At 35.6% G+C, this 72,089-nt stretch overlaps 2 protein-coding genes across 2 annotated transcripts; both read left to right on the top strand.

Annotated features, from left to right (window-relative positions):
- Positions 1-9,879: 9,879 nt before the first annotated feature.
- On the top strand, positions 9,880-10,717 carry LOC103487483 (serine/threonine-protein phosphatase 7 long form homolog). Its single transcript, XM_008445809.1, has 2 exons — positions 9,880-10,409; positions 10,648-10,717. The coding sequence occupies exons 1-2, from the start codon at positions 9,880-9,882 to the stop codon at positions 10,715-10,717; spliced, it is 600 nt and encodes a 199-aa protein (XP_008444031.1).
- Positions 10,718-19,916: 9,199 nt separating this feature from the next.
- On the top strand, positions 19,917-68,130 carry LOC103487285 (probable inactive ATP-dependent zinc metalloprotease FTSHI 5, chloroplastic). The gene is made up of 19 exons (XM_008445553.3): positions 19,917-21,088; positions 23,155-23,626; positions 25,674-25,874; positions 25,949-26,242; positions 26,340-26,609; positions 32,311-32,400; positions 32,487-32,618; positions 35,382-35,555; positions 36,576-36,697; positions 44,919-45,120; positions 48,342-48,470; positions 51,803-51,985; positions 53,941-54,060; positions 54,924-55,109; positions 55,207-55,281; positions 65,700-65,759; positions 65,883-65,990; positions 66,655-66,735; positions 67,728-68,130. The coding sequence occupies exons 1-19, from the start codon at positions 20,088-20,090 to the stop codon at positions 67,797-67,799; spliced, it is 3,972 nt and encodes a 1,323-aa protein (XP_008443775.1). The 5' UTR covers positions 19,917-20,087; the 3' UTR covers positions 67,800-68,130.
- The last annotated feature ends 3,959 nt before the right edge of the window (positions 68,131-72,089 follow it).

Genomic DNA, 72,089 nt, shown 5'->3' with positions numbered 1-72,089 from the left:
AGATTCTTCATGTACAGTTTGATCCAATAGAGCCAATTCACAAATTGCAAGAGGTTGGCTCACAAGTGGAAGAGTAGTAATCATTTGTGGCAGGTCTGTTTCTTTCTGAATTTGATGACTTATACTATCCGATATATCTCTTATAGTCATTAGCAAGTCTGCATCCCTACCATCTATGCTTATATCACTACCACATTCCTGTTGATGTTCCCTAAACAAAATGAGAAAAAACATGAGAATAAGAAAAAAATACAATTGTTAGATATTTATAAATTAGTAAACAATGAATGAAATGTTAACCTTTGGGTTTCCTCTTGATGTTCAGTATGTTGTTCTTCAGTAGGTTGTTGTTCAGTATGTTGTTCTTGAACAACATACTCATTGTCATTCTGATCAGTATGATCATTCCCTTGATTTTCAGTTTGATTCTAATAAACAAATAAAAACGAACATAAAATTAAAAAAGTAATGTATTGTTAAACCATCTTGTATATAAAAATAAACGATCGAGTAACTTTGATAAACGATCGTCTATCAAAGTTATACGATCGTGTAACTAATGTATTATGAAAACAAATTTTACCTGGACCAATCTCTCCAGTATCTGCTTCATTTCATACAACTCCAATGACTGCTTTGTGATTGTGTCATCCATCCTACAGACTATAGAAGTCAGTGTAAATAAATCCTTACGAACTTTTTTTATTTCCTTCTTCAGTTTCTTGTAGGATTTTGAATGACTTTGTTCTTCTTTGTCATTGGACTTCTTTGATCTGAAATGTTTCTTTTTGGTGATTGGATGCATTTCAGACTCGTCAGCCACTGTTTGACTTTGTTCTCTTTGGGGTGACAGTTGTTCTCTTTGGGGAGATGAGTCTGATTGCTCCAATGATTTTTTGTTCATTGCTCCAATGGATTCATCGTCCTCCATTTGCATGTTATCATCCCCTCGAATTTGACTCTCCATGAAAGCCTTCTCTTGGGTTGACATCTTCAGTTTAGGTTGAACAACAGTCTGCAATGTAATTGTATTAAACGATCGTGTAATTGTCTTAAACGATCACTGACAAGTTTTACTTACATTTTTGTTGTCGAATATGTTCTTCTGCAGCATTTTGTAAGATGGAGCTTGCGTACAATTCCATCTCAATATCCTAGGGATTAATCCCTTATTGTTTCTTGTGGCCAAGTGCTCATTTGCAGTTGAGAGTACTTCATAAGCCCACACCTACAACATTTAAACAAATATGTTAAACTTTGATGTTCAATTGACATTTACTTAAAGTGTATGAACAAATAAAAATCATCTGAAAAGCAAGCACGTAGCCTTTGATGTTGTAGTATGACACTGCTTTGAAACTTCGTGTCTTCTTCAGCTCGTATGCTTCTTTTTTTCCTTGGAGACTTGTCTTTAAACTGTTGAGCAGACGAGTGTAGAAGAAAGTTGACCAATCGAAGCTTTTAAATGCTTCTTCATCATCAACTCTTCCCAAAATATCCATGTCAAACTGTGTTTTCTTATCCTTCCCGACCATCACAGTTTCTATAAAGACGGCCAAGGCGATCTTCACAGCATCGTCATCATTTATAAACTCAAAATTCTTGAAAATTTCCTCAATTTCCAAGCATGTTATTAGTTTCTTATTTTCTGATCCGAATAGAAGACTTTGTAGGCGCTTGCTACCGCAATCTTTCTCCAATGGATTGTTTGTTGGCCACAATCCAGTTATGATGTTGAATTCCTTTTGGGTAAAACGGACGTTCTTCCCCAAAACTGAGAAACAGATTCCATCTGCGTTACCGTCTTCAGGTATCTGCCTCAGCAAGAAATGATGGATCAACTGGCCGTTGAAGACCATGTTCACATTCAGCAATGGACCAAAAATTGTTTTTTCGAACATTTGCAGCTGGTCCTTGGTCAGTTTATCCTTAATAAGACTGCCGATCTTGTGCACTTGGCATGACACAGTGGCAGGGAAATACTTGTCGCTAGGTACAGCCATCCTGAAATGATAGTTAATCGGAAAGTAATAAATTTAACAATCTGGAGAACTATATTGAAGACAGAAGTCGAATCCGAAACCCTAAACGCTTCACAATAATAATTTAAGAACACAATGATAGTTTTTCAAGACACAAGTCGAAACGTTTGAAATATAAAGAAAGGAAAAGTGTAACGTTATAGTAGGAAAAGTTCGGGAAAATACCTTTTGACGTTGACGAAAAATATGGACTGAGACAAAAATGGTCTGAGAGAACAATGGACTGAGAGAAAACGAAGGTGAGTGATCAGTGCGGTTGTGTATTGCGTACTGACGAAAAACGAACGAAGAAGGCGAAACGTATATATCGGTTGTTTTTACCAAAGGGGCAATATTGTAAATTCGCGTACTTTTTTTGAAATGTTGAATCGCGGTTTGAAATAATTCGCGGGTGTGTTTCGTTGTTTTAAAAGATCGTTTAGTTTTTGTAAACGATCGTTTAGTTGTTTATAATTGATCGTTTACTTAATTTCAAACGATCGATTGGTTGTTTTAAACGATCGTTTAGTTTTGTTTGACCGATCGTTTAGTTTTGTTTAACTGATCGTTTAGTTGTTTTCAAACGATCGTTTGGTTGTTTTTACACGATGTTTTGGTTGTTTTTAATCGATCGTTTAGTTTTGTTTAACCTATCGTTTAGTTGTTTTCAAACGATCATTTGGTTGTTTTTAACCGATCGTTTAGTTATTTTTAAACGATCATTTAGATATTTTTAAACGAACGTTTAGTTATTTTTAAACGATCCTAAAACCAGTTTTTGTGTTCTTAAATGAATAAGCCAATTGTTATTTTCGTCTTCTTCATCCATCTGGAAGCACAGAAAGTAAGAATGTTTTGACAAATCATTAAGAAAACACATCATTAATAAACATTCATTAATTAGTGTAATACTTAGTACATTGGTAGAGAAATTTCTAATCTTGTATGCTCGACTTGTCGGTATATGAAATTGGATTGGTACACGTTAATCTGTTGTGACCTATTTGTTTACACCGACCACACTTATGCAATTTCGGAGCTTCACCAACACGTTGAATCCTCTTTTTCTTCGGTCGACCAACTCTTTTGACTACTTTTGGAGGTAAAACAGTCATATGTACGTAGTCTTCGCTTGTCTTCCAATCTAACTGATTCCCAACTGGGTAGACGGCCTCCGCATATGCAGCCAACAAACATTCATTAGTGTAATAATTAGCACATAAACTATAAACATTTATATTACGATCTCGTGCTGCAGCAATGGCATGTGAGCATGGTAGTTGCTCAGCTTGAAACTCCTTGCAAGTGCATTCTTTAGTCTGAAGGTTTACGACCTCCTCCTTATCTAAATCTTTGACATGAAATTGGTAACAGTCAATTGGGTTGACCTTTATTGTCAAAGCTCCTTCTTGTTTCTTTTAAATAACTAACTCTGCCCATTTGGTCAATTTAGACGTCACTTTAATGCCTTCTTCTCGACGCTCCCAAAACCAACGTTGTAGCAAAGCTCGAACATTTTCAATGAATGAAACAATAGGCAAATCTCTAGGTTCTTTCAGTATAGAATTCATGGACTCTACTATATTTGTTGTCATCATGTTATACCGTCTTCCTGGGCAGTGAACACGAAACCACCGTGTTATTCCAACATCATTTAAATATTTCCCTCAACCATTAGGAAATGCAAGAAGATGTCTCCACGCTTCTACAAACGTTGATTCACGATATGTTCTCGATGCATTATAAAACAAAGTAGCAACCATGTCATTCTTATATTTATCATGCAAATTTTGACTCAAATGTTGGACACAAAGGTCGTGGAATGCAGAGGGGAAAACTGATGAAATACCCTTGGCGAAGCATGTTTTCCGATCTGTCACAAAGCCTAGATTAGGCACCTCCCCTATTGCACCTTTCAATTTTTCTAAGAACCACTATATTGAGTCATCTATTTCTCTATCAACTACTCCAAAGGCTAGAGGATAGATCTGATTGTTACCATCTAAACAAACGGCCACTATCAACTGACCCCGATATTTGTTCTTAAGAAATGTTCCGTCCATGACTATGATCGGTCTAATGCAATTTAAGAATCCTCTAACACATGCACCAACAGCCATAAAAAGATATTTAAAGAAACGATCATCTTCGAGTTCCATGTGAAATATTGTACCTGGATTTGTAAATTTGAGTGCTTCACCATATCTACGCAAAAGATTATATGACTCTTTAGGAGACCCTCGCACTCGTTCATATGCATTTTCTCTGGCACGCCATGCTTTCTCATAACTCATATTTATGTCATAGTCTTGCCTCTTGTCTTCTATGATATCACATGGTTTGTATATGCGACCGGGTAACTTGAATCTGGACTTTATTAATTCTCCAACAACCCAAGATTTTGCTTGCCTATGGTCACGATTCAAAAACTCAAAAGAACATGAATGAACTTTCACGTACTTTTTAATCTTGAATATATTTGAATCCTTCAGTCTAACCGCTCGCAATCTCCAACCACACTTGTTATCGATGCATCTAACGAAAAGAACCTCTTTTGTAGACTTTTTTACTACAAACTGAAATTTTTTTTCATTGCCAACACACTTAATCTCATTGACAAATCTCTCTTGCAGAAAAAGATTTGTCCTACATCCAACTCTTCACTTGTAGAGCTTTCTTCGGACCAGCCACTTCCTTTTGTCTTCAACTTTCGACTAGAGGAGCTGTAGTCAACTTTACCTTTTCCTTTTCAATCTTTTGTAGGAGCATCTCTTTGTTCTGGGATGTCAAACAATTCATTGTACATCTCAACTGACTCCCATGTAAAAGTATTATCTTTTGAATAATATGACTCATATGATTCCCATATAGCCGAATTGGTCCCTATCATGTTATCACACAAGCCAACCTGAACTTCACCAATATCAACTTCATTCTCATATAATGTATCCATTCCAATTGGAGGATGAGGGTTTAAATTTTGAACTTGGTTGCTCCCAGATACTGAATTGTAATCTTTGTTTAACACTTTTATGCTTCGATTGCTTGTAGGCTCAAATGATAGGTATAGGGGGACCTCCAATGGATTTTCACTAAGAATATAAAACTTCAAATCACGGTCATTGCTTAACTCAAATGGAGGAGCTTCTTTTTCCCCTTTGATCTCATATATACATCTTATCTTTATGTCGAACTTTGTAGGGTCAACTTCTGCAAGGTCATATAGTTCAAACTGTAAATCTTTGTGCGTTATTTCTTTAGGGACAACAATGCCTTTTAACACTCCTCCTTCATATTTTCTTCGTCCCTCATCCCATGCACCACCGTGACGCACTAAAATCCGAACATGTGCCATCCTTAAACTACCTTAAGTAGTTTTGTATCTTCAAAAATTGATTTGAACTTAAGAACCTACAAGATGCGTGAAAGATGTAAAGAAATAAAAAAAAATAACTACAAGATGTGTGCGGGCCTAAGAGAGTTACTAAACATGTAAAGAATAGATCCTACATGGATTAGGAGGTGTACCAATTTGATTTTGAAATAAATAGTGAAAGTTTGGAACGTTCGAGATACGTGCGGGATGTGTGCGAGATACGTGCGAGATAAAGCATGAGGGCGTAAGAGAGTTACTAAACATGCAAAGAATAGCTCTAAATGGATTAGGAGGTGTACCAAGTTGATTTTGAAATAAATAGTGAAAGTTTGGAACGTGCGAGATACGTGCGAGATGTGTGCGAGATACGTGCGAGATAAAGCATGAGGGCCTAAGAGAGTTACTAAACATGCAAAGAATAGCTCTAAATGGATTAGGAGGTGTACCAAGTTGATTTTGAAATAAATAGTGAAAATTTGGAATGTGCGAGATAGGTGCGAGATACGTGCGAGATAAAGCATGAGGGCCTAAGAGAGTTACTAAACATGCAAAGAATAGCTCTAAATGGATTAGGAGGTGTACCAAGTTGATTTTGAAATAAATAGTGAAAGTTTGGAACGTGCGAGATGTGTGCGAGATACGTGCGAGATAAAGCATGAGGGCCTAAGAGAGTTACTAAACATGCAAAGAATAGCTCTAAATGGATTAGGAGGTGTACCAAGTTGATTTTGAAATAAATAGTGAAAGTTTGGAACGTGCGAGATGTGTACGAGATACGTACGAGATAAAGCATGAGGGCCTAAGAGAGTTACTAAACATGCAAAGAATAGCTCTAAATGGATTAGGAGGTGTACCAAGTTGATTTTGAAATAAATAGTGAAAGTTTGGAACGTGCGAGATACGTGCGAGATAGGTGCGAGATAAAAAAAATACGTGCGAGATAAAAAAAAACCTTCATTCCTTCTATTCCTATTGCTTAGTCCTCCTCTATTTGATCCAACTAAATCCTCATCCTCTAGTTCAATTCATTTTTCACTACCCATTGAACTTTCTAAGAACCTAAAACCAAACTTTGACTAAACTAATTTACGGCAAATAAGTCCAATTCCAAAAACCAGACAATTACGGATGAAAATAGCACCAAATACCCCAACCAAACATTTACTTACAGTAGATAAATTGAAAATCGGTTAGACATGAAACTCACCCAAATAAGAGAAAACGCTCGAAGTTGATTGAATGGTCCGAAGAGGAGCGACGAAATGCACTGGACATTGACCGACGAAGGGCAAGCGACGATGGGCAGAGTAGGTTCAGGTGTTCTACGCGAAAGAAAAGAGAAGGGAAAGGGAACTATACGCGAAAGAGAAGGAATCGATCGTGGAGAGAAGGGAAAGAAAACGTGGAAGAGGGAAAGGAAAGGAAGGGCATTTTTGTCCATTCACACCCAAATTGTCCTAAAAGTCTTTCTTTTGAAAACTTGTCCCAAAATTCATTTAAAGCTCTTTTTTTAACCTATTTTTGGCAATTTTCCAAAAGAAATATATGGGGTCCACGCATTGAAGTCGTGGACCCCATCTACGACTTTCAAGCAAAGTCCCGTACATGATTTTGCCCAAATTGCTTTATTTTTTCAATAGTTTGGCTTCAACCCTATTTTTGACAATATTTTTTAAAAATACATTATTAAAGATAAATGTCCTTTTCTCCACCTCATTCTTCCATTATATTTTCATTCTATTAAACTCCATTTTATCCACCTCATTCTTCTTCCACTATATTTTCATTCTCTTCAACTCTTCAACTCGTCATTTTAGTTCGGGATATTTATTTAAGTTTATTTAATTTTTATTATGTTTTTTTTTGTCAAATTTCCTAATTAGATGTTTATGTTTATAGGTTGGTAGGTAGTTGGTTTATAATAATTAGTAGTAGTAGTAGTTATTCTTAAACTTAATAATCATTGAGATAATGATATAGATGTAGAAGTTGATGAACTATTTGGTAACGAAGAAAAGAATGAAAGGATCCCTTCTGAAATATTTACAAAGATAAATTGGGACATTGTGAAGGCAAATAGGGATGAATTTGTAGACACATCCTGTTTAATTCCGAAGGGAATGTTATTTGACTACAAGGAAGATCTTCAATTAGCCGTAAAAAAGTACTGTCTAACGCAACAATACGAAATTGTTGTAGTCGAATCGAACCAAAATATTTGATTTGTTTGATGCAAACAGTGGACTAATTGTTGCAACTAGAAGTTATGTGGAAGTAGGTGTAAGAGCCACAAATTGTTTAAAATCAGTCTGTTGGAAGGAGAGCACTTATGTTTGTACTCAAACATAACACAAGATCACTCACAGCTAGATTATAATTTCATGAGTGTCGAAATTCAAAACATAGTGAGAACTGATCCTAGTATCGTTGTGCCTGTGCTGGTTACACTATTAAGTACAGACGGGTGTGACAAGTGAAGAGGAAAGCTCCGGTTGCCATTTTTGGTGATTGGGAGAAATCATACAACCAGCTCCCGTACTGGTTGAGTGCCACTGTACATTATAATCCAGGAACTCGAGATGATTGGTTTTTTCTTCCATCTGATGACCCGGTGACAACCATTTTTGGAAGAATTTTTTAGGCATTTGGTCATGTAATAGAATAGTTCAAATATTGTAGGCCATTAATTCAGATCGACAGAACCCATTTGTATGGAAAGTATAAAGGCAAAATGTTAACTGTCCTATCTATTGATGCAAATGGTCATATATTTCCTCTTGCATTTGCTATTGTGGAAGGGAAAAACGCGTCCAGTTGGTCATGGTTTCTTTATGCATTGCGCCAATACGTTACTGATCAATATGGTATTTGCTTGATCTCTAACAAGCATAGAGGCATTCTTTATGCCATTAATAATGAGGAGATAGGTTGGAGTGAACCTCCAGCATTTCATCGATATTGTCTTCGTCATGTTGCTAGCAACTTCAAAAATAAATATAAATGAAAGCAACTGAAAGATTTGGTGTTTAGGGCATGTAATCAACACCAAAGGCGCAAATTAAGAACCATGAAAAAACTAAAGCAATTGAACCTAGAGTGTCTTGAGTTCTTTTAAGATATTGACCTGCAAAAATGGACCTAGTCTCACGATAATGGGTATCGATATGGGTGGATGACAAGCAACGTAGTTGAATGTATGAATGGGGTATTTAAAGGAGCTCATATGTTACCCATCACTTCTTTGGTTAGATTAACATTTTATCGCACAATTCTTTATTCCGAACCCTGAAGAGATGAGATAAGTGAAGTAGTTGATCGTGGCGAGGTTTATATGAAATCTGCGATGAAAAAGCTAAGGAGGTGGGAAAAATGGGCTTCTGCACATTCAGTGACATCCATTGATAGAGAAACCCAGACGTTTGAGGTTTACACGGGTATGGGTATGATTTCTCCATATAAAGGCCAACACACACAGGTAGTGAGTTTGATGAAAAGAACCTGTTCGTGCAACAAGTGGCAATCGTTTAAGATACCATACTCCTATGTAATTTCAGTTTGTAATTACATGCACTTGACGTATGCAGCATACATTGATGAATGCTACTTGTTGTCAAACTTTAAACGATGTTATGTCGGTCGATTACATTCAATCCAACACCCAGACTATTGGCCTGAGTTATCATTCACTGAAGTTTGCCCAAATGCGGACTTACTTAAAGGATCTGATTGACCAAGAACTACCAGGATCCATAATGAAATGGATTGGAAAAAGTCTGGTCAATCACTCAGATGCACTCTCTGTAAAGTATGACACAACAAACATACTTGTCCTCAACGTGTATCTTCTTTTTCAAGACACTGATTTGTATATTCTAAGATTTTAGGAAGGTATAATTAACTGTTTCTATGTAAATTGTTTGATGTAATTTTAGAAATATTTGTTGTTTTAGGATGTATTATAGGATTTTATGATGTAATTGCTTCTATGTAATTTCAAGAAGGTTTAATTAACTACTTTTGTATTTTTATATATACATTTTAGTATACTTTGATAATAAATGTAAAGATTGTGACTAAAATTGTAGTGGATTCATGTATACTAAATTAATGTTTAATGTATACTTTTGTTTTAGTGCAATTATATAATTATATAATGGTCTTACTTATCTTCTTCATATAATTAATGAAATCTTTTTTTATATTATTTGCATAATGGATCCCAATCCAGTTGATCATAACCATCTATATCTACAGGCGACCCATAAATCACATACCATATGGGATACCTCCTTTACCGTCGTGTTGAGTTATCAGAGGAGAGAGGTAGCGTCTCAGCACACCATCCCTTTCGACCAGCGTATTGCACCATACTTAGAGGCTGCTGGATTTCTAAGGGTTTCCCAAGTTGGGTTCACGCAATTAGATTGACATTTGATTACTGCACTGGTCGAGTGTTTGAGACAAGAGGCCCACACATTTGACATGCCTTATAGGGAGTGCACGATCACACTGCAAGATGTTGCAGTGCAGTTGAGGCTGCCAGTGGATAGGGAGCCTCTGATAGGATCATTAAGGTATAATTTGAAGGTTATCTGCAAGGATATATTGGGAGTTGTACCGTCTGACATGAAAGGTCAGCGGTTGAGTCTTCTATGGTTGGCAGAACAGTTTGAAGAATTGCCATCAGATGTTGATGTTGTGAGCGTTCAGAGATACGCTCGTGCGTACATCATGCAGTTAATTGGAGGCTTTCTTTTTGCTTATAAGTCAAACACCCTAGTCCATTGTATGTTCCTCAAATTCGTATTCGATTTCAACCAGGTTGGTACGTACGCGTGGGGCGCTACGACCCTCGCATGGTTGTATAGGGAACTCTATCGAGTGAGTCATGCACAGTCTTTAAAGATTGTTGGCCCATTAATGCTGCTACAAGTATGGGCATACAATGGATTCCCCATTATAGCACCACAAAGAACGCTGCAGCATTCAGATGGTCGACATTTGAATTTCAGGTACTATTTCATATATATGTTATTTTGTATTAGAATTTGCAATATCTATAATTTATTAGTGGTTTATTTCATAAATAGATAGAGCGGTGCTCTACCTGCATCTGAACAGTCAGCAAATATGTTGCTGATATATCGATGGACATTTGATTGGCTGAGGCAGTCTCAGGTAGTAAAATATTAATACGAATGTTCTATAATTCTATTTTTTGTTGCCTACTGACATTTGTTTTTTCAATAGATTAATTGGACGCCGTACACACCACGTGGCATTGTTTCCTCTTAGATGTCGTAGTGGTCAAGCGGTGTAGACTTATGTGGGTCCATTTATTTGTTTTCATTTGGTCGAGAAGCATCAACCAAATCGTGTGTCGCGACAGTTTAATATGTTGCAAATGGCACCAACGATTAGTGTCACAGATCCGAGCTTGCATCAAATAGATTTGAGGGGTAAGCATGATCAGGATTTACGTCAGATCAATGCGAGAGATATCGAGATATGGAATGCGCGATATAATTTTTGGGTTGAAGCACCCACCACAGACTAACTGACAGTATCAAAGAACTATTTTCTCTGGTACAAGTCGATTACCAGACGCTTCATCACCCAATAGGGTGCTTTCTATCATTGCATGGTAAAGATTTAATATGCTTTATTTTATACATTTAATAATAAAAAAAACATTAATTTAGTTTGTATTACTTGCAATCTTTCAGTATGATTTTGTTGACGAAGTATAAGCTTTCTCCCGTGGAACACGATATAGAAGCTTTAGGAAACATATGTGACAGAACCACGGGAGTCGTAGAACAAATTATTTAGCAGACCCGACGACTGAATGTTGCTGACATAGATCGTAAACGCATGCAACGTAGATGACGACAAGACGATGATGTCGTAGAGGGTGATGAAGCTAATTGAAAGTTTGTAAATTGATTTCGAATTCTTGTTAATTTCAATTTAAAATGTATAAGATATTGTTAATTAATTACTTAAATGTCTAACTTTTTTAAAAGTATGGTAGTTATTTACTAAGAAATTAGATCCTAATAATTATAATATGACTTTCAAAAGAAAAAAACATACATTTATTTGAAATTAAAACTTTTGATAACTTACACCTTTAGTACACAAACAATTTCTATTAATCCAATTGAAATTTAGAACATATCGTTTATAGACTTCTCGATGCATCAATTACACCGATATTATATTAAAATCTTGATAAAGGAAACTAACATAAACTTTTCTAAACATAATTAATTTTGAAAAAAAAATTATAAACATACAAGTTTTGAGTCCTTATGTACTACTACTAATAATAAGAAGAATAATCAATACATAATAATAATAACAATAATAATAATTAAAATAACTAAGAAAGTTGTGTACCCGGTACTCAACTTTCATACACAATTTTCACGTCGAATGGTCAATCCAAGTCAGACCAGTTGGACGGTCAAATGGTCCAAGTGCTGATGTGGAAGTTGTGTACGGGTACATGACTTCTATCGAAAAATCCAAAATCATCATATTTTTTACAATAGTTTGTCCAAAGACCATATATCTGCCATTTCTTCTCAACCTACTTTATCTTTATCAATAGTTTGGAAAAATAACTATATTTCTAAAAATTACACACAAAATAGTCCACAGGACAATATTTAATTTTAAATGAAAATTAGGAATTAAAATAGTCAACATGTTTTTACTATTTTTGAATTTGAAAACCATCCTAGGTTGGTCTAATGGTAAAAAGGGCAATATCTAACTAAGAGGTCATGAGTTTGATCCATGATGGCCACCTACTTAGGAATTAATTTTATCAATCTTGAAAAAATTTATAAAACATTTTTAGTATATATGTAACAAACCAAAAGAACTTGTATATACAAATACTTATTCTAAAAAAAAATAAAAACACATTTGTGTATTTATTTTAAATTTTTTTTATCAAAAGTGTTTAAATAAAAATGAATTTTTGAAGAAAAAAAATCTCAGTCATTCCAAATATGCTCCTAGTTTAATTATAATAATATATTTTTAAATACAATAATAGTATTTTAAAATAGGAAAAATGTTATTGATAACAAAATATTGAAACTATTTACAAGATATAACAAAAAAACTTAAATATGCTACAGAGAGTTTAATGAATTTTGCTATATTTTATAAATAGTTTCAATATTATGTTTTTTTTTATATACCCTTTAAACTATTAGTTTATTGATAATAGTATGTTTTAAAATATATTTTTTTCCTTTTGAGGTTTTTTTTTTCTAAATTATTATCATTATTGGGTTATCTTTTTAAAATTGTCTATTTTCCTTTTTTTTGTTTAAGATTAATATATTCTTCATTTTAGGGGATAATACTAGTGTGTGGTTGCGCGTTCGAAGCATGGTGATGTCTGACTCAATCTTTTCATGCTTAGCTTGATGACGAAGATCTTGGTTGCCAATCTTAAGTTCCAAGTCCCAAAGCTGTTTCTGATTGGTCTTTTGGTGTTCTTGCAAGTCAGTTTGGCATTGGAACAAGTCTTCAAATCCATCTCGCATTGGTTTTCCAAAGTTGTTCTCTATGAACTTGAAGTACTAATCCTCGTCATCACTTTCCTTTGTCCATCTTGTTGTTTGCTTTTTTGCTTAGCCAACGAAAGAGAAACGTGTGAATGGACCCCTTGGCAAACCGCCTTTGAAAGGGAAAAAGTTTTTGCTCAAATATTCATTAGAGAGGGGCGCATTCTCATTGCTTTGTCCAAAATCCTCTTCTTCTTTTTCTTCTTGGTTCGTTTCGCCCATATGACCCTTCTTTTTCTCTTTTTCTTCTCGCCTCTTGGCGAATTGTTCAATCAAAACTTTCTTTTCTATGGTAATCTTCTTTTTCTTCTTTGAAGGTTTCACCACTTCATCCTTCAGAGGTCTTAAATTTTCCAATTCTTTCTCAAACTCTTCATGGATCTCCTCGCTTGGAGTCTTCTTCGCCTTGCTATTCTCTATGAAGAGGGATACTTTGTTCATTTTGTTAAAGAGTTCTTCTTACTCTTTCAACTTTATTTCTTTCTTTTCTTGCGCAACGACCTTAACACCATGCGTCTTGACTCTAATTTTAAGGAGACAGGTGCCACCTTTTCCTTTTTCTCTTGAGCCTTCCTCACTACCCTCTCGAATTCAATTGTGATGACAAAAATGGAAGATCCTTCACGGTCTCTTTTGCCTTGTTTTTCAATTTCCTCCCTCTTTCGCTATTTTTCCTCTTCGTCGAGTTTCGCACGACGCTAACGCTCTTCCTCTTTCTTTTTTTCTCTTCTTTCTTCCTTTTCTTTTTCGTTATGTTCTTTTTCTCTTCTTCCTTCTTCCTTCTTCTTCTCTTGCTTATGTAGCCTTATTTCTTTCCTTAACCAATGCCAACACATCGACCAAATCTTCACTATCTACTTTTAAATCTATTCATTTTACGCTCAATTGATTCTTCAAAGCACTATCCTATCCTTCACTCTTTACTCCTCGTGTCAAATTACAATTTAGATCACTCATACCCTCAGGAATTTTCTCAAAAGCTTCAATTGTGGGGTTTGAGTGACTAGTTTGAGCTTGTATACAGGGTCATCAGAATGTACTTGATCAGTTTTCTTTTTTTATAAGGTGGGATTAAAGGTATTGGTGTTCTTGTCAGCCATTGGGATAAGAAGAAAAACTAGAAATGACGTGAAAAAGAAAGAAAGAAATGCTTGAAAATTGTTGAAAAGGTTGATTAGAAAAATGGAGAGCTTTAAGTTCTTCAAAAATTGCAAGTGGCAAAAAGTGAAATTACGGTTTCATATGGGTTTATAAAGAGGGGTTCGACCATTGTTAGAAGAAAGGTTACTATGTTCAAGTTAGCATCATTGCATTTTAAATGTGACGAGACTTCTCACATCGACTAGACTTCCGAGGCGGCCCATCATTTTCTTCCCTTTGAAATTTGAAATGGACATTCTGAATTCCATGAAACCCTAAAGCTCGTGGACTTTTTGAAGTGAATTGATTCCGACTTAGCATTCAGTGTAAGTTTGTCTGTTGTGTTCCTTATTCCACGCAATAAGACATGGTCATTGTATGCGGTATGCTCTCTATGTGTCGCGGCTCATGTAATTATTAAGTTCTCGTTGCTTACAAGTTTTCCTATTGCTTGCCCAAGTATAAGCGAAACAATAGGTTTATCTGGGTGATCCAGAGTCAAACACAGGGAATTGATATAAAAAATTAGTTCTAGGATTCATTCATCATTCAGGCAGTATAAGAAAATTATCTATACAGTATGACGAAGTATAAGTGTAAACTACATTTACCTATCTACACTAGAGAATTTGTAAAAAGAGATAAATATGGAGGTGAGATGGAATTACAAACTAACTTGTATAATACAAAGTGCAGGAATTCTTCGTGTCATTAGGCATTTAGACCATGCGAAAACCTTGACTCGATATGTCTTAAATAACTAGCTTATGATTAAGGCAAGCACCTCTCAGTGATTGAAATGCCACACCTGCTCGCCTCTCGGGGTGCAAATAACTAAACTTGGTTATGCGAGATGTATCTAGAAAGTTTACTTATAAAACTTATAGAACTTCTCTTTTAAGGGTGACAACATCTTAGAGCCTAATACCCACACTTGTTTTCCTTTTGAGATACGAATAATTAAAGTTATCTCGCCAAGGTAGAGTTTGTCTCCAAACTCCTCCTTGCGCGCATTAGCAATATCCTTGCTACTTGTCCTTTCGGGTAGTTGACGATAAGCACTGGCCAAGTGATGACTATAACTCAACTAATGCAATAAGAGTTATAAGCTAAGCTTCTTATCAAGAATCTATCACAAGACCAAACTACAAATAATACATTGATAGATGAACAATAAAGAAATGATAGATTGAGAAGATATAATCATGCAATATATCAAAGAATTTAGACCTTAGACCACTGTACAATATGAACAAATACATTGCAAAAAAATACAAAAATGACAAGTATAAAAATGAACATTACAAGTTAGGAGAAATGGAAAGTGGCATCTTCTCTACTCATACTTTAAGCTCTCACTTATAGATTGACCGGAGAAGAAGAGGAATATTTCTTACAAATAGTGGAAAGGCTACTCCTTTCGGCCCATTTCTTTAGGATTTGACCCATTCAAACCTCGACCGAACATAGACAATTGCAAGATCCCAAGTTCAATTTCACTATGAATTGTTTATCACCAACCATTACATTGTATTCGATGTTGTTGATCGGATGAACCTAATAAATGAAAATGAAAAAAGAAATCAACATTTACAAATATACCAAAGATAAACATTGATAATTCTATCATAGTCTATCACGTCTATCAATTTGATATATCTAAAACCAAACAAAAATGAACAAGAAAACAACTCTTAACAGGAAATTAACTTCTTGATTCTTCATGTTGGTTGGTAATAAATTCTCGAACTAAGGAGCCATAGTTGTTTTAATTGACAAACTAATTTCCATTCGATCATGAAATCATTTTTGCAAAAAAATCTATGATTTTATCAAGCAAACTTGCACTATTTAAGTTTCTATCCTCTTTAAAAATTGAACTAATACTCTTTGAAGGGTTTGTTGTCATCATTTCGTACCTTCTTCGTGAATATGTACTAGACTACCTCTCAAATCCTACATTACCAAGATAACTTCGTATGTTTGGATAAACTGGGTGGATGAAGATTTCAATGACAATCAAATTGATCACTCTATCCACAGTTAGATTATAGATGGGGATTATTATCACACTTCGCTCCAATTCACTCTATACGATGGAATGGAGACGCGACTGCCTAGACATCCCATGCGAGGCTCTTCGCGTAGTAATCATAAAGAACGTCTAGTAAGCAAAATTAAAAGACAACCGTAAGAAGCTTAACACGAAATATAAACTTGATGAACGTAAATTTCATTAATAATTCAAATATAGGTACATTCAGTACTTTTACAACATCTGTCACAAAACATGAGCAAGACGTAACAAGACTTGGACTTTCCTCGCCTAACTACTATATGCTATGCGAGTAGATAGTGGCCACTACAAAAAACAACGCGATTGAGGAGGCACGGTAGGTGATCAAGATTGTAAATTCAAGACCGGATGTCCTTCGCTACCTGGGGGAGGGGGAGATAAAACAACACATTTGAAATGTAAGACGAAAACGCCTAGTGAGTGAGATCTTCTATCAAACAGCTTAAATACAATCATGTTTTTTTTTTTAATTTTAACATAATGAGTTTCTAAATCAGGCGTCATAGTAAATCAATTTTCACAATGCTTATCACTCGTATGGCTCTCGCATACTAAACGCTTTTCTCACAGATTTTCACAATGCTTATCACTCGTATGGCTCTCGTATGGCCCTCTCCTTGGCTTAAGCGTTTACAACACTCTCTTGCCAAGTTACGATCGGGTGGAGAAATCTAAACGCATTTGACCAATATCATCAATTCCCTCAAGTATAAAGCGTCTTCCAATGCCAGATCACACAACAAGTAAAGTGCATCTCATACCAAATCTCACAGTAAGTACGAGGTATCCTATTCAAGGTCACACAACATGAATATCACATTCTATCCCATATCATACAGTAAGAATATATCATTTTATTCCATATCACATAGTAAGAATAGAGCATCGTATCCTAGAGCACATAACATGGATAAGGAATTACATCACATAGGGAACAAAAATATTCTTATCAGTTGTTTAATATCTCACAAGCATTTTCATTTTTCGACTAATGCTAACCCAATCAATAATGTACGTCACAAGTCACATATTACAACACATTTACCATATAAGGTCCAAAAGAAATGGTTTTCGATCTTTCTTTCTCTTGGAAGTTCACATACTATACTGCATGAGTAGTTTATTACCTTATCTGAGATTTTCTATTCATTCATGTGTCAGGCATATTTTGAAAATTTGACAATAAAAGAAAATTCATAACATCATGGTTTCCATAGAAATAAGGTTAAAGGTTCAATTATCTTTTAGAAATTCCTTTCGTTTTGAGAAACATTTGTAAGGATAACCACTCATAGTCACAGTTGGCTAGCTCTTAAGCCTAGCTTCCTCGGCCAAGAGTTTTCCTTACACTTCTCAAAATCCTTGTCGAAAATGAGTTCGTTCCTCATCTTGAATCCATGGATACACACTCGGTTCTTTCTTAGCAAATTTAGGGTAAAAGCAACTTTAAAATGACATGGACTCTCATATTTATAGATCTCTCTAGTGAGTTTTTCCATGTTGGAATGATTACCCTTGTCAGCGGCGAGAAGTGAATACCACGTGTCTCTGTTAACACTTGTTCTGAATTCGAATTGGGCGACATAGTCTAATCATTTGCCAACCTACTGACATTAGGGTTACATCATTGCTTCTAGGTGTAGCAGCTCAACTTGCTCAGTTGTTCAGCCGCGTAATTCTCTTCATATAAAGGCCTTTCATCGTCTATTCCCTTCGTAAAAAGTAGTTTTCCACCAGAATTCTCTTTGCACAGTATCCTTACTGCATGACCTTCGTCGCATTGGTGGTACGTGATCCGGGTCTAACAATTATGAATCTTGTTGTGCGACCGACAAATCTTTACGATTACGAAATATTGGTAAATAACAACCTAATTAAATAGGTACCACTTTGTTATGTTATCATTGATTTATTACACTTATAGGGAAGCAAATGTGACGTAAATTTCTAGATCAACCAATAAAACAATCCACAATTTAGGTCAATCGAAAGTTCTTTTATTTTTGAGGAAAATCTTCGAGGTTGGTTAAAAAATATTTTAGTTATTGATTTGGATTGTTGTAGCCCTTGAGCAATCTCTACAGTTGATAATATAATTAAACTTACACAAAAAACTATAAATGCTAAACTTTTTGTTAAATTCACCGATAAGTTCAAATATTTTTTGTAATACAAATAATAAAAAAGAAACTAAAGAGATATCAATGTACCGCACCACCGCAACACTAATATGTGGAAGTGGTTTTCCAACCAAACACCAAAGACGTGGGTTCATTTGGAATTGCACAACACAATGTGAGCAATGCCATTACAATTCTGTAGAGAAAATTGAAGCCTCAAACAATGCCTCTTTGAACTAAAAGAATCCGCAACTACTTTGGCTTAGTAAAATTTAGAGAGTCATGAAATTTGTTTGTTTGAAATCTTATCTTTGCAATTAAAATTATGATAAATTTAATATTAAACAAGAAATTACTGTCCTCATTTGGAATACTAAATTTTAAATACACTTTTTATTTATTTATTTATTTTTAAATACACACTTCCTTTTTATCTAGGATCTTTTCAAAAATATAAAAAAGCCAAGAGATCCATTGTGTAACCAAAAATGCTCTGTCAACAATACGCGTAATATATTTGGTAACGCGATTTGGTACACGTTTAATTAATTGGGTACACGATCGTTTAGATTTGGGGTTTCAAATCTAAAAAAAATTCAAAATTTTGGATCCGTTTAGATTTGGCTAAACTTTAGATTTGGGGTTATAAATCTATTTTTTTTATATATAGGATCATTTAGATTTGGGGATTTTTTTTCAAAATTTGGTATAAACGATTTTTTTCAATATTCTTTGTACACGATGTTTTAAGGTTATGCCTAACCAATTTTTTCAAAATTCTTTATACATCATCTGCGTAAAAAAGAAAAGAAGAAAGGCAGATTTTTTTTCTCAATATTCTTTGTACACAATCTTTGAATTTTGGTTACTCTAATTTCAATGTCTAACCAAATTTTTCAAGATTTTTTATACATCTGTTTAAAAAAGAAAAAAAAAGACATACAATGCAGCAAGAAAGACATGTTTAAAAAAACATAGGAAAACAACTAGATAAAAAGAAATAGATTTGGTTACCCAAATCTAAAAAAAGAAATCGCATACAGACAAAAAAAAAAAAAAAAAAACAAAATAGAGAGAGAGGAGAAAAGGATGGAAGGGCACGCAAGTAAATATTTGAATAATTTGTTATATTTTGGCAAGTTTTCCTTTTATTTACTGAAAGCATTTAAACACAAAATAATATATGGTTCTTATAAAAAATTAAAAAAAGAAATTACTGTCCTCAAGACATTTATTTTTAATAATGTATTTTTAAAAAATACTGTAAAAAATATGGTAGAAGGTAAATGACAAAAAAAATTAGGCAAAATCGTGTAGTCGCTACACGACTTTGCTTGGAAGTCGTAGATATATATACTAAATATCTTAAAAGGACGTGAGGTGCACGATATATTAAATATTAATATATATATAAATTAAATAATATGAAGAAAAAAAAATGGAGTCACGCATTAAAGTCGTAGACTCCATCTACGATCTAAGCACATCACACGACTTTGCCTATTGTCATTTGCCTTCTACCCTATTTTTAACTATATTTTCAAAAAATATATTATTAACAAAAAATTCCTATCCTCATTTGGAATCCTAAATTTTAAATGAAACACAAAGCTGATAGGGAAGACCGGAAAATCATAAACCCAAAAACCCTTAAAACTTTTCGTCTTCATCCATTTCCCTCTCCCACTCATTCATCTCTACTCTCCCAAATGCTACCATTCTTCATTTCCTTTCTCTGCTCCTAAATCCCAAAACACCATTCTGATGGACCTCATCTCTGTTTCTCTCCCATCACCCAACAAATCCCACTCTCAATTCTTATCCCCTTATTTCTCTACTCCTTTCAGAACCAGGTACCCAATCCGCCCTCGCAGATGCAACTTCATATTCACCAGCAAACGCCTCAATTTCGTCTCAAATGGGTATCGGCTACAACTTCTTGGCTTCCCTACAGGGTCCAGAAGCTCGAAGGCTTTACAACAACGTGGAGTAGCTGACAAATCGATTTTCGAGGACTTTAGTGTTTCAAATTTCGTTAGTTTGTCTATACATGATAACAAGAATGATGAGTCTATGCTCAATTTTATTGCCAAGCCAGTTGTGTATACATTGTTCTGTATTGCTGTTGGATTTGTTCCTTTTAGGACAGTTAAAGCTCCTGCAATTGCAGCTCAAGTAGTTGCGGACAGGGTTTTGAACAAGAAAACCAATGAGGAGGAGGTTGAATCGAACTTGAGGGGTCATAAGTACTCAGACTACACGAGGCAGCTGCTCAAGGCGGTGTCAGGTGTATCGAGGAGTATAGAAGAGGCTAGAAAGGGTAATTGCAGTTTAGAAGAGGTGGAGATGGCACTGAAGGCAGTGAAGTTGAAGAAAGTGAAGTTGCAAGAAGGAATTTTGAACGAGCTTTATAGACAACTGAGGGATCTAAAGAGGGAGAAAGCGGGTTTGGAAATGAGATTGGGGGAGATTGTTGATGAGGTGGTGAAAGCTAAGTGGGCGTATGACAGCTTGGTGGAGAATGGATCTAGAGGTGGGGAGGCCAGGGAGAGGATGGCCGGGTTGGAGCAGATAGTGAGAAAGTTGGAGGTGGAGTATAATGAGAGATGGGAGAGTGTAGGGGAGATTGGGGATAAAATTTTGAGGAGAGAGACCGAAGCATTGAGTTTTGGGGTGAGGGAGCTATGCTTCATTGAGCGGGAATGTGACCAACTGGTGAAGAGATTTACCCGGGAAATGAAAGCCAGAGGGAAGGATACTAACGGGTACGACCACAAACTTTACTTTATGTGATGTTTGTCCCTCTAATACTTTCAAAGAACTCATGTGTTGGAAGTGTGTTGTAACTTTTACTGGTTACTTACTTACGCAGATCTCGTAAACAAAAACATGTCCTGGAGCAAATCCCTTCATATCTTTAGCCTACTTACTAGATATTCTACCTTAATTTCTTATTGTGGTGTTTTCTTCCTTATCATGATAGCCTTCTGCCGCATTGCAGAATGAGTTGACCATTAATTTTTTTTTCTGTATATTTTCAGTTTTTCTTATGAATTACAATGCTGATAGTGAATGAATATTTAAGATTGGATTTTGAAATAATCATATAGGCATGTGGGTTGGGACTTTTTGGATAAAGTTCTCTAGAAGAAACATTTTAGCTTCAAATGTGGGACGTGGGAGTGGGACATTGTTTGATGCTTTGAATCTTCCTATCTTGATTTCTGGTGACTATAGGGGAATATAATCAAATTAGAGATTCTTTTAAATGCTGTTTCTTATTAAAAGAAAAAAAAGGAAAAAAAAAAAAAGAAAAGAAAAAAGGAAAAAAAGAAAAAAAAAAGAAAAGAAAAAAGGAAAAAAAGAAAAAAAAAGAAAAAGAAGGAAGAAAAAGAATTTGATTAAAAGGAAAAAAATTGCAACGGAACAACAGCACCATTTTAGTATGAATGATCTGCTCTCGTGCTGGCAATAAGTTATGGTTAAAGATTCTCCATTTCGCATTATGTTCATTATAATTGATAACATCCCAACTTTGTGTCTTTTATTAAAAAAAGTTGATAACTTCCCAAGTTGTTCTCGACAAGGCAAGGGGCTGGCCTGAAAGATTGGATATTGCAAACAGAAAATGTAGCAACTTGGTGCACTTTGAACAAGGAATTTAAGGATTGCTCCATTCAGGATTTATGCTTAAATTGGTTGGCTTTCATCTCACAACCTAAATAGTATGTGCTGTGTACTCTGTCCTATCTCAGAAGGCCAAGATTCTCAAGCTTGTTGAAGTTTTTCGCTGAGGGCCTCCTATTTTTACTTTCTTTTGTTCTCCATTGGTGTTTTATTTTAGGTCTTGTTTCGGAACTGTGTAATCCTTTTCATTCTTTAGCTCTAGCCTCGCTTTTGCCTTACTTGGTTTTTACTCTGTTTTATTAGGAGTTTCTATGTAATACTTGATGTACTATCCTAGTTGAGATATCTGGGTGCACCTCCTAATCCTTTTCTTCGGCTTCTTTATTTTTCCTCATTGTATAATTCTGTTGTACTTTGAGTTTTAATTAATAAAGAAGCTTGTCTCCTTATGAAAAAATAATAATATAAAAAACTTTTAGAGGGCTTGGAGTGAGATCTGGTCCTCATCCTTGTAAGATTTCATACTTCTTTTGTGGGTCTCAACGTGTAAAAAGCTTCTTATAATTAACCGTTGGGTCTTTATGTTTGATTGGAGTCCTTTGTTAGGTTAATTGGGCTCTGCGGGGTTCATTTGATCTCAATGAAAATCTGGTTTATTATAAAAAATGTTAACAAAGCTGGTCTTGAGTGGAATCCTGTCTCATTATCGTTTTATGCTTAGGATTCTTGATTTGATTAAAGCTCAATATAAAAGAATCAAAAGATCATGAGCGACTTTTTGTGAACGTTAGTGTGTCAAAAGCAACAGAGAAAGGTGGTCTGGGATAGTAATATTTGGTGGCAAAAATTTAACACTTTTCAACTGCAAAAATTCTAAGAAAAATTTGCATACAGGGGAAAAATTTTAGGAAAAAAATTGCATCAGAATTTTTTTTTTGAATTGACAATGCTCCTTTGCTTTGTAAATGCTTTATATATGAGCAATATGTGACTGTATATACCACTGAACATTTCCATGACTTTTAACCGTCTAACATGCTATCATTGTATGATAATATGGGCTTTTGTCTTATTGATCCTTGTCACATGATTTCGTCTTCTTTTTTGAAGTTTGTGTTACTTGTGTTTCCCTTTGATGCAACTCTTTTGACATAAAAATAAAAGACTTAAAATTTTATTACCAGTTTTTGCTTCTTTCTTGCAGAATGCCAAAACAAGTTCTCACAAAGCTGTCTAAAGATTATATTAAAAAAGAATTGGAAAATACGCAAAGAAAAAGGTTGGAGCAGAGTATTCTTCCAACTGTTGTGGATGGTGTCAGTCTGGGAAATTTTTTAGATCAAGAAGCAGTTGATTTTGCTCGACGTATAAGTGAAGGTCTTAATGATTCTAGGAGGCTGCAGCAGGACATGGAGGCTCGTATTAGAAAGAACATGAAGAAGTTAGGTGATGAAAAACGTTTTGTTGTTAACACTCCGGAGGATGAGGTGGTGAAGGGTTTTCCAGAAGTTGAGTTGAAGTGGATGTTTGGCCAAAAGGAAGTTGTGGTTCCTAAAGCTATTAGTCTCCAGTTATTCCATGGCTGGAAGAAGTGGCGTGAAGAAGCTAAGGCAGATTTGAAAAGAAACCTTTTAGAAAATGTGGAATTTGGTAAAACATATGTGGCCCAAAGACAGGTACTATTCAATCATTTACTTAATGGATGTGTTTAGGATCTTTGTATTTCAAAATAGAATTTTATATTGTCATTATTATTCTGGAAAATATTTTATTCAAACTTAGCTACCTTTAACATTTATGGTAAACTACCCCTGATAATAATAATAAATGTAAAAAGGTAAGTTCTCTCTCCCTTTCTCTCTTTCCTCTCTTCTCCTCCCTCCTTCCCTTCAACTTCATTGCCGGGCGATTACCCTCTCAGGTAGACACTGCTACATGTTGACTTGTACTTTGGCAATAGCCTAGCAACCATTCTTACTTCACAAAGATGGAAGTAAAAAGCTGCAAAATCGACAACTTTTTTTTCTGCATTTGGCTTGAAGATGAAGCTTTTTACATAGAAGATGTCGAAGATAATATTACTCTGTCATTACCAATCTTTCAACTTAGATGGTTCATTGAAATGGTGAAAGAATTGAATAAGAAATCTGAAGAAGATTATTTCTTTAAGAAAGAAAAAGTTGAGCGTGGAATGGTCAAAACTTCCAAATTCAGAACCAAAAGTGGGTGGGTTCTGAGATGCATTGCATGACCTCGTACGGGAGGGAGATCATTTATTCATATTCCCATCGGTGAAGATAAATAGGGGTGGAAAAGTTTCGGAAAAATGTTGGTAGACTTCAAGGACAACCATGACTACAAAATCTGGTTCTCTTCCCAAATCATGTTCAACACCATTATGAAGCAGCCGAACAAAAGTATGAAAGGAAGCTATACGGAGATAGGAAAATCAAAAGAGACATCCAAGAACTCTTTCTTCGAAACCACAAAACAGAGTACAAGAAAATATTGGGTGATTCAGAATCCGGTAGTTTTCAGAGCTGATTTTTATAATCTTTGGGTTGCTTCAAAACTTTTTGAATTTGATAGTTGGGTAAAAATTAATGAAGCATTAAAACTCTTTTTCGACTCAAAAGTTATCATCAATCCATTATTTGCAGACAATGCTTTGATTGAATTGAAATGGGTCCTTTGAAGGAGTTCATTGAAAATCCAGGCAAATGGCAAAATTTTGGTGCCTTTCATTTAAAGTTTGAAAAGTGGAACAATTTGATCCATGGAAGATCATTATATTCGAAAGGCTATGGAGGGTACATTACAATAAAAAATCTATCACTTGATTATTGGTGTAATAAAACTCTTGAAGTGTTTGGAACTCATTTTGGAGGTTTAGAAAATATTGTAGCTGAAAGTATCAACTTCATTAATGCCTCAGAAGCCAAGATTCAAGTGAAGGAGAATCTATGTGGTTTGATTCTGGCAACCATTGAGATATCTGATGAAAGAAGAGAGAACATTTTTTTGAATTTTGGGGATATTTCTGCATTCATTCCACCCAGCAAAGTACAAGGTGATTTATTTATTTATGATTTTTCTAATCCTCTAGATATTGTCAGATTAAACCAAGTTACGAAGGATGAAGGTTTTGAAGAAGATTCATACAGCTCCGATTTTGACTCTCCTTCCTTCAAACTCCATTCCACGGACGCAAAGGAACCCTTATAAGTTGTTTGAAATACTGTTCAAACATCATCATCAGAGGCCATCAACAACTTGCCGGAATTGCAAAGCAACGTCAGATTATGGGGAATTTCTTCAACCTCTGGCTAATGGCAGTTCCGTTAGAAAAGAAATGGTAGAAGACAAACGAAAGTCAGATTATGGCTAATCGGTCGCCTTTTCTTTAGATGGATGTTTAGTTTGTTTAATCTTTTTATTTGTATTTCTTTGTACTTTGTTTTGCTTTTGGACATTACTCCTTTGTTTTGGGCTTTAGTTTGGTTGGATATGATGAGGGTGATATGGGGGTTGTCAACCTAGTTGAGATGTCCAGATGCACTTCTTAATCCATGATTTACATGCTCATTGTATAATTCTCTTGTACTATGAGCTTTTGTATCATTGTTATTATATTAAAGAGGCTGTCTTCTTTAAAAAAAACATTTATGGTTAACTTTTTTTTCTTGATAAGATTGCAAGTAAGCTGCTATATTCTAATTGCAGGAACGTATTCTTCTTGATCGAGATAGAGTTGTGGCAAATACTTGGTACAATGAAGAAAAGAAACGGTGGGAAATTGATCCAGTGGCTGTTCCATATGCTGTGTCAAAGAGGCTAGTAGATCATGCCCGAATACGGCATGATTGGGCTGCCATGTATGTTACACTAAAAGGGGACGACAAGGAATTTTACTTGGATATTAAGGCAATCCACAGATACATTATGATCTTTATTTGTTACTTATTTTTATTTAATTCTAATCCCGCTATCTTCTTCAGGAATTTGAAATGATGTTTGAAGATTTTGGAGGTTTTGATGGGCTATATATGAAAATGCTTGCCTGTGGCATACCATCTACTGTTCACCTGATGTGGATCCCATTCTCGGAATTGGACATCTATCAACAGTTCTCCCTGAGCTTAAGGATATCTCAGAGTTGCTTGAATGCATTGTGGAAGACTAAAGTTGTTTCGTCTTGGAGAAGTTGGGTTTTCGAGAAGATGAAAATTATGAATGAAGACTTCATGGCAATGATTGTATTTCCAACTGTGGATTTTTTACTCCCATATTCGGTATTAGATATTTCATTGTAATTGTTGGTAACTATTTGTTATTTAAGAATTTTTTTTTTGTTTTATGTTTCCAACTATTGTTATTATTCTATGACAGATAAGACTCCAGTTAGGGATGGCATGGCCAGAGGAAATAGATCAAACTGTTGATTCTACATGGTACTTGAAATATCAATCTGAGGCAGAATTGGGTTTGAGATCTAGAAAAAGTGATGACTTCACGTGGTTTCTTTGGTTTATGATTAGAAGTGCTATATATGGATATATATGGTTTCATATCTTCTCCTTTATGAGGAAAAAAATACCAAGGATTCTTGGTTATGGTCCAGTTCGTAGGAATCCAAATGTGCGGATGTTGGGAAGAGTGGTAACTTACTACTTCTTATTGACTGTTAGTTATTGATATGCTGATGATGTGGACATGATGTTGGTTAAGGCAACATGTGGAGCTGTAAATTTTCTTTCTGTTGTCTTTTTCATCAAAATGATGCATAGCATGGTGCCAATATCTCTTGCCACTATCTTTTATTAAAAGTGGTAAAGAAAATAGACAGTGGGTTACGTGGAAACCCGAGTATCAAGAGAAAAACCACGATCTGACTTTGTTATTAATTTCTTATATTAACAAAAGATACAAGGGAAAAAATAAATAGACAACATGCTTTTGAAAAAAGGAAAGGAATTCAGGTGAATTCTTCCTTAGGCCAAGCCCAGTTCTAACACTCCTCAAGTTGGGACGTAATTATCATTGAGACCCAGCTTGCTAACACATGAGTCAAAGCTCTGTCTGAGAAGTCCCTTGGTGAGAACATTAGCAATCTATTAGGCTTGAGGGGATGTAAGGAATGCATATGCTATCATTGTCCAGTCTTTCTTTAATGAAGTGTCAATCAATCTCCGCATGTTTAGTTCTATCATGCTGAACTAGATTATTGGCAATGCTAATAGCTGCCTTATTATCAAAATAATTTCATTGGCACCTCACACTCCTGATGAAGGTCAAATAAAACTTTTGATGGAGCCAAATTTCCTCACATAACTCCAAACTTATAGCCCTATACTTAGCTTCAACACTGCTTTTGGCTGTTACCCCTTGCTTCTCATTCCTCTAGGTTACAAGATTGCCCCATACAAAGGTACAGTAACTAGAGGTGGATTTTCTGTCAATGACGGTTCTTGCCCAATCATAATCAGTTTACACCTTAATAGCTCTCTTGTCGGTCTTCATGAACATCAACCCTTTACTATGAGGTGTTTTTAAGTAGCTCAAGATTCTGTTAACTGCCTTCATGTGTTCCTTATAAGAAGCCTGCATGAACTGGCTAACGACACTCACAATATAAGAGATATCTGGTCGAGTATGTGACGTAAACCAACTTTCCCACTAGGCACTGATATTTTTCTGAACTTTATCATATAAATTTCCTATTTTATAGTTGAATTCAATAAGAGTTTCAAAAGGACGAAATCCTAGTATACCTGTCTCTGTCAGCAAATCAAGGTATACTTCCTTTGAGATATGAAGATAACTTTTTTTGATCTAGCTACCTCCATCCCGAGGAAATATTTTAGATTTTCCAAGTTTTTAATTTTAAACTCATCACCCATCCTCTTTTTCAGTTGGATGATCTCAGCAGTATCATCCCTAGATAAAACACCGTCATCAACATAAACAATCAACGCGATGATCTTCTCTCCTTAGAAACTTTTGTAAACAAAGTGTGATCAGAGTGCTCCTGATTGTACTCTTGAGACCTGACAAAGGTAGTAAACCTATCAAACCATGCTCTCGGTGATAGTTTTAGTCCATACAAGAATTTTTGAAGTTTGTAAACTCGATGATCAAATTGGGTTTCAAACCCTGGTGGGGGCTCATATAGGCTTCCTTGTCCTAGTCTCCATTCAAGAACACATTCTTAACATCTAGTTGATATAGAGGCTGATCTTTATTCACAACAATAGATAATAGGACTTTAATGGTATTTAGTTTTGCAGCTGGGGAAAAGGTTTCAAAGTAATCGATACTATAGGTCTGAGTAAACTCTTTTGTGACTAACTTGGTCTTCTGTCTATCAAGAGTTTCATTTGCATTGTATTTGAGTATGAACACCCATTTACATCCCACAGTTTTATGTCCCTTGGGGAGAGTACAGATCTCCTAAGTCTTATTCTTTTCAAGAGTTCTCATCTCTTCCATAATTACTGTTTTCCACTTAGGGCATTCTAAAGCAATGTGGATATCTTTAGGTATTATGGTAGAGTCAAGGCTGGCTGTGAAGACTCTGAACTATGGGGACTGACTCTCATAGGAAACATAGTTACAAAAGGGGTGTTTTGTGCAGGAACTGATACATTTCCTCAGCACAATAGGAATGTCAAGAGAAGGATCACACTCATATAGATTACCTGAATGATTCTGTTCAGCCTCATTACCATTGACCTCAGTTTAATCAACATTGTCTTTTTCTCCCATATCTTCAAGAACAACAATAATAGACCTGTCATTTTCGCTCATTTTACTGTCAACACATGAATCAATAGGACTAGTCATACCTTGATCTTGTGGCAGTTTTGAGTCTTGGACCGGAGTCGGCTGATCAGTAGGGGACTTTATTTCCTTTATGAGATTCCTCCTATAGTAGGTTCTCAGTTCTACAGGGAACTTGGTTTGTAAGTAGGACCATGGGATGGCTAATGGGAAAGAAAGGCCGATCCTCATGAAAGGTGACATCCATAGTGACAAAGTGTTTACGAGAAGGAGGATGAGAACATTTATAGCCCCGTTGATGAAGAGGATACCCAACAAACACACACGCTTGAGCCCGAGGCGTGAATTTGGTTTGGTAAGGGACAAAGCTATGAACATAGGCTGTAAACTCAAACACACGAAAGAAAACTTTAGAAGTGAAAGGGGTAGAGGGATATGATTCCTTGAGACAATCTAAGGGAGTCTGGAGGTGGACACAAGAAGACATTCTATTGATGAGATAGGCTGCAATAAGAACATCTCCTCACAGATAAGAAGGAAGGGAAATAGACAACATAAGGAAACAGGCTACTTTTAGAATATGACAGTTTTTGTGCTTGATAGCCCTATTTTGTTGGGGGTTCACACGAGCTCTAGTGAATAATCCCTTTGGAGGACAGAAACTCATTGAGGGTATGGTTTTTAAACTCACGACTATTATCACTTCGAAGAATTGCAATTTTTGTATTGAGCTACGTTTTTACGGGGTGATAAAAGTTATGGAACACAAAGCAGACCTTAGATTTATCAGTGATAAGGAAGACCCAGGTAAGATGGGTAGGATCATCGATAAAGGTCATAAACCACCGTTTTCCAAAGGAGGTAGTGACCTTTGAGACCCCAAACATCGCTATGGATAAGGGTGAACGATTGAGTTGGCTTATATGGCTGTGATGGAAAGGAAACCAATGTTGTTTGGCCTGAATATGCACATCACAAAATAAACAGGAGACATCAACTTTAGAGAAGAGACGAGGAAATAAATACTTCTATATATTAAAAATTTGGGTGACCCAACCAAAAATGCCTCCACGTACAATATTATTTAGAAATATTAAAATATGAAGATACCAAACAAGTTCTAGGATTACTACTAGTGAGGTATCATCGTCAAGGAGGTAGAGTCCCCTGCTATGTCGGGTAGTGCTAATCATCCTCCTTGAGCTCAAGTCTTGAATAGAAACAGAATCAGGTAATAAAGTAGCTTTACAATTCAACTCATGAGTGATCTTGCTTATAGATAGAAAATTATAGGAAATCGTAGACATGTGCAATACATTATGGAGAGATAGCACCTTAAAGGGAAAGATTTACCCCTTCCCAGCAATTCGAGCTAAAGAACCATTTGGCTTTTCTGATTTTTTCATTACCAACACACGTAATATAAGAAACAAAATTCTCAAAGGCATATCTGACTAAGAAATGGCTCCTAGGTGGAGGGTGGATTGGGACCAGTCTAGTTTACGTAGGGGGTGGTCGAGAGGTTCCAACAAACTCACCCATATAAGCACACCTTGAATTCTGTTTATCATTTGAGAAACGTTTCTTAACTCCAGGAGGACGACTATGAAGTTTCCAGCACTGTTCCTTAGTGTGCCACTATTTCTTACAATGCTCACTGTTAGGGATCAGTTTCACATTGTTCTTCTCACTATCATGGGTAGAGGATCTAGTACTAAAGGCAGCGGAGTCAGTAGTAAGAGTAGTCAAAACACTTATGGCACTTATACGGTCTTCTTCAAGACGGGCTTCATAACACACTTCCATTAAGAAGGAAAGGGGTGTCTAGCCCCATATATGACCACAAACAGTGTCGAACTTGAGGTTGAGACCTGCAAGGAAGTCATAAATCGTATTAGCTTCTTCGAGTCTTATTGTATGCCATCATTTAGTGTACCCATATTGTCTCTTTGAACAGGTCTAATGCCAGAGTAGGGAAATTTTATCGAAGTAGGAAGTAACATCTACAGTTCCTTGCTTGCAATCATGGATTTGTTTCCTCAATGTATACAGACGAGAGGCGTTCTGACGTTTCAAATAGAATTTCTGAGTAGTGTCCCATAGATCCTTCCCAGTTGTTGCATAAAACAGAGGCTTGCCAATTTGTGGTTCCATACTATTAATCAACATGGATCGAATAAGAGAGTCCTCTCTTCTCCAGAAGCGTTTTTGGGCATCACCGGGTGGGGGGCGAAGAGTCTCCCCTGTCGGAAAACTGAAATGGTGATGTCCTCAAGAAACATTCTGACCGTTTGAGACTAGGAAAAATAGTTTTGGCCATTCAAATTTTCTCTTGGAAAGACACCTGTAAATGGTGCTAGAGAACTAGTTATATACTTTGAGGACAAAGTAGGAAATAAAGTTACTGGGTTCTTGGAATACATCGGCAAGTTGGTTGGTTCGGATTGTGTCAAAGATTCACCAGCGTCAAACCCTAATTGATTATGGAGTTGATCAATCTCGGTACCATAGAAGGGCTGCTGTTGTAAAAGATCAAAATGCAACCATGTGTGAAAAGAGGGCAATGTGTGAAATGAGGGAAGTGGCGGTGGGTGCATGTGCAGCTATCGAAGAGGGTGCTACGGCTGGATAGAGGACCACGGTTGGGAGTAGGCTGGCTGAACTGCGGAGACGATGGACAGCAGAGCGTGGGGGTACGCACTTGGCAGTGATGGCACATGGGCGGACAAATGTGGCACGTGTGGCTCTTTCCCTCCACTAGGCTGTGCGACTGACTTCGAGGGTGGGTCCATTGTGATAACCGACGACTTTTGAAGCTGTTGGAGCAACTTTTCTATGGTGGCTGTCTCGTCTGTCTTTGTTTGGGTTTCATCAACAACCTTGTCTAGGGTTTGTCTTTATCCCGCTCTGATACCATATTAAAAGCTATAAAGAAAATAGACACAAAATTACGTGGAAATCTGAGTACCCGGAGAAAAACCACGATTTGACTTTCTTATTAATTTCTCATATTAATAAAAGATACAAGGGGAAAATAGACAGACAACATTTTATGTTAATAAACGAAAAAAAATTAGGGTGAATCCTTCCCACTATTTCTAACATTTTTAAATGCTTATGTTCTATGAGAAGTATCATGATTGGTTTGATGACACTTTGTTTGAGAATGCACTGGAGACCAGGAATCCTGCCATTATATCTTTTATGTTAAGTATATTGATATCCTTCCCTTTAAGGGCTTGGATATTTGGGTCATACCCTGCTATGTTGAACAGTACCATACTTTTTTGACCACTTGTCAAACATTTTCACTTTATGACTGTTTTGACTTTAACCATTTTCTGGCTATTAACAAGTTCTCTTTCATGGATTTTATTGGTGCTGTGCATCCTGGACCACAACTTAATGGGTATATGCACTACAATCCAAGTTTATAAATTTTGTGTGATTAACCTTTATAGTCTCAGAGCTGGTTGTACTGAATGACCTTTCAAATATTTCCTGAGAGTTGTACCGCAAAAAGTTGCTATTTGCAATTGAAAATCTCAGTCAAAAACTCTAATTCGGTGCTATTGTGCAGAAATCTTATCTTAAACGTAGGATGAGGAAAATCAAACTTAAGAAGCGAGCTGGTGTTGATCCAATTACACATGCATTTGATAGAATGAAGGTTAGAGCCAAATGCTAGAGTTTCTACTGTTTTTCTTCTGATAATTAACTGCTTAAATATACTTATGATCAGCGTGTGGTTTGCAGAGGGTCAAAAATCCACCAATACCTTTGAAAGATTTTGCTAGTATTGAGTCAATGAGAGAGGAGATCAATGAAGTTGTGGCATTTCTACAAAATCCTCGTGCTTTCCAAGAAATGGGTGCACGTGCCCCTCGGGTATGTTAAACTGATGGTAGATAGGCTGCTCTTTAAACTCCTCTCGGACATATTTCCCTTCTATTTTTCTACCTCAACAGTTTTATTTTTCATATTTTTATTTTTTAATAGTTGAATTTGACAGAATAATGTTTTGGTGGTCAACATTACTGGACAACGGTCTTACTCATTTGATTACAGTGTTGTTTGGTGCCTTCTGTGAGTTGTGGTGTGGCCATTACGAAGACCAAAACCGTCAAATGTTTAGAGAGGATTTCCTCCCCATTCTTCAGTCTTTTCTTTTCAAGGGAAAACAAACAGAACTTTTCATGAAAAGTTACAAAAATAACATCTGAAACAGGGTCCCCTACATCCAATTTAATAATCAAAGAAGCAGAAAACTAGCAACCCACACAAACCAACAACTCAAACTCAAATATTTGTTGTGTCCTATTTTTCTTCATTAAAGCCCCTTTATTTAATAGGGCTCTCTTTTGTGTGCTTGGTTTTTTCCTCCAATGAAATTGAGCTTCAAAAAAAAAAAAAAAAGAAAAAACAAAAAAAAAAAAAAAAAAGAAAGAAAAGAAAATAAGAAATCAAACTGAAATACACAGAAAAGAACTTCGACTAGGAAAAATTTCAGGAGGAAGAATTATTTCAAAAATATTTAAGCTGCACTCTGTTTAATAAAATAATTCTATCTAGCTTTTTCTTGGTGTTCTCGAAGTCTTATGCTAATTATTCCATGGAGGAGTAATGCGAGTAGGGCTGGGACTATGAACATAAGCAGTGCAACCAAATAATTAATTGGTAAGTCCGAGAACAGCTGAAGGTTTGAAAGGTAAGTTCTCTCCCTCCTCTCTCCTCTCTCTCTCTGCCGGAAAAACCTTGTTTCGGATGGAATAATTCAAATCAAGTGCAGATGGTCTTTTCACACGCTTTGGAGACGAAAAGGCAGCACCAGAAAAGAGATAAAATCAGTTCTCGAAGATTGAAAAGACAGTCAGCCTACCTTTTAATGCTGCAACAGAAGGTTTGTCAAGCTCTCCCCACTCAGATTCTCTCCAACTTAATATAGCAGCCGGCAGCCATGTTGTAGAAGAATTAAATGTGAGGCCAGCTGTACAGCCCCAGTTCTTTAATTTTGATGAACCCAAGTCAGACAGCTGTAGCAAAAAGGCAGTAGGGTCCACTTTTAATGACTCTAATTTTATTATTTCGGCAGTTGAAGAGGTATTTTGTGAAATATCAAATGAGGGGAATAAAGAAAAAAGGACTCACTTCAATAACTCTTTAAGGAATAACGAAATGTGCCCAGGGGTCAAGTTTCTTCAGATTTCGGTTTTTCTAACCGTTTCAAGAATGCCAAAGGTAATAAAGCCTCTCATGTTCCAAAAATGTTTAAGCATTATATCTGCAAACAAACCTCCTTCAACAATGTGTGGACTGCCCTTCTAAAATCTGAATTTAATGGGGTTTGTGACCTTAAAAAAATCCCTCTTTGAACTCTCTTCGGAACCTCCTCAGCAAGCACTCTGTTTTTGCCAATAACCCGGATCTTCTGGAAGTGTACAGCTCTAAAATTCAGGTTTCGGAATGCTTCATCAGGTCATTAAATGTTGATTCTTCTTCAAAGTGTCTCAATTTTCCACCCACCATCTCTGATTCAAAGGCATATTTTCTGCGAGGCTCCCCATGCAAAGTTGTTTTTTCTCTAAAAACCAGCTTAAATTTTCCTCTCCAATCAACGTTAGTAGTGAAGATTCAGTTGATTCCAGCAATGAGGTTGACCTTAAACTAGACTTAGAAATTGAAAGGACGGACCTAAATGCTTTGTTCATTGATGAAGATTTTCCCTCTAATAAAATTCCAATGGATTTGCCTAAAGATTTGGTATCTATAGTCAGTGATGGTGGTCTTATTCTGACATAATTTAGAAGTGCAGCCACCTTTTCCTTCTCCCAGCCATTATGAAGATTGTCTTCTGGAGCACTAGGGGTTTTGAATGATTCCTCTAAACGTGCAACACTCAAAAAGTTTATAAAAAATTGTAGTCTGGATGTAGTCATGATTCAAGAGTCTAAGAAGGATACCTTGAACTCGATTTTCATAAAATCACTGTGGAGTTCTAAGAATATTGGCTGGGATTTTGTGGCTTTTGTTGGTTCTTCTGGGGGAATTCTTACCATGTGGGACAACAGTAAAATCTCGGTAACTGAGGTTATTAAAAGACACTTCTCTCTGTCTATCAAATGCCTCACTTTGTGCAAAAATGTATGTTGGATCACAAATGTCTATGGCCGTTGTGGATACAGAAAGGAAATTGGTTTGGCCCAAATTGTCTTCCTTAACTGCTTGTTCGGTTGTGGCCTTTTCTCCTGGTGCCTCAAATCTTTGTTTTTGTTTTTGTTTTTCTTTTATTATCATTTCTTTGTGGTAACTTCTCCATCATGTCTACAATAGGAGAGTGATTTTGAATGTCTTTTTTTATGAGAAACATATGAATAATTTCATTGATATGATGAAATTACAAAAGGGCAAAAAGGCTTGCTTTTGTAATTTCATTATCTTCAATGAAATGTTTTCTTATTTAAACAAACATGAGATTGCAAGTATCTTAATATAGGAATTTCAGATAGAGGCGTCAACAAATAATAGACTGAGCCGTGTCTTGTTCTGAGTTATCAATCAGATTTCCTTCCATCCTTGGATACCACATGTTCAGTTGCAGTGTTTTCTAAAACAATTTTTATATCTCCTCATATTTTGAGCATCTTATTTCAGGGGGTTTTAATTGTTGGTGAGAGGGGAACAGGAAAGACATCTCTTGCACTGGCCATAGCTGCAGAAGCAAAAGTACCAGTTGTTACAGTTGAAGCCCAAGAATTAGAGCCTGGACTATGGGTTGGGCAGAGTGCATCCAATGTCCGGGAATTATTCCAAACTGCAAGAGATTTGGTTGTTTTCTTGAATCTTTACTGTTGAAATATGCATATCTAGACTTACTCATATTGGTAGATATATTATAATATTTATTAGTTTGATAATTAACAATTTCGTTAGTAAATGAATGTCCAATAGCTAAGGATAACTCCAAGCCTAGAGTGTTGTAGAAGCTCTCCAATTAGCAATAGTAAAAGAAATATAAAGCTATTATAAAATTGCTTCAGCAAAATGACATCAGGAGGAACCTTTTAAAAACATTATCCCCCGGTTTTCTCATCATATTATTCTCGAGGCTATAAAATAATGTTCTATATCCTTGCAATCAAAATCTCCTGAAGGATTGTCCGAGCAACCGCCACCAAAAAGGCTCTAGCCTTGCACTAGAACTTTCTATAAAATACCAGGAAGGTATATGAGAAGGGTGCACAATTCCCAAGAAGACTAAAAAGGCTGTCCTATTAGTCAGCAAAACTGAAAAAAATAGTAATTTAAGAATTCTCCTGGAGTGCATTTTGCTCATATTGGGACAAAGTTTCCCTGTTGTTATACCTTTATTTTGATTGTTCGGGAATGTTAGGCAGCCTCCATATCTTTTAGTGCCGTTATTCTCTAGATAGAGTGGAATGCTAAAGTCCATTGTGTTAATGCTACTAGAGCCATTGATGCGGTAAGTTTGGCTTGAGAAGGATAGAAGGCTCTTCAATGGATAGGAGAAGGATTTGACCTTGGGGCTCTTTATGTCAATAGGCGGGTTTTCTGATAACCTTAGGGCCTTTTCTTTGTGCTTTGTAAATTCCTACCGCCATTTTCTTCCTTTAAATAATCTACCCTATTCTCATTCAAGTTTCAATATGCAATTTATGCATTCAATCTTACTTAGTATAAAGATTTGTGTTTGTTTCTTTTTGGTTATATTATTGTGAATGTTTTTTAACCAGCAATATTGTCTTTTGTTTTTATGCTAGAAGCGATTAGATGTTTAATTTTTGGAATCTTCCATGTCTAACTTTAGTCCTAGAGTGATATCTCTAGGCACCTGTTATCATATTTGTGGAGGATTTTGACCTCTTTGCTGGAGTTCGTGGCAAGTTTATTCATACCAAAGAACAGGATCACGAGGCTTTCATTAACCAACTTCTTGTGGAGCTTGATGGGTAAGCTTAAATTTCCTTTTGTTATTTTGACCATCCAATGTTCTAGTTCTCTTCCTGTGGATGTCTTCCAACAATATAAAACCTATCCATGAGAAAACTGACACTTATTTACTATAAGAAATCGGAACTGTAATATATAGGAGAAATAAAATGAAGCAGAGGCATTCTGGAGAATCTATTTGTAAACAGGAAAAGAAATTAAATCAGCATGTGGGGTTTTCTTTTATCTACAGGAACACTTTAACCTATTCTATGGAGTCACAACCTGAACAGTGAGATGCAAAATCCTATGGTTTAATTGCAGGCATGTGGTGTGGGAAGTTTGGATGGATGGGAACCTTAGATTATCCAAAATATTTTTTAAGAGGAAACAAGTGTCAATATTATTAATGTTTAAAAATAGAGAGACAAAAGCTCATAGTACAAGAGGGTTATACAATGAGCAAAGAAAGAGATGGATCAACAGGCACACCGGACATTTCAACTAGGTTGACACCCACTTAGCACCCTCATCATGGCCATAATGTAGAAAGAAATAAAAGATATGAATCTAAAGGTGGGAAGGGGTGTGAGATTTAGCGAAAAGGTTAGGCTTGTGTTGTGGTATGCTGTTGTTAAGGATTTTAATACTTAAAATTCCGTTGGTATTTTTACCAATTTGAGCCCTCTTCCAAATTTTGTCCAGAAAGATTCCCAGGTAATTCATCGAAATGTTTTTGACAAAGAAGGGAAAAAACCTCTTATAGCTTCCATTGCAATCTACAAGTTGCATTTGGACGAATATTGTCTGCTTAAGCTCTTGAGAAAGGTAACCATTGTAATGATTTAGCTTCAAAAGTTAAGATTGCCTAATTATCTGTTATAGTTGGAGCGAAATATGAAATAACTCTCTTGCTTCATTATATACAATAGAATTCAATATATATAGGCATATATGAAAACCCTAAATAGAGACTAGTGAATTACAATAAAGAACAAAAGACTAATAAACTCCTATAGTTACATATATACTATAACACTCCTCCTCAAGTTGGAGCATGTATACTAATCATGGCTAGCTTCTTACATAGGTACTTTATTCAAACTCCATTCAAAGCTTTTGTAAAGATATCTCCTAAATGTTCTCCAATCTTCACGTATTCAATAGATACCGAACCTTGTTGTATTTTTTCTTGAGCAAAATGACAACCAATTTTAATGTGTTTAGCATGCTCATGAACTACTGGGTTAGATGTAGAATGGAGAGTAACTTCATTGTCACACCATAACTTAATTGGAATTGTAGTATTAAAATCTAACTTAATTAAGAGTTGATGTAACCACATTATTTCACACACTATTTATGCTGTTGCTCTGTATTCTGACTCAACATTTGATCGTGAAACTATGCTTTGCTTCCTACTCTTCCACGAAACAAAATTTCCTTCAACAAAAACACAATACCCATAATACCCAGAAGTCGGTCTTTTGTCTTCTTTTGATCTGCCCAATCAACATCTGAAGAACATTCAATGTTCATATGACCATGATCTCTATATAAGATCCCACATCCAATTGCAACCTTTAGGTAAAATAGAATTTGTTGTATCGCATTCCAATGTTCCACTATGGATGAGGTCATAAACTGACTTACAATGCTTATCGAATAAGCTATGTTTGGACGTGTTACTATAAGTAATTGAACTTCTCAACCAGTCTTCTATATCTCTCAGGATCCTCGAATGGTTCTCAATAGTTGTAGACTAGACATCATCGGAGTATTGCATGGTTTGGCTCCCGATTTTCCTATCTCAGATAGCAAATTAAGCACATATTTTCCTCGTGACGTAAAAATACCTTTCTTGCTTCTGATTACTTGAATGCCAAAAAGTACTTTAGCACTCCCAAATCTTTAGTGTGGAATTGACTTTGGAGGAAAGATTTGAGAGATTAATATAGCTAATATATCACTGTCGGTTATAACAATATCATCAACACATACAAGTAGAATAATTCTAGGTAAGTTCTCTCTCCCCTCTCTTCCCTCCTCTTTCCTCTATCCTCTCTCCTTCTGGCTACTGGCTATTTCATTTAAATATGGAGGTAGTCAGCTGCAAAGTCCTTGAATCTCATTACTGTACTTGGAAAGAGGGAAATTAGATTCACGTTGAAGATGTGGAAGCTTGCAAAATCTTGTTAGTCTTTGGATTTCATCTGGAATTATCAAGAGGGCCATAGGATGTCCTTTCAAAAGCTGGGTGAAGTGGATAGAGGTAGATTGAAAGTTTCTAAATCTAAAACGAAGATTGGTTGGGTATTCAGCTGTGACTTTGGCTTTCTTCAGGAGGGCATTCTAATATAAGGATGTGCTCAGGGGAAAACAAACAGGGATGGAGATCCTTTTTAAATATGCTGGACAATTTCTGTTCTAGGGAGGAATATGTCAATTGGTTTTCTAGAAATCACTTGAAGCACATTCCCACTATTATGGAAAGCAACTTGAGTTATGCAGAAAAAGTAAAACAAAAAAGTGCAATGCTTCTGTCACAAAGAAAGCTTCAGAAGAATGGAGTAGTCCTGTTGTGTTGGCCGATACAATTGTAGCAAAAGTTTCCCCTTGTCCTTTCTCAGGTTTGAGTATCGGAAAGCAGAAGCAATGGGTCATTAGGAATTCTAAAGTTATCCCAACCAATTTTGGAAACCTCTAGATCGTTACTGAACTCTTTGCCTTCACGATTGGAGAAAAATACAAAAAATGTTAGAAAACTATTTCCAAACAAAGATTATTATTAATTTTTAATTTGATGAGAATGCTCTCATTGTCTTGACTAAGGCTCGATAAAGGATCTCATCAGTAATGAAGGGAAATGACAGGCGATAGGCTCTTTTCACCTAAAATTCGAAAGATGGGATAAACACGAAGACAAGCTGCTCACCATGGAAGGCTATGGAGGATGGCTTAAAATCAAGAACCTCCTTTGGATTATTGGTGTAAGAGGACCTTCAAGGTTATCAGGGATCATTTTGGGGGACTTGAAAGCATTGCCATGGACATTTTAAATCTTACCAACTGTAGTGAAGCTAGGATTCAATTGAAGCAGAATCTTTGTGGATTTGTACCCTCCATGATTGAGATTACTGATTCTAAAAGGGGAAACATTTTTCTAAACATTGGTGATTTTGAATGTTTGAATGCTCCCTTTCCTATAGGTGGTACTCTTATGGTTAATGATTTTAAAAATTCCATTGAATTGTTAAGAATTAGGGAGGCTTTGCAAGGTGAAGGTTCCGACCTCTCTTTTTTTCCTCCTGTTTTAAATGTCCTGAAATCCACTTTCGAACTTCTACACATAGCAAGAAATGAATTTGCAGTTATGGAACACCTTCAAGAACCCTCATCGGTCGGAGAAGATGAAAGAAGCAAGAAATCAGGCCGAAATTGCCTTAATTGTACCAAATCCGAAAAGTCATCTTTATTGGGTTTTATAAATCCTGTTAAAAACAACTGTTTGGTTGGTTTTGTGGGCCACGCCAAGTCAGATTCCCCTTTTAAAAAATAGGTATTTGAAGTATCAGAATAAGAAAAGAAAAAAAGAAAGGCACTTTTAATTAATATCATGGGCTATTATGAGTTTATTTATGAAATTAATGCTGCCAACCCATTGAATTATCTATCGAAGCCCATTGATCTCCCTTTCAAAGAACCTCAGTCAGATGCTGCAGTCCAAAGTTCTCCAGAAACTAGCTTTTTAAACAGATTCAATCAGAATAAAGGAAAAAGTAAAGTCATCTCCCTGAAGTTTTGTCTGAAACATTTCATTTGAAAGCAGACGTCATTTAACATCGCATGGACTGCTCTCGTAAAGTCTGAATCAATTGGGGCGTGTTCTCTCAAAGCCCCTATTTTGGATCCCCACCAGAAACTTAAACTCAAGCCCTCCCTTTCTGAAGATAGCCCGAACCTCTTGGAGGTGTGTAGTTCTAAAGTCCAGGCCTCTGATTCTCTCAACAGTCAGTAACTGATTTTCCTGGTCCAAAATTTTTCAATTACTCGAGTTTCACGGACCCTAACACAAAGGTAACATTATTACGAGGTTTCCCTTGTCATTTTGTTGTCTTCCTCGAGAAGCAGGCAGATTTGGAGATAGATTCGCCCTTCAGTGATAGTAGTGAAGAGTCAACGGGCTTGGGGTGTCCTTCTGATCATAAGATTGATGCGGAGATTGAAGGGATGGATTTAAACGTTCTATTTGAAGCTGATTATGCCCCGTTAGACGACGCCCCTTGGTCCTCTTTTAGCAGGAATTGGTCTTCTGGGGGTATCATTCTAGTATGAGCAATTTAGGAACTATTTTCGTTACTGCAATTTTGTTATTTCCACCATGGAAGGAATCTAAAATGGAAAGATTTAATAATGCTTTTATAAAACACTTTGGAGCTCTAGGGACATTGGCTGGTTCTTTGTGGAATCGGTAGGATTTTCTGGGGGGTTGCTTATCGTGTGGGTTAAAAGCAGGGTCTTTTTGGTGCGCTTTAAGTTGGGAATTTAATGATTATTCTTTTCAAGATCTATGGTCTAAATCGGGTTGTCTTCCTCCCAGTTTTACGATTGATCTACTACTGATCCTCCTGCACCTTCCACATTCCCAAATTATGCCGCTCTGTTGGTTTTGGAAAACCAATCTTTTCTGGTTTTGGTTCATTGGTTGTATTGTCTTTTTTTCTTCAGTTTTGTTTCTTACTAGTTTGACTGTTTTGCACTGCTGTAATTTCTGTACTTGGACTTTTTTGTTTGATCTTTAGATTTTCCTTGGGTTAAATGGTGGCGCTAGTACGGATACGCCTCCTGATCCCCTCCTCTCCTCCCCTCTCCTTCTTTTTACACTTCTTTATTGTTCTCACTGTATATTTCTCTTGGAGTTTTACAATAATAAAGAAGCTTGTCTCTGTTTCAAAAAAACAAGTAAAATAATTCCACTCGTAGATCTTCGGTTGAAAATCGAGTGATTCAATTTGCTTTTCTTCATTCCAAACTGCTCAAATGCTTTACTAAATTTTCCAAACCATGCACGTGGACTCTGCTTCAACCCGTACAAGGATTCGTGAAGGCGATGCACTTTATTATTCTCCCCTTGCGCAACATACCTAGGTGCTCTCTCCATATACACTTTCTCCTAAAGATCATTGTGGAGAGACATTTGTAATGTCAAGTTGATGTAAAGGCCAATCTTGAGATGTTGCAATAGAAATGATTAACTTGACAAAAGTAAGCTTAGCAATAGGAGAGAATGTATCAAAATAGTCAACCCCATACTCATCCTCAGGCGATTAGTATGGTGATCAAAACTGTAAAGTCCTCCAGTTTCATGTCCTTTCATAATAATCTTGTTTGTTACAAGATTCTGAAACAAGCAATAGCTAGGATTAGAATGAGACACAACAATTAAGGTCAGAAGTGATTTGACTAATAGTGATCAAGTTAAATGACAACTGAGGTAAATGTAGGACATATGATATAGAAAGGAATGGGTTAAGATTTATAGTACCAAATCCAATAACGAAAGGGATGGGTTAAGATTTATAGTACCAGATCCAATAACAAAAGATTTTAATCCATATGTGTTAATGGATGTAGATGACAAAATTGTAGAAAATAATTTGGGATTATTTTGCCATATAAGCAGTAGGATCGGAGTCTATGACCCATTGTTTAGAGGAGGAAAAGAGAATGATTTATGTTATCTGAATTAGCAATGGTTGTAATAGGAGCACCTGCTAATGATGAAGAAGATGCTTTCTGACAAGTTCTGGTACTTTTGAGATTTAGTAGACAAACCATGAATAGATTGAGCCCACAATTGTACCAAATTAGACATCACTGTGATATCTTGTTTGGCCATAGGATAGTAACAACCAGACAACAAGCCACACCAAACCAGCAACCACGCCAAACCAAATGAGCAAAAAAACAGCCACAGAACGAGCAAAAAATAGCCACAAAATAGAACAACAGCCACAACCATAGAAACAATTGAGTTTTCTTCAAACATCATCACACCCAAATGGATTTCAGTGAAACCGAAGGCACAAACAGTCCAAAAATCAAGATATGAGATGAACCTAACCAACGGCAGCCCAAATTGGAACAAAACAGCAACAAACCCTAAGAACAAAAGGGTAGTTTTTCAAAGAACCTCACACTCAATGCACAGACCAACCGGGGAACACAAATGGAGATGAACCCAACTGACGAAGAAGCATAAAATGGAACTCCCATGTGCGAACACATGGGGGACGAGGCATTGTATTCTAGTGGTGCATGAAGCTCATTTGCGGCTTCTTCTAGTGAGCGACGAACTCAGATAGGGGTGGATGACGACGACGCTCGTTCTAAAAGTGGGTGGTGTCAAGAAATAGCTACACGAACTTGGTGACCAAACTTGAATCCCAACAGATTGTAGCCGTCTAAAAATAAACAAATAGATGAATGTCCTAAACCCTAGATGTCTCTGATACCATGTTGTAGTTAGAGCGAAATATGAAATAATTCCCTTACTTCATTCTATACAATAGAATTCGATATATGTAGGCATACATGAAAACCTAAGACTAGTAAATTACAATAAAGGACAGAAGACAATAAGCTCCTATAGTGACATATATACTACAACATTATGAAACTCGTATGATACATGAGCTGCGTTGTGCGTTTGCTCAAAAAATTGTAATTGTGTCTCTAAATTGAAAATGAGAGGAAAATACGATGCAAGGATCCAATTAAATAATATCAGTAGAAAGGAAAGAGAAAAAAAAAAAAAACATACCGGCGGTTAGTTTGGACAAAAGAACCTGAGAAGATGCATTTTGGCGATTAGTATGGATGAAAAAAACATCTCACGAAAATGAGAGGAAATGTTTGAAAAATGAAAGGGAAAGAAAAGTTGAGTGTTGAAGAAGAAAGAATAGAAAATGAAAGGAAAAAACAGGAAAATGAAAGCCTAACGTCCTGACGAACATTGAAATTTGACTATGAAAAAAAATCTGAGTATGAAAGGAAAAACTAAATACTATCCTAACTGAAGTCCTTTGTCTTATACACAAGCCATTTGGTTAAATGGGTCAGTATTGAGTTCTATAAATCTGATCATTTATTTACTTTTATTTGTTCATTATAGTTAGTTGATGTTTTCTTTTGTCGAGTATTTTGGGCTTTGAACTTAGTTAATAATTTCATATTTATTTTGAAGCTATTTAATGACTCTTTATTTCTCTATTTTAAGGCTTCTATATTAATATTAACATTTTAATGTTATTACCAAATGGTAATGTGTGATGCACGATACATTATGATACACAATACACTAAATATTTGGTGGATCTAATAAGATGTTTTGGTTTGCTCTTATTCGTGCATTCTTTTGGTGCTTATGGGGAGAAAGAAACTGCCAACTCTTTAATGACTTCTTTTTTTTTTATTTTTTATTTTTAATCTTTTACTTGTTTTATGTGCTGTTTTTTCTTGATGTAAAACAATGCACTGCTCATGTTAGCTTATCTTTTTAGGTAGTAATTGGCACTCCCTTCTATGATCACCATTTTCTGCTTGGGGTTTTCCCCTGATTTCGTGTATCAATAAAATGTTTCTTTTACCAAAAAAACAATACATTAAACATTAATTTCGATGCTAGTTCTATTTCATGAGTTAATAACCTTGGCCACAGCAAGCAACATCCGAAGAATGGCTCTTTTCCTATCATTAAAAGATATGTTTGTTCCTAACGTTTTCAAGGTTGATCTTCCATCACATTTCATGATTGGTTCCCCTTTCATGTTTCAGACCTTAGTTCATTTCATTCTCTAGACCACTTCCGTTTGGCTACCTAAACCTGAGGGCGAGTTATCTCCTGAGGAGTGAATTGATGAGCCTAATATCTTTCTCTTCCTTTACTTGATTGGATAGATGTCTTGGCCATTTGAAAAGCTTTCTTTTAAGTTTCTGTTTTACTGAGTTACTGTGTAAATCTTTTTTTCATTTAGTGCAGCATTTTTTTCCTTGAGCTTTACGGCGGTTAATGTAAATTATTATTTTTAAGGATTGTTGTTCAAAAGGCCACATACAGGCCACATTATTTTCTCTTATCTGTTCTCGATTAGAGTTTAATAAAGAATTCTCCTAGATTTAATGCTGCCCTATACAGGCCACATTATTTTCTCTTACAACATGTTAAGCATCTACGTGTAGGTTTGAGAAACAAGATGGAGTAGTTTTGATGGCTACCACTCGGAATTTGAAGAAAATTGATGAGGCTCTACAGCGGCCTGGGCGGATGGATCGAGTATTTCATCTTCAAAAACCAACACAATCTGAAAGAGAGAAAATACTACAAATTGCTGCAGAAGGATCCATGGATGAGGAACTCGTTAATTATGTAGATTGGAAAAAGGTAATTTGTATCCATCCTTCTTTTGTCCGTAATATTGCAAGTGTTTGCACTGAAGTCTTGTATGGTGCTTCGCACCAGAAAACTTCAAGGTCTTATTGCAGATAAGGAGGGTCATGAAACTGGTTAATTACTTGCCTATGATATTTGCTTCATTCAAGACAATTTTTGATGCTTTGATTTGAGTGGTTTCTTGTTCATAATTTGATTTTAGTCCTTGTTAGATAGTTTATAGATAGGGTAATCTTGTAATTTTAGTTTGGTTTTTTTTTTTTTTTGAAACAGAGATAAGTTTCTTTGTTGATAGAATCTCAAAGTACAAGAGAATTATACAATGAGAATAGTAGAGAAGCTTAAAGAGAGAAATCGATAGATAGGAACAGGAGGCGCACCCGGACATCTCAACTAGGTTTATACAACCGTAGCGCCATCATCATATCCCAAAGAAACAGGAGGCGCACCCGGATATCTCAACTGGGTTAATACAACCGTAGCGCCATCATCATATCCCAAAGAAAAATAGAAAGCAAAGACCATGTAAAGACCAGATACAACAGTACAAACCAACCAAACTAGACAAAATTTAAAGCGAAAGAAAGCAATACAAGAAAAGAATCAAAACAGAAAAAACTGGACTTTAAAAAAGCCCTAGCTCCCATTAAGGTGAATGTCGAATGAAGGCAGTCCAGTTGAGACAAATATCCTGAATTGAGTAGTCTTTGAATTCAGCGTTCAAGGAGCACCAGGCTGCTGCATTCCTTTTTTGTTGTGTCTGTCACATTCCACCCCAAAAGTCACTTTATGCAACCTAGTAGAGGCATGCTGCCTAGACAACGCGTATCACATCGCGTGATAAACGCCTAGTAAGCAAAACAACTTCAAAGACCAAAACCAAATAACTCAACTTTGATAAGCACAACACAACGGTATAACTTTAACAACCAACTTAACTCACTTCGCTTTACTTAAGCTCTTTAACTACTAAGCTATAAGCACCAAACAATGTAGTGGAATAAACACAATTTTTTCTCTTTATTAACCTAACACTTTACACCAAATACAAACGGAATTCATGCTTTCTTTACAACAAGACTTAAATAAGAAATCCTTAACGCCTTCATACTATTCAGCTTTCAACGATTGTTTAGCTCTTCAGGTCGATCGCTTAGCTTTCAACTCGATCGCTTAGAAATACCTTATGGGGAATACAATTCAATCACATGAATCATTTTTCGTTTTCATAAACACAAAGCTCACAACGCCTCATTTTATAAAACATGTAAATCACACATTAGTTTACTCTTATTCCTTTCCACCAAGAACATGAACCATCCTTATGCCAAGACTTAGGATTCACTTTCACCGGAATCTTGCGTTTAGACTACTGTGATGTTCACTCCATCCACAACATCCGATAATTTCCCTGATTCATTTCTCATTGCACAGGTCGTCCACATGACACCTTTACACATTATGTGCACACCACATAATAGCAGCTCACTTGATAAGAATAAGGCTAATGGTTTGCTCGCGCACAAGCATCACAATCATCACATAAAACCAATCGTTTTCTCTTTTCAAATTACACATCAACAACATCATCGATAACTACAATACATAGATATACAAAACGTGTCATGCATAACTATAAGCTCAGAAAGAATACTTTTAAAACACATCTTTCGTTTATAAACTCATTCAAAAAACATTTCTTTTATCTATGAAGGTTACTCATAAAACACTTGGGTTTTTCTTCATTTTAGAACGCCTACTTCGCTTCCTCTTTTTGCCTAGCTTCTTCAGCTCAACACTTTAGTAAGAATCTCGAAATAACAACACCTTTTTTAATCCTTCCCAATCTTATTTATACTAATCCTTTTAATCTGTTTAGTAATCACTTAAGCCTCTCTTAGCTTGCCACGTCCTACTTACACTTTACACATGTCTTCCCAATCTTATTTATACTAATCCTTTTAATCTGTTTAGTAATCACTTAAGCCTCTCCTAGCTTGCCACGTCCTACTTACACTTCACACATGTCGGCTTACTACTATTAGACCATGCTACAATCGTCAACCCAAGATTAGGCATTGCCTTGATATGCTAAACTTATCTTCTCGAAATGCTCAACTCTATCATTTGACTTTTTCCTTGCAAAACATCAGAACTCCTACACGATTGTTTAGCTTTCTACACGACTGTTCAACCTTCTACACGATCATTAAGCCTCTTACAGAATCGTTCAACCTCTTAAACGATCGTTCAGTCTCTTACACGATTGTTCAGCCTCTTACATGATCGTCTAACTTTTCCTACGATTGTTTACCCTCTTACCTGATTGTGTAGCTTTTCTTACGATCTTTTAACTTCCTACACAATCGTCTAACAAAATATTCCTTCAAAAACCTTCTTCAAAGCTCCTGTTTACCCAAGTGACCCTTCTATTCCAGACCTGGGCCTCATAGTGTCCGGTGTCAAACCAACCCCTTTCCTTGTCGTGAAACGTAAGTTGATTGCGCTCAAACCATATCTCAGCCAGCAACGCTTTTGCCATATTTACCCAAATTAGAGCTTAAGGATGCGTCAAAAACCCATACCACTTTAAACATAGAGAAAATGCTATTCTAACATTTAGAGAATTGGGGCATAAGATGAATAAGTGTAGTAAACCCTCACTGTCCTTTAAACAAAGAGGACACACCGATGGCAGCAGACACTTATTAGGAAGCTTCCTTTGCATAATCATGGAGCAGTTAAGAAGTCCGAAGGCCATAATCCAAACTAAAATGTTTATTTTCCTTAGGCTTCTGGTTTTCCAAACAGCTTTGTAGCAAGCTTTCTCCAATGGGGAAGATGGAGAGAGATGCGTCGAGAGGGATTTGACTGAGAAATGACCCGAGGCATCTAAGGGCCATACCCTCCTATCTCCAATTCTGTCACTCTCTTTGAGGAGGTTGTTATCTAGTATCTATTAATCAGTTAAAAATTGTGCCATGTTAAAAAAATAGTGGTTGATTTTAAATACATGTTTGTGAATGCGTATAAGGGCCGTAGTATTCATATAAGTATTTACAGCAATTAGGTCATTTGAGAACTTTTTCTATTTTTTTTCTTCATTTCTTGATATCCATGAGTTCACACACTAACTAATCTCATGGATTATTTTCCTTCTTAATTACACTTTAATTTATTTATTTTTGGTCAATGGGATATTTTACTTTTAGGTTGCTGAGAAGACAGCCCTTTTACGACCTATGGAACTACAGCTTGTCCCACTTGCCTTGGAAGGAAGTGCTTTTCGGAGCAAAATCCTTGATGCCGATGAACTTATGGGCTACTGTAGCTGGTTTGCAGTAAGAATTTCTGCTTTGTTCACTAAAATAATAATAATATTATTATTGTTATTGCCAGAGACATTTATTATTTTTTCTTGCTCACCAGTGTTTTTATGTTTTCAAACCATTATTGGCTTCAAGTATCTCATAAAAGAAATAAGATATAGTTGGCTTTGTCCAATTGTGTGTCATGTCATTGTGGACAACTTTATTTTTTCTAGCAAAAGAAACTTCTCTTGGTCTCTCTTCAAAGTGAAGAAGTGTTATTGGTGCCGTTGAAAACAGGAAAAGTTTATTTGGAGGGCAGCCTCTGTTTTTTCCCCAACTTTGATAGGTCTTCCTCTATTTCCTGGGTTATTGTTATTAAACCACAAATTCACCCAAAAGCTTAAAGAATCAATTTTACGTCATTTGTGGGCTTGAAATATTTGAAAGGCCCAACAAGTGGAAATTAATTTTAGTTGGGGAGGAAACGGCAATGCAGGGACTTGAACATAGGACCTCCTGGACTACCTGCTCTGATACCATATTAATCCACCAATTCACCCAAAAGCTTAAGCTGGTGGTTGAAGGCAAATTTAATAATATATCTCTAACAATTGTCATCCCCCACTAGTTGAGGGGAGGGGAGTTGAGTTGAGATGTTCGTTGCCTTTCTTTCCTCTAGATTTCATTCGTTGGTTCTTTTGGTCTTTTTTCTTCTTTGGGAGTTTGTTCATTGAACTTTCTATTATTTTTCATATATCAATTAAAACCATTATGTGTTGAAATTGAGCTGTTAATCAATATACTCTTACATGGTGCTACTTTTTGGATGATTATTGGGAAGCGGAAGAAAAAAATCAGGTGTATTTCCTATTTTTATTCTTTTACTGGTATATTGATGTAAATTCAAAGTTGGATGTATATTAAGTTTATATGATGGCGAATATCTCGAAGTGGTCGCAGTCTATTGGGTTCTTTTTTCAAGTGAGGAAACTCATCAGATAGTTGCTGCAATTTAGGCTCTACACCTTCAGTTTGCTCTCTGCTGAATTTATCTACTATTATTAGTCCCAAAATGTCTTGTTCCTCTTCTTGAGAAATATTTTCCCTCTAACAGTGGTAAATAACTGCCCCTTGGTTCGATCACTTTTTCTTGTTAATGGTAGCAAAACCACTTTCTTCCTCATCAGATGAAACTCGTAAGTATTCTCTCTCCCCTTATGTAAGGTTTGGGTATCATGCTGCCAAGGCCTTCCTTGGAGGATGTGACATACATCTATCTCAATGACGTCACATATAATATGATTCTTGTACCCACTGCCAATGGAAAGAGAAACATTGCATATTTCGTTGACCATAGCTTTTCTATCCTTCTTCACCCACCCTATCTTATAGGGATTTGGATGTGGTTCAACCTTCAGATTTTAGCTACCTACTAACTTCTTTGCAATGAAATTCTCACTATCTGTGGCTATCTATAATCACATCACACACCTTCCGATTGATAGTACATCTTGTGGCATTGAGGATCTCTTTCTTCCCTAGGGGCAAGGAGTACCCCTTAGAGGATGCAAGAGACCCTGTCTCCATCATCAGCTTCAATTAATTCAACTTCCTCTTCTGCTTCTTTGCTGTTTTCACTCACTGAGTCTCCTTCATCTGCTAAGGCTATGGTCTTTCGTTGAGGGCAAGTATTGGATAGGTGACCTTTTGGCCACACCGAATATACTTGCCTAATGATGGACGAGTGTGATTATTTTGGGACCTAGCTTTTGTTCGTTGTCTCTTTCTTTTTCTCACCATTTAGCTCTTGGGTAACAACCTCCTTCCTTTCCCTTGCAATGATGTGGAAGGCTGGTCACTTGTTTTATTAAAATAATTCGGCTTCTTAGATGATGATGCCTTCCATGTCGACTTCCGGCTCATGTTCTTAGCTCTAATATTAATCATCTCCTCTACAGTTTCTGCAAAAAAAAATTGTTTCAGAAAGAAAACGAACAGGTTGCAGCTTTACCTTTTCCTTTTATCATAGCGGAGACCTCCCACAAATTTTGCTATTTGGTGCTGCTAATTTTCACTTAGATTTGTTTGGGCACTCAATCGATGAAATTCTTCAATACAATCAGCTACTGTTCGAGCACCTTGGCAGCAGTTCTAGTACTGATTATACGAAGTTTTCATAATTTGGGGGTAAGAACCGAGCTTTCAATAATTACTTCATCTCCACCACGTATGGATAGGTTGTTTCCCACATCTTCGTCTATTGACCTTCAACTGATCCCACCATGCCGAAGCACCTGCTTTGAGTTTCAAGGCTACTAGATGCACCTTTTTCCTTTCGGGAGTATCCATATAGTTGAAGAAGTTCTCAGTACTCTTTATCCATTCCAAGAAGGATTTTATGTCTCGTTTACCATTATAGGTCGGGAGATCTATTTTCATCTTGTAGTCATGGTGTGCCTCTCTTTGTATATCATTCCTCCTATTGTTTCGGCCTATTCGTACTTAATCATCAAAGTTCCACGAGTTCCCTTGTTCTTCGCTGCTCGTTGAATCATCATCTTGAACTTCTTGCCATGGTTCTTCTTGAGCATCTTCTTCGAAGAGTTGCGGTAGATCGTAATCGGCTCTTCCCCTTCAGGCATGTCGTTGGTTGTGGAGGTTTCTGTAATTTCCTCTTGCTCGTCAGCCACATATATGTGGCAGCGCCGACATTCCATCCATTCTTCGATTCAGCACCTCAAAGTTCTCTAACAATCTATCAAACTTGTCGTGAAGATCTCCCAAGGATTCCTCGATGGCCAGCAAGCGAACCGTTGATGTCTTTGGAGAGAGGGCGGCGATTTCCTCCGCTTCTTCTTGCTCACGGTCATCCCCCGCGGCTGGGTTATTTCTTCTCTGGGCTGCTTTGATACCACTTTGATGTAAATTCAAAGTTGGATAATTTTTTCCAAAAGAATTCTCTGCCTAGAATGGCTGAGAATGCTGGTATTTATTAATGAATCTGATGGGTAGTTACAAGTAGTTACATGGGAGTTTGTTACAAGTAGTTAGGCAGCTGGGAAGTTAGGATAACTAATCAGTTACAGCTGATTAGTTTGGGTTTTTTAACAGCCTGTTTAGCTATGCTATTAACAGACTTATTAGTAGCTATCTCATTACATTATTTACATCTTATATATTCACATTTCCAACTGAATCTTTTCTTGATGATATGATTTATTATCTTTCAGCTTGAAAGCTGTACACTATGCTTAACATTATGTAAATAATCACTTCATTCAATTTTTTTTTCTTCTTTATTTGAGAATTTTGTTTTCTAGATACTTTTCCTGATTGATCTGTGGAAAATCTTTGTTATACAGACTTTCAGAGATATTGTTCCCGAGTGGGTGCAGAAAACCAGAACAGTAAAAAAACTAAACAAAATGTTGGTAAATCATCTGGGATTAACACTGTCTAAAGAAGATCTTCAAAGTGTGGTTGATCTGATGGAACCATACGGTCAAATAAGCAATGGAATTGAACTTCTCAATCCTCCTCTTGATGTAAGAAACTACTACACCTTGGTTTTTAAGTTTTTAGCTGTATTAGTTTGTTATTGTTGACTTTTAGTTGTAGGTTTATTTTTTTTATATATCCACTTGCAATTCATTACTTGACTTCTACAAGTTTTCACATATTTAAGGATTACATTTTGTTGCATAAAAGGATGAAGAAACATTAATGACGTACAGTCAACTTATGAAAAGTTGAGTTTGAATAGTTAAGGGTATAGGATTACTTTCGTTTTTTTATTTTGCTCATCTAAGTTAAAAAGAAAAATGGTTACTTTTATGTACAGTTTTTTGTTCGCATGGTAGTTATGGCTGAAAAACTTTTTTTTTTCTTTTTCTTTTTATGAGAAACAAGAGATATTATTGCTAAAAAAAACCTTTGGATTAAATTATGTCTAGTCCTCGATGAATTTCAGGATCATGTTGAGTTGGTCCTTGAACTCAATAGTGTACTGTGTTCCTAAAAGTAGTCCAAGGGACGCCTGTATTCTTGGCGCAAAAAGCAACATTCAATTTTTGCTAGCTTCTCGCCCTCCGAAAGAAGTGCCTAAGTCTTGTGAAGTTAAAGTTTCGGTTGTTCCCCAATCAACGAATTCTTGCCCATTGTCCCCTTGGTCCCTTCAGTAGCCTTCCTCAAAAATGTCAACTTTTCTAAGTCTCTCTCTCATGGACAGGTGATTATTAACTCTGAGCCCTCTTTGTCTTCCTTTTCTTCTCCCAATTCCCTAGCTTTAAAAAATATGTCCTCACATAATTCCTCCGGTCTTCAAAAGTAGCGAAAACTTGATGAAGCCCTTCCTCAAACATTTTTCCAGAAAAAAACAGTGTTTCTAGTCTTCTTAGGCCTTTTCCCAAGCACTACAAGTTTTCAAGAGGCTTCATTCTCATTTCAGGTGTCATAGAGTCTAAACCCGGATTTTCTAGAACTTTGTTGTGTGCATGCTTTTCTACCACTTTCATCCTAGAAGTCAGGCACTTCCATGCCTTCTTAGAATTTTACATGTTCAGTCTTTAATCTCATTCCAGTGGTTCTTCTGTTAAGAGGTTTTCCAAATTCTCTCCAACTTCATCCCAGAAAAAGAAGAATTCCGATGTTGGTTCACCTATTAATGTGAGTATTGAAGATTTAGTTGGCGCCAAGGAAGGTTTAGTTGAAGATTCGCCAGAGCCTTTAGACAATCAGGGAGGAGATTTAAATCCTCTGTCTTTTGAGGAAGAGTTTTTATCTTCAGATACGGAAGAACTTTCCAATAGAACACCATTGCCCCATTCTGAAATTCCAGCTCATCTAAGATCCATTGTTAAAGAATGTTCAGGATTTTGCAAGACATTTGCTTCCTTGAAGATTTGCTCTTGATCCCTCTCAGGCCTTGTTAGAAAGGCGATCTTTTTCTCCTTCCGCAACTTGCGTAGTTGAAAGTTTGTCTTAGTTCTGTTTTGTTTTTGGATTGTTATTATCCTGTTGTAGTTATTGGTTGTGATCTGCTTGTTTAGTGTGGTTCTCTTTTATTTTGATTAACTTTGGGGTGGTTGCTATTGTATCTGATTATTGGAGTCATTGTTGTGGTTCTTGTCGTTTTGATGTTGTCTTGTTTAATCATTCTCTTATTTTCATTATATCGATGAAGAACTCTTTTTCAGTTTCAAAAAAAGATGTTACCATTTCTTATAAATGGGAAGTAAAGCTACCTTTCCTCATTAACAATAAGCTACCTTTCCTCATTAACAATATTGGATATTGAAGTTTATTTTATGTGTTAATCGAAAGATGTACTTGTTTGTGGTGTTCACTGTCCAGTATATATGGTAATATTTGGCAGTTCGTATATTACGTACTGGGATATTCTCTCATTTATCATGTTTCCAATAAGCATGCACTCCATAATCTTGTAAGCATTAGTTCTACCATTTTAATATGAACTAATTAATTGAAGTCTGTTCTCTAGTGGACAAGGGAGACGAAGTTTCCACATGCTGTTTGGGCAGCTGGTCGTGGTCTTATTGCCCTTCTATTACCGAATTTTGATGTTGTGGATAATTTGTGGCTTGAGCCATTATCTTGGCAGGTTAGGCATTTTCCTACCCAAAAGCGTGAACAAGTTCTTTTGCATAAAAAGTTATACTTTTTAGTGGTAATAAAGAGATATGTGGTATTCTGCTTACATCAGTCATACATTTTTGAGTAAAACACCTCTGTCTTAATTGGTAATACAATTATCGCTTTGTATTATTTTTCTGTTACAATGATTAATAAATGTATCAATGATCAGAAAATTTTCATAGAAGAGGATAACAATAAGATATTCCCACCTGAAATTTACCATACCAACTAATATGTAACAAAGAAGGATTTTTCTTCCTACTGGTCTAAGTTGGCACCATTTATGATGACCTCATATGGTCTACAGTTCATTTGATTGTGTGAACAATATTTCTTTTATAAAAATTGTATCAACTTAAAGTTCTTTATACTACTTACGTAAAATATTATAGAAAATAAAATATGCAGGAGAAGAAGATGGAGATTATTATTATACTTTTTTGAGGACAGAAAGGCAAAACTGACAGCCTGTGGAAGATCGCTTGTCTAGAATACATTAGACAAAAGTAATACTAAATTTCAAAGAGAGGGAAAGCTCTAATTGCTTTCTGGTTGGAAGTTCAAAGCATGTTATGGCTACCAGCCTTCCAGCCAGCTAGAACATTAAAGTATTTGATAAACTTGGCATGAAATGGTGTTTGAGATCTACTTTCTCATCAGTTTACTTTCAATCAATTGGCTCGAGCACTTACAGTTATTAATATTGTCAAGAAAAAAAAAGTAAAGAAATGAACGCTAGGCGAATATGTGCTATCCTGGTGAATTTTGTTTGAGCTTTGAAGGCACCATGATGATTATATTGTGTTTGAACTTGTGCCTATTTTGTAGGGTATTGGATGTACAAAGATCAGTAAGCGAAGAGATGAAGGATCCATTAATGGGAATTCAGAATCAAGATCGTACCTAGAAAAGAAGCTTGTTTTTTGCTTTGGTTCATATATTGCAGCTCAAATGCTACTTCCTTTTGGAGAAGAAAATTTCCTATCTTCGTCTGAGTTAAAGCAGGCACAAGAGGTTAGTTTCATAGAGCTCTCACGGAATATTTGTCAGTCATCTTATATGCTACCTAATTTTTATTCATAACACACTGTACTAATCTCTTCTGTGGTAGATTGCAACAAGAATGGTGATTCAGTATGGCTGGGGACCAGATGATAGTCCAGCAATTTACTGCCGAAACAATGCAGTATATTTCTTTCTTTCATATCCAAAACTTATTGTGTGATTCTTCTATTGTTGTTGAATAGATAATGTTACATTTTTGAGAATTATGTATTTAGTTTCTTTTTATTTAAAAAGGGTAAAATATCTTCCTTAAGTTTAGGGATTTTATTAATACTTTAGTTGATATCCTTTTTCTCACTAAAAGGATATATTTAGAAGATTCCTTCCTTCATCGACAAGGATTTTAACAATCCGTAAAAGAGGCTTCAACTGAATCATCTCTATAGAGATCTTTTCCTTGTCCGATTCAAACTTCTTCCTTATTATAAAAAGGGAAGATCATTTAAGAATCATCTATTGACACCAAAGATAATAACATGACTTATAACTAGCTTCATCAACAATGGTAGGAAGACTTATCAGTTCTTAAACTTCAAAAGGAAAGAATCCAAGGATTGTTTTTCCTTTCTTTATTAGTGATAAAATCTCAAAGTTACATTGAGAACAATAAAGAAGCATAAAGAGCAAAAAGTTAGGGGATCAGAAGGTGCACCACCTGAGCATCTCAACTAGGTTAACACTCGTATAGCACCAAAACATCATATCCCAAATATTTGACCGATCAAAACAGAGAAAATAAATAATAAAACATATATAAGTCCAGTAAAAGTACACAGGCGGAGATTGGGAAAAACTAAAAATTGGTGAAGAGACGGAAACAAAAAGCTACAGCTGCTGAGGGATACAAAGCTGAGGCTGGATGCAATGCAGGACGAAGAATAAGGGGCTGGATGGGAGAGGAAAGCTGTCTAGTGGAGATAAATATCTTGAATAGACTAAGACCAAACTCCATGTTTAAGGAAACCCAAGCTGCACTTTGTTCTGCATAGAGGAGTTTTGAGCACAACTTTTCTTTATCGTGAAAGATCCTTTGGTTTCTTTCAAACCACAGTTTGGAAAGGATAGTTTTTAGCAAATTTAACCATAATTGTCTTGGCTTCTTGGGGAGCAGAGGACCCTTTAGAAGCTGGAGAATCGAGAAGCAAAGAAAGTCATTATTTTAACTCTAAAACAAGAACTGAAAAATACAAAAGCTGAATATGACAACACCACCGAATGTCAAAATGCTCAATACTCTTACAGAAAAAATTGGAGAGTGCTATACCAATAGAGTTCTTGAACTTCTTCATATGGATCTTATGGGTCCAATGCAAGCAGAAAGGCTTGGAGGTAAAAAATATGCTTTTTGTTTGTGTAGACGACTACTCACGATTTACATGGGTAAAATTTTTAAGAGGTAAATTTGATAGAGTCAAAGTTTGCAAAAGTCTATGTTTGCAACTTCAACAAGAGAGGTAAAAATATTATTCGAATTCGTAGTGATCATGATAGAGAATTCGAAAATAAAAAATTTAGTAACTTCTGTGATCTGGAAGGGATACTTCATGAGGTCTCAGCTCCTCTAACTCCTCAACAGAACGGAGTAGTTGAACAGAAAAACAGAAATTTACAGGAGATGGCCAAAATTATGTTGCATGCTAAACAGATCCTTCTACATTTTTGGGCAGAGGCAATAAATACAGCTTGCCATATACAGATTAGAATTGCCCTTTGATCAGGAACTTCCTCTTCTATTTGAGTTATGGAAAGGAGGAAAACCAATTGTGAAATACTTTCATATATTCGGAAGCATTTGTTACATACTTGCTGTTCGAGAGTATCATAGAAAATGCAATACTAAATCTGATGAAGGAAGTTTTCTACAATATTCTCAAAATAGTAGAGCTTTTAGAGTATTTAATAAAAGAACCAGAACTGTTATGGAAACTATCAATGTCATAGTAAATGATAATGAAAAAGTCTCTCAGATGTTCCTTCACAAAAAGATATAGATGTTACTCCAACTGCTTCTGGTGTCAATAGCAACAGTGAAAACATTAACCCTTCTGCCAGTACAACTAAAACTTCATTAAGAGATAATGCTCCTTCCTCTCACGGTCAAAAGAACCATCCTTCTAGTAGCATTATTGGTGATCTAAATACTGCAATAACAACCAGTAAGAAAGACAGAATGGACTATGCCAAATTAATTGCAAATATTTGCTATACTTCACCTACTGAACCAACTTCCGTTAATGAGGCTCTCAAAGATGAATTCTGGATTAATGCTATGCAAGATGGAACTCTTACAATTCAAAAGAAATAATGTCTGGAATTTAGTTTCACACCCTGATTCAACAAATATTATTGGAACAAAATGGATTTTAAAAAATAAAACAAATGAAAGTGGCTTGGTAACCAAGAATAAAGCTAGACTTGTAGCTTAAGGCTACTCTCAAGTTAAAGGAATTGATTTTGAAGAAACATTTGCTCCCGTAGCCAGACATGAAGCCATTTGCCATTTGCTTGGCATATCATGTCTACAGAAGTTCAAATTATATCAAATGGATGTGTCAAGAGTGTCTTTCTTAATGGGTACTTAAATGGAAGAGGTATATGTTGCACAACCCAAAGGATTCATAGATCCTGATCATCCACAACATGTCTATAGATTAAACAAAGCTTTATATAGTCTCAAACAAGCTCCTAGAGCTTGGTATGAACGTCTTACTATTTTTCTAGCTCACAAAGGGTTATGCTCGAGGAGGAACAAATAAAACTTTATTTATAAATAAGTTTGATAAAGACTTCATAGTTGCTCAAATTTATGTTGATGATATGATATTCTTTGGAGGATTTCCTGAAGAAATAGTAAATAGTTTCATCCATAACATGCAGTCAGAATTTGCGATGAGCATGTTTGGAGAATTAACATTCTTTTTTGGTTTGCAAATAAAACAAGAAAAGAATGGAATTTTTATTTCTTAAGAAGACAATGCTTAAGAAAAGAATGGAATTTTTATTTCTTAAGAAAAATATGCACAAAGCATTGTCAAGAAATTTGGTCTTGATAACTCTCAGTCCAAGAGGACTCCAGCTGCCATACATCTAAAATTAATTGATATTGAAGCAGAAGCCGTTGACAACAAACTTTATAGAAGCATGATTAGGAGCTTATTATACTTAACAAGTAAACCAGATATAGCCTATGCAGTAGGGGTTTATGCTCGTTTTCAATCTGATCCGCGAATATCTCATCTTGCAGTGGTAAAAAGAATTTTGAAGTATGTTCGTGGAATAAGTGAGTTTGGACTATTATACTCCTATGATACAAATCCAACATTAGTTGGGTTTTGTGATGCAAATTGGGTAGGATGTTCAGATGATAAAAAAAGTACTTATGGAGGTTGCTTCTTTTTAGGGAACAATCTCATATCTTGGTTTCCTTGCCTATATCAGAATCTGAATATTATATCCGCTGGAAGCAATTGCATTCAATTGATATGGATGAAACAAATGCTCCTTGAATATGGAATTCAACAAGATACTATGATACTATACTGTGATGATATGAGTGTCATTAATATTTCAAAAAATCTTGTTCAACATAGTAGAACGAAGCATATTGATGCAAGACATCACTATATCAGAGAACTTGTTGAAGATAAAATATCTCACTAGAACATGTAAGAACTTTTCTTCAATTAGCAAATATTTTTACCAAACCACCTAATGCAGTATCTTTTGAGAATTTAAGGGCAGGTTTGGGCTGCAAATTTAGCCCATACTAAATCCAAACCCAATTATTTTTTAAAAAAAATATATGGAGGTCACCGCTTGGTTTTTCAGCCCAATTTTTTCTTGGCTTAGAAGTATCCTAAATTTTTCAAAAAGAAAGTGGGAGAGGAAATTTCTAGGAACTCCATCTTCCTTCAAACCCTTAACCATTTCATCTTCAACCTTTAAACCCTTTCAAAAATTCTCTTGAAAATTCTTCCTTCCTCTTGGCAAAAATAGTAAATACTAGGAAAAACATGTTTCGATCTCGTTTCCCTTCAGAAGCTGCATCTGAAGACAATAACCCAAGGGAAAATATTCCCGATGTCCAACTGAGTGGACCCTCTTCTCCTAAACCAAAATGAATGAAAATGATTCCTTCACGACGTCCTTTAGGGAAATCTGCAAGAGCAAGCAAGTCTTCAAACACTGATGATTTTGAAACCTCCATGTATTCGAACCCCTTTGATCATCTAAATGTTCATAGCTCCTTTATTCTAGAACAGTCCAACTCTCATTTTGATATTGACTTTGATATTGACTCTGATGAAAGGGATAATATGAGCTTAGCATACCTTCTAAAATGAACAAAATCTAAGACATTTTCTGCTAATCCAGACTTCTCTTTTGTTCCTCCTCAAGATAAAGAAACTCCATCTGAAGTTCCTGTTGATGAACCACTAATGAATCCGTTAATGAACCTGTGGAAAATGAATCTGTTGAAACCATGTTTAATGATGTTCCCGTTGATTACTCTCCTATTGTTTATAATAGTGATGTCTCTGCTAATGATCTTGATGAAAATAGTGATGACCCTGTGTTAGACCACCGATTATCCATAAATACCATAGAAGGAAGAAGAATGTAACTAATAAATAGTAGTTTGGGTAATAGTCGGTTATAGGTAAGGGGTAATCACTTAGAAGGAATATAAATAGCAAGAAGAAAGAGAAAGTGAGTGAGTATTTCATTGCAGTAGTTTCTTACCATGAGCTCTTGAGAGATAGGGTTATAGTTAGAGAAAGTGTTCTTCACTAAATTACATATCGTAATTCATTTTACCTTCCTATATTGTAAGTTTTTTCATTGAAATTCAATAAAGTTGTTCATTCTCTCCTTAAGAATTCTGTGTTGGATTTGAGATCCAACATATTGGTATCAGAGCAGTAAACCTGGAAAAAGAACTTTGATCTGCAGAAGCTGTCGATGATGGAAGAGAAATTGCCAACGATCATGAAGAACATCGAATGATTGAATGTTCAATACGAAAAGCAACAGCAACATCAACAAGCATTGAAGGCCGATAATCAACAACGATAGCACCAGGTACTTATGAAATATATTGTAAGTATTATTAATGAGAAATCGGTTACGACCTTCGATACAGAAGGTTCATCTAGCAAATTGAAAGAAACTGGCGGGAAGAAGATTGAAGGAATAGCGATAAGCAAAGAATCAAACGATGAGACAAAAAAAGAAGTCAAGGAAGAAGAAGATAAAACAGTTGATCGGAATAAGTTTAAAAAGATGGAAATGCCTGTTTTCAATGGAAATGATCCTGACTCGTGGTTATTCCGAGCCGATCGATATTTCCAAATCCGTAAAGTAATAGAAATGGAGAAGATGACTGTTTCTGTCATAAGTTTTGATGGACCGGGTCTCGATTGGTACTGATCCCAAGAAGAGCGTGAAAAATTCACCAATTGGCCGAATTTAAAAAGAAGGTTGTTAGAACGGTTTCGATCAATCCGCAAAGGCTCTTTGCATGGGAGATTTTTTACAATTAAGCAAACGTTGATTGTTGAAGAATACAGGAATTTATTCAATCAACTTGTGGCGCCATTATCTGATCTTTCAAACAGAGTGTTGGAAGAGACGTTCATGAATGGATTGTTTCTGTGGATTAGAGCTAAAGTCGAATTCTCAGAACCAGTTGGCTTTCCTCAAATGATGCATTTAGCACAAAAGGCTGAAGTCAGAGAGATAATTCGGAAGGAAGCAAACATGTCCGGATATTTAGGAGGGAAATATTTGTATAATCCGGAAAATTATAACAAATTTAACTATGGTTCGACTTCTAATGAAGGAAAGGCTAGTACTACCACTCCAATGAGAATGATAAATTTACGAAGTATTGCAAATGGGTTAGTCAAGAAAGAAGGCCCAAGTAGTCGTCTATTTGATGCAAAATTCAAAGCTAAAAGAGAAAAAAGATTATGCTTCAAGTGTGATGAGAAATATCACTCGGGGCATAAATGCAAAGAGGTCGAGCTAAGAGAAATATATGTTTGTGGTACGAGCTGATAATGTAGAGAAGAGATTATAGAAGAAGACTATTGTGAACAGGAGTTGAACATGTTTGAGATGGAAGGAGGAGTAAATGTTGTGGTAGAATTATCAATCAATTTGGTGGTTGGTCTCACGAACCCCGGTACCATGAAGGTTAGAGGGAGAATACATGGAGAAGAAGCAGTTGTATTAGTAGATTGTGGAGCCACCCACAACTTTATCTTGGATAAGTTGGTGAATGAGCTGAAGCTGCATACCAAGGAGACTTCCCATTATGGTGTTATTTTGGGGTCTGGAACTACCATCAAAGGGAAGAGTGTATGCGAGAATGTGGAAATTATGCTAAATGAATGGAAAGTGATAGCAGATTTTTTGCTCTTGGAATTAGGGGGAGTTGATGTAATTTTGGGTATGCAGTGGTTGTATTCTATTGGAATGACAGAGACAGATTGGAGGAATTTGACAATGACCTTCATCCATGAAGGGAAAGAAATAATGATCAAAGGAGACCCGAATCTGACAAAAACCAGAGTGAGTCTGACTGTTTGAAAACACTAATGAAAGCCTGGACTGATTCAGATCAGGGATATTTAGTAGAGTGCAGAGCCTTGGAGGGAGGACTAATTCTACCGGAAGAAATAGTGGAAGAGGAAGCCAATGAGATACCTGAAGATGTGCAGAAAATGTTAGATAAGTTTGATGATGTTTTTGAGTTGCTAGAACTTTGCTTCTGAAGAGGGCAATCGAACATCAAATACGTCTGAAATTAGGGATTGATCTAGTGAATATAAGGTCTTTATAGGTATTCATTTCACCAGAAGGCAGAGATGGAGGGGCTGGTTGATGAAATGTTGTCTTCTGAGATCATACAACTGAGCAATAGTCCATATTCAAGCCCAGTATTATTGGTCAAGAAAAAAGATGGAAGTTGGAGATTTTGTGTGGACTACCGTGCACTCAACAATGTAATAATACCAGATAAGTTTCCCATTCCTATCATTGAGGAATTATTTGATTAACTTAATGGTGCGAATCTATTTCTAAAATTGATTTAAAGGTTGGATATCATCAAATTAGGATGCATAAGGAAGATGTAGAGAAAAGAACATTTAGAACTCACGAGGGACACAATGAATTCTTAGTAATGCCCTTTGGTTTAACAAATGCTCTAGCCACATTTCAGTCACTTATGAATTCTATATTTTGATCCTACTTAAGGAAATTTGTTATGGTTTTTTTGATGATATATTGATATATAGCAGAGGAATGGATGAGCATATATATCATTTAGAGCTGGTGTTGGAAGTCCTACGTGAGCATAAATTGTATGCTACTAATAAAATGAAATGCAGCTTTGCTTATCAGAAGGTGGAGTATCTTGGCCATATTGTTTCGAGAAGAGTAGAAGTTTATTTGGGAAAAATCAGATCAATCAAGTAATGGCCAGTACCAACTAATGTGAAGGAGGTACGTGGATTCCTAGGGCTCACTGGGTGCTACAGAAATTTTTGTGCAGAACTATGGGTCTATTGCGGCTCCTTTAACTCAATTATTGAAATTGGGAGCATTTAAGTGGAACGATGAAGCTCAGCTGGCGTTTGATAGATTGCGGGAGGCTATGATGACATTGTTAAGGATGATGCATTGTTATCAAGGAAGAGGTTGGAGAACAAAGCGGCTGATGCATTGTTAAGGATGTCTTCCATGGTGCATCTTAACTAGTTGACAGCTCCAACACTAATAGATTTGAAGGTCATCAAGGAAGAGGTTGAGAAGGATGATCACCTTAAGGAAATCTTAAGGAAGCTTAGAAATGGAGAGGAAGTGCAAAAGTATACTTTACAGCAAGATATGTTACAATGTAAAGGGAGGTTGGTGATTGCAAAAAATTCGACTTTGATTCCAACTATCCTTCATACCTATCATGACTGTGTTTTTTGGAGTCACTCGAGTTTTCTTCGAACATATAAAAGATTAACAGGAGAATTGTTTTGGCAAGGAATGAAGGGAGATGTACAAAAGCATTGTGAAGAATGTGTTGTGTGCCAACGAAATAAGACTCTCTTTCTCCAGCTGGTTTGTTGACACCATTAAAGAGTCCAAGTAGAGTGTGAGATGATATTTCAATGGATTTCATTGAAGGATTGCCGAAGGCAGTTGGATCCGAAGTAATTTTAGTGGTGGTAGACCGTTTTAGTAAGTATGGCCATTTTCTCACACTTAAGCATCCTTTTGATGCTAAACCTGTGACGGAGTTGTTTATTAAGGAAGTGGTTAGACTACATGGGTTTCCATAGTCAATTGTCTCAAACAGAGACAATCTTTCTAAGCAACTTCTGGAAGGAGCTATTTTGGTTGGCTGGAACTAAATTGAAGCAACTTCTGGAAGGAGCTATTTCGGTTCATTAAGGAACTGATGTTGGGAGGTCTTGATGAGCTGGAAGAGATTGCCTAGCCATGAAGCTACGTGGGAGAAATATGATGACTTTCATCAAACATTTCCAAACTTCCACCTTGAGAACAAGGTGAAACTAAAGTGGGAATGTAATGTTAGATCACCGATTGTCCATCAATACCATAGAAGGAAAAAGAATGTAACTAATAAATAGTAGTTTGGGTAATAGTCGGTTATAGGTAAGGGGGGACCACTTAGAAGGAATATAAATAGCAAGAAGAATGAGAAAGTTAATTAGTGAGTATTTCATTGTGATGGTTTCTTACCGTGAGCTCTTGGGAGATAGGGTTATAGTTAGAGAAAGTGTTCTTCACTGAATTACATATCGTAATTCATTTTCCTTTCAAATATTGTAAGTTCTTTCATTGAAATTCAATAAAGTTGTTCATTCTCTCCTTGAGAATTCTTTGTTAGATTTGAGATCCAACACCCCGATAATATTTTTAATGAATCTGTTAATATTCCTATTGATCCTCCAAATGTTACCGAATCCATAGTGCTTCTACTAATGAAGTATCAAATGTGTCGAGTCTGTATTTGATCCTCCTTAATCCTTTCTTTCTGAATCAGTTCCTAATATCGATCCATCTTGCCCTGAAAACACTCCTAATCCTAGTTCTGCTGCACATAGTCATGAGGAACCAGCTCCTAAATCCAAAAAATCCAAAAAATCATCTGAAGGCCCTAAAATAGTCACTACAAAGGCAGGTAGAAGAAAAATTCCACAACTAATCATACTTTGTCAAAAGGGGAGTTTGTTACCTTTTTTACAATGATGTATTTAGTTTCTTTTTATTTAAAAAGGGAAAAATATCTTCCTTAATTTTAGTTGATATCTTTTCTCTCGCTAAAGGGATATTTTACAAGATACCTTCCTTCATTGACAAGGATTTTAACAATCAGTAAAAAAGATTTCAACCGAATTATCTCTAAAGAGATCTTTTCCTTGTTGGAGTTTCGTATCGTGCAGTACTTGAAGATTGTTTGATATCTTCATAAGACGACTCAGTGTATCCGTGATAAGAGATTTAAAAAAGACTTCGTAATTTGATATGGGGTCACTTCGGGGGAGCCTGACTATATTCATTAGATTCAAATATAATTCTGGGGGAGCCTGATTATTTTAGTTTACGAAAAATAACTAGAAAGAGTACTAGATATAGGGGGAGTGACTTCTAGATTGTTAGTGTTATACTCATTTGAATCTTAATAAAAATCTACTTATCTGAGCTATAAAAGCTCTCCAGAAGTAGGTGGATTTCACCGAACTGGGTTAACAAAATTTTTATGTTATTTACCGCTCTGTTCCCTTAACATACTGGTTGTTAACTAAAGTAAGCTAACAACTAAAGAAAAATCATACTGTTTTACTTTTTTAGATGAAGTTCCCTCCACGAACTTAATAAGTATCTCAGATATTGAATCTATCAATTACAATGACTGCACGTGTTGGATATTAGGTCTATGGCATCTTATGAACAGTAGTGGCAGGGAGCGGGAGTTCTTAGATTTTAACATAAGAACTCATCAACTTCTAGTTCTATTACTATGATGCAGAAGAGAGAAGACTCGATGCAAACTTTCTTGATATGAAATCTGATAACTTTAAAAGGAAATAATCAATTCAACTATAGTCATTATATCTCAAACAATTGGTAATGTTCAAATCAACTTGCCTGATCGGCAATAACCTCTATCATGCTAAATGCCCAAAAACGTTAAAAGGAGAATATTTTTTTCATATTAACATCTTTTTTTGAATTCATCAATTTGTGGGATTGAATCATTGACCTTGTGCTAATTCAATCCATATTCATTGAACTATACTCAAATTGACTCTTATCCATAATATATCTTTCAAAGTTTCAACATCACATTTCTTTTTGTTATATGTCTTATTGCTACCGTTCTCTTCCAAAGTTCACTCTATTTTCGTTTTTTTAATCTTTTCAACGGACTTCTCATTGTTATTTATCTGCTCAACCGTCTTTATGTGGCTCTCATTTAGTGATGTCATAACACCTTCGATGATGACATAGGTTGGTTTTTTGAGTATGGGCGATAGCTATGAATATGAAGTGGCAGCTAAAGTTGAGAAGGTATATTTTCAATCGTGCTTCAAATTTGCAAATAATAGACCGAGTTAATCTTATTTGATTCCTACATGGGGACTTAATTGGCTTAGGATTATTTAACTAACTTCGCTCACTTTGCTTTTCTAGATTTATGATTTAGCGTATTGTAGAGCGAAGGAAATGTTGGGGAAGAACCGTCAAGTTCTTGAAAAGTTTGTTGAAGAATTACTAGAGTTTGAAATTCTTACAGGGAAGGTAACCCCTCAATCTTCTAATAATTATTTGAATCCTATTTGATATTTTCTCTGAATTGGGTTGTTGATCTTTTAGATTCCGTTCCTATTAATTGCCCAATAGATTGTTTAAGATATTCACATAATTGAAAAAATAAACATGAGTATTAACCATCGGTTGTTCTTTGAGAAATTCTGGGTTTGTTTTAGCTCTCTGAATTTTTCTTCACTTACTTCAGTTCTAGGGATAACATTTAAATTCCTGATTGAAAATATATTTTTACGGTGCTTATAAAGCATAAATAACATTAAGTGTTTACAAATATAACAAGTCTTGTGGCAGGTTCATGCCATAATAAATCAACTCTCTTGAGTCTTGACTGTTAGGTGTTAAATTGAGATGCTATTCATGTCATGTGAGTGAGTTTGTTGGCTATCGGAATTATGCTAGATCCAACTTCAGGAGATTGTTTTTTTTTATGTATCTTTTACTTTGATTCGGGTTTACGAAGAGTAAAACCTGTATTATAATTTAAATCCAATATTGTTGTTGGAAGGCCCATTAATCTTTTTGTTTTCAATCTGGATAAAAAATTTGTTCATTTGCTTATCAGCTGAAAATGGTTCTGAATGACACTGATGACATTTTATTGCAATTATGCTAATGAGTAGCCTTCCCTTGGCAGGTTTTGGAGAGATTAATTGAAACCAATGGAGGAATTAGGGAGAAAGAACCATTTTTTCTTTCTGAATACTACGATAGAGAGGTATATTATGTATTGTTTTCACTCTATGATTTTAACTCCTTTTTTCTTCTCGGTCAACTGTTAACATAGGCCAATGCAATTATAGAGCAACATAATTGAAAAAAGCTTAAAAGAATTTCAGTATTCTGTAGTACTTGGATGAACTGGACATGAACAAAATCCATCAGTTACGGCTACCAATTGCAGCCAACACTGAGAATTCTACAGCCAAGGGTACTCTGGTTTGGACCAGTCCTAGGTTATTTGATCTCATACAACTTTTTCTAGGAAGCACATTGCCGAGGACAAACATGTTAAATGAATTTGTGTGGGTTTGTTGTGATTCTTTTGTTTTGAAAGAAGCTTTAAGATGTTGCACATGTTAAGGTCTGGGGGATAGGGACAATGTTTTGATTGGACAACTAGGTGCTGAAATTGGGCTGTTTAGCCCATGGGTTTTGATTTGGGTGAAGCCAGGGCCATGATTGATATCCAAAATGGGTTTGCATCTTGTACCATCACGCGTGGCCTCCTATTGGCTGCTAGACTATTTTATCTCTAGTCTAATCAATCCTCCTATCCATCATCTCTTCCTCTCCTCGCTCACTGAAAATGTCGTAGTTGTCATAAGGAATAAAAATATCATTTTCATGTATCTTATTGTAAAAATGCCGCATAGTTCAGAAATAGTCATATAGTGAGTTGATTGGGAATACTATTCCCTACTCAAATTATCGTGTTTCTTTTCCTGCTCCATCACCTATTGATTGATTTGTTCTTGCATAAGCCTCAAGAGACTTTTAAAAGAGAGCAATCTACTGACTTTACTGTGTACATGCAAATTTCTTTGACACTAAAGCTTGCAAGTATTCTTATTACGGTGGTTGGAAGCATGCAGTATTCTTTGATGTGGCTTTTGATTAAATTTTTTGAAGTTTTTTGTGGTGTCTGCCAAAACTTCGTACGTTTTCATCATTCACGATATGTACTTAAATCTTTTCCTTTGATTGCAGCCATTGACTGGTGGATTTCTTGAAAGCACAAACTCGTCGAGAACTGCTCTTTTAAGTCCAGGAGAGAAATGATTGATTTGGAACTAAATCATCTATTACGAAAAGAGAAAACATGGGTTGCTCCTATGTTTTTCATTGCCATTTTACATCCTATAATTAATTCAAATAGGGATGAGATGTAATCTAGATGTGCTGAGTGCAGAGGCGAGATGCAATTTAGAAGTGTTGAGGGTAGATATTATGTAATTTGGTTTACAGAACAAGGTTTTTGTGTGGGAACTGGCACCATTTTTGCTTGGCCACAGGATTTTGCATCACTTCTTGAACTCAAAAATCTACAAATGATGTTTTGAAATATCAAAGGAATGATTTATTAATGAAAAATTCATCATTCTTCTTACCACCCATTTCTTATATTTGTAATGGTTCAGTGAGACCGATCTCTGATTTGTAAGCTTATATTTACTCTCTCTCTATATATATATTCCGTTGTCTCTCCTTTGTCATGTTGAGACATTTCATTACGTTGTTTCCAGAATTTGAGCTAGAAGGTGCTATATTAGGAATGAGAGATAGCTCCACCTTAATTTCATTAGTCAACTCTTGAGATGCTTTATCAGGAACATCAACCTTTTGCATAAACATTCATTCTTCCCGAAAATAACATCTTTGCCGGTCACACACTTCTTTTCAATCGGATGCCATTGTCTAAAACCTTTTAAACCTTTTGTGAACCCCAAAAACATGCATACAATAGTTCTAACATTCAACTTTCCTTTGTTTTGGTGAGCAAAACCACCACACTGAAAAACCCTTAGGTTATTTAGGTTAGGTGGGTGTTTGGTTCACTTCTCGTCTGAAGTCGGCATATCTAAGGAAGCATGAGGACATCTGTTTAGTGTATAGACCGTACAAGAGGAAATTTCTACCCAAAATGTTTCTGGTAGAATAACATTTGTAAATAGACTTTCTAACTCTCTTTAGTATAGTTTTGTTTAATCTTTTTACCACTCCATTTTGTTGAGGTGTATACCTCACTATTATATGTGTCTAAGAATTTCATTTTCCCTTAAAAAAAATGTTAAACTCCTATACGTAGAACTCAAGTCCGCTATTAGTCCTTAGATTAACACGACAACTAATATGCTTATCAACTGCTATCTTCCACTCCAACTTTTCAAAGACTAAATCTTTAGTTTTGAAAAAATATATCCAGCTTTTCTTAGAATAACCATCAATGAAAAAAAGGAAATACTTGGATCCACTTAGGGATGGAATTGATGAGGGACTCCAAAGGTCGAAATGAATGTAATCAAGAATTCCTTTAGTTATATGTTGAGCCCTCACAAAAATCTACCTTTGTAGCCTTTCCAATGACACAATGTTCACAGAAAGATATCTTGAGGAACAACATTACGTAGAATTCCTTTAATGTAGAATTCCTTGATTGGCAAGGGCTTGAAGGCCTTTAACACTGATGTGAGCAAGTCTCTTAGTGCCATAGATCTCCATTAGTAGGTGTTCTGTGGGTTATACAACTAAAGCCAATTGCATTTTCTGAACAATTCCACTTATTCAAACATGTTATATTATACATACTCAATTTTATTTAATATATACTACGATTAGCTAATTAAACATTTCCACCTATTCAAACAGTTTCTGATCCATGTCCTTGCAATCACAAACACTACTCATCCGATATAATAAATTTCATACGTCACCCAGATATTAGATATAACAGATAGAACAAGAAATCTTATAGTATCATATATTTTATCATATCAATCTTATACCCATAAAACTATGTTCGAAACCTACTAGAAACAAAAAATATTCACTAACATAACATCAATCCGTCATATGTTTCCACAGATGTTCAGCAAAATATAAACTCATTCTATGCAACTTGAATGTACTATAGACCTTGTGAAAGTAGTTTAAAGCTTGATCCTTCAAATTGTTAACTATTGAACTCTATTTTTTTCCTTTTTCCAAATCTCGTGGTGAACGGAGACCTCATTACTTTCTAAGGCGGAATTCATTTTCTCATGCTCCTCAAAGCCTAATGATAAGTAAAGAAATCTCTTCCTCGAACCTATTTATTCATATATAAGTGAGCATAATATATATATATATATATATATATATATATATATATATATATATATATATATATAGATAGATAGATAGATATAATATTATGTTTGATATATATAATATTTCCTATACATACATTAAATGTAGTAGTTTTCAAATTTCCACTTGGGCATGTATTTTTCCTATTTTCTTCTATGACATAAACATATTAAACAACAATTACTTGCTTTTTTTTTTTTTTTTTTGCGCTACTTTAGAACACATAAATATATATAAAATTACACATAGTTACCTTCATTCTGATTGCTTCCTTTTCTATTTTATCCACCTCTTTCAGTAAAGCTGTTTTAACACATCTTCATCAATGTAATCATTCGGGTCATCCTATTAAACATGGTAGCTAGGCTATAATATCTATAACCTAGCTAGGATGTGTAATGTTTAGTTATAGATTTAGTCTAGCTATCATGTTCAATAGGATGACCTGAATGATTGCATTGATTGTGTATAACACAATTTTACTGAAAGAGGTGGATAAAATAGAAAAGGAAGCAATTAGAATGAAGGTAACTATGTTTATGTAATTTTATATATATTTTTGTGTTTTAAAGTAGAAAAATAAACAAACCAAGTAATTGTTGTTTAATATGTTTGATGTCGAAGAAGAAAATGGAAAAAAATACATACTCAGCCAAGTGGAAATTTGAAAACTGCTACAGTTAATGTACGTACAGGAAATATTTTATATATATATATATATATATATATATATGTATGTATGTATGTATATATATATATATGACATAATATTATATATATACTATGCACACTTGTATATGAATAAACAGGCCAGAGGAAGAGATCTCTTTGCTTATCATCAGACTTTAAGGAGGAGCATGAGAAGAGGAATTCTATCTTCGAAAATAATGAGGTCTTCATTCACCATGAGATTTGGATCTATCGAGCAAAAAATGGAAAAAAAAATAAAGTTCAATAGTCAACAATTTGAAGAACCAAGTTTTAAACTACTTTCACAAGGTCCGAAGTATATTTAAATGGCATAGAATGAGTTTATATTTTGCTAAATGTTATCTGTGGAAACATGTGCACAAATTAATGGTTTTCTTATGTTAGTGAATATTTTTTGTTTCTAGTAGGGTTTGAACATTAAACAGTTTCATGGGTTAAGATTGATATGATAAAATATATGATATTATAAGATTTCTTGTCTTGTTTGCTATATCTAATGTCTGGGTGTTGTATGAAATTTATTACTTTGGAGGAATTGTGTTTATGATTGCAGGGACATGGATTAGAAACTGTTTGAATATGTGGAATTGTTTAGTTAGCTAATATGTAGTATATATTAAACAAAACTGTGTTTGTATAATATAACGTGTTTGAATAGGTGGAATAGTGTTTATGTTGCAGGGTAGTATATAAAAGAATTGAAGATTTGGGACATTAATGAGAAACTGTTTGAACAGGGGGTTTTAGTTAGTTAGCTAATCTAAGTATCTATTAAACAATTCGATGTATATGTAATATCTGGGAGATCTATGAAATTATTAAAATCTCCAAACAATAGCGTTTATGTTTGCATTGTAGTATGTCAAAGAGTCGAAGAGTCAGGGACATTGATGAGGAACTCCTTGAATAGGGGAAATTGGTTATATAGCTAATTTTGAGTATGTATTAAATAATACAGTGTATATGTGATGATTTATACGTTGGACGAGATTTTCGAATGACATTATAATGTAGTATGAAGGAAATAATGGAAACTATACATATGAACAAACATAAGAATGGATATATCTTGTCTGGTATATGTGAAATATATGAAGTTGTATGAAATTAAATACTTAGATGAATAGTGTTTATGTATGAAAGGTTGTATATGACATAAAATCAATTAAGGGAGATTGATTATCCACTTCTTCAATAGATGGATAAATTAAGTGATCTAATATGTGGTATAGATGAAAATATATCGACTTTATTGTGGTAAATAATACGTTTGAAGATAATTCTTATTGCGTTGTAATGTAGAATAAAACAAATAACCAGACGTATATATACGAACAACTATTAATAAGGTGGAAAAAGATGAGAGAATGGAACAAACATAATTACCTGAAGAATCTAAACTCATGTTGACAATAGTAAATAATGAAGCGAAATGAAATATAATGATAAAAAAATTAAAGAATAATTGAATTATGAAAAATTGTCCATAACATAATACAACTCCGAAATAAA

The sequence above is a fragment of the Cucumis melo genome, chromosome 2, assembly GCF_025177605.1.
Source record: "Cucumis melo cultivar AY chromosome 2, USDA_Cmelo_AY_1.0, whole genome shotgun sequence".
Lineage (NCBI taxonomy): Eukaryota > Viridiplantae > Streptophyta > Magnoliopsida > Cucurbitales > Cucurbitaceae > Cucumis > Cucumis melo.
Note: the sequence above shows the minus strand (reverse complement) of the source record. Positions and strands in the feature narration are given on the sequence as shown.

What these genes read in the sequence shown, in the direction of transcription:
- LOC103487483 (XM_008445809.1), top strand. Translation starts at nt 9,880, where the DNA reads ATGCCTTATAGGGAGTGCACGATCACACTGCAAGATGTTGCAGTGCAG. An exon ending in GGTCGACATTTGAATTTCAG is followed by an intron (nt 10,410 to 10,647) that starts GTACTATTTCAT and finishes TTTTTTCAATAG; the next exon opens with ATTAATTGGACGCCGTACAC.
- LOC103487285 (XM_008445553.3), top strand. Translation starts at nt 20,088, where the DNA reads ATGGACCTCATCTCTGTTTCTCTCCCATCACCCAACAAATCCCACTCT. An exon ending in TTCTCAATCCTCCTCTTGAT is followed by an intron (nt 51,986 to 53,940) that starts GTAAGAAACTAC and finishes TCTGTTCTCTAG; the next exon opens with TGGACAAGGGAGACGAAGTT. An exon ending in TGGCAGCTAAAGTTGAGAAG is followed by an intron (nt 65,760 to 65,882) that starts GTATATTTTCAA and finishes TTGCTTTTCTAG; the next exon opens with ATTTATGATTTAGCGTATTG.